At 29.3% G+C, this 72,089-nt stretch overlaps 3 protein-coding genes across 3 annotated transcripts; all 3 read right to left on the reverse strand.

The window, feature by feature from the left end:
• Positions 1–4,323: 4,323 nt before the first annotated feature.
• LOC127278232 (serine/arginine repetitive matrix protein 2-like) lies at positions 4,324–12,022 on the reverse strand. The gene is made up of 3 exons (XM_051299832.1): positions 11,826–12,022; positions 7,227–7,340; positions 4,324–5,535 (listed from the first exon to the last, which is right to left on the reverse strand). Exon 3 carries the CDS (start codon positions 5,483–5,485, stop codon positions 4,499–4,501), a length of 987 nt encoding a protein of 328 aa, XP_051155789.1. The 5' UTR covers positions 5,486–5,535; positions 7,227–7,340; positions 11,826–12,022; the 3' UTR covers positions 4,324–4,498.
• A 1,184-nt stretch (positions 12,023–13,206) lies between these two features.
• Positions 13,207–29,095, reverse strand: LOC127278238 (uncharacterized). Its single transcript, XM_051299837.1, has 10 exons — positions 28,898–29,095; positions 26,778–26,837; positions 25,193–25,387; positions 23,082–23,397; positions 21,422–21,530; positions 19,230–19,297; positions 19,072–19,152; positions 15,948–16,082; positions 15,542–15,592; positions 13,207–13,364 (listed from the first exon to the last, which is right to left on the reverse strand). The coding sequence occupies exons 1-10, from the start codon at positions 29,066–29,068 to the stop codon at positions 13,207–13,209; spliced, it is 1,344 nt and encodes a 447-aa protein (XP_051155794.1). The 5' UTR covers positions 29,069–29,095.
• Positions 29,096–46,052: 16,957 nt separating this feature from the next.
• Positions 46,053–46,925, reverse strand: LOC127278239 (uncharacterized). The gene has a single exon (XM_051299838.1). The coding sequence runs from the start codon at positions 46,923–46,925 to the stop codon at positions 46,053–46,055; it is 873 nt and encodes a 290-aa protein (XP_051155795.1).
• Positions 46,926–72,089: the final 25,164 nt, after the last annotated feature.

Consider the following 72,089-nt stretch of genomic DNA (forward strand, 5'->3'; position numbering starts at 1 on the left):
TATTTTTCTTTAAAATTATGTCCTTCTGTTGAACAACAGGAAACAATTTAGTTAAAGATTGATCTCTTTCCCTTCTGACCGTCTTTCATCTGAAATGAAAGGAATATCTTCATCAGAAGTCTTGTTTTAACCAATGCAATTATTTCAATCTGTTAAACAACAGGAAACGATGAAGTTAAAGATAGATCTCTTCTTCTTTTGATCATCTTTCATCTGAAATGAAAGGAAAATCTCCTATTAAAAGTCCAGTTTTGACCATTGCAATTATTTCCTTCTCCTTACTAACAGGAAACGATGTTGTTAAAGATAGAACTCTTCTTCTTTTGATCATCTTTCATCTGAAATGATAGGAAAATCTTCTATTAAAAGTCCATTTTTGACCATTGCAATTATTTCCTTCTCCTTACTAACAGGAAACGATGTAGTTAAAGATAGAACTATTCTTCTTTTGATCATCTTTCATCTGAAATGAAAGGAAAATCTTCTACTGAAAGTCGAGTTTTGACCATTGCAATTATTTCCTTCTCCTTACTACTAGGAAACGATGTAGTTAAAGTCAGAATTCTTCTTCTTTTGGTCGTCATTCATTTAAAATGAATGGAAAATCTCCTACATAAAGTCCAGTATTTTTCTTTAAAATTATGTCCTTCTGTTGAACAACAGGAAACAATTTAGTTAAAGAATGATCTCTTTCCCTTCTGACCGTCTTTCATCTGAAATGAAAGGAATATCATCAATTAAAGATCGATTTCTTTTTTTTATCTCTTATAATCTGAAATGACATGAATGTCTTCTTTTATCTGAAATAAAAGGAATATTTTCTTTCATCTGAAAGAAAGGCATATCTTCTATTATAAGTTTAGTTTGTTTTTTTGAAATAGTTTTCTTTTGTTTAGCACCAAGATATGATGTAGTTTTTAGAGAGTATTCCTTTTTACCTAGATTTCTTTCATCTTAAATGAAAGGAATATCTTTTGTTAAAAGTCCTTTTATCCTGTTCAAATATTCCTTCTGTTTTAAAACAGTAAAGGATGTATTTGAAGATCTAACTCTTTTTTTTCTTATCGTCTTTTACCTGCAATAAAAGGACTATCTTCTATTGGTATTTCTCTTTTTACCTTTGCAATTGTTTTCTTCTGTTTAAAAACAGAAAATTATATAGGTGAATGTCGAATTCTTTTTCTTTTTATATTTTTTCATCAAAAATGAAATGAATGTCTTATTTTAAAATTCCAGTCGTTTACTTCACATTGAAGTTATTCTTTTCAACAATTAGAATTGATGTTTGAAAGGAATTATTTTTCTTCGCAATTAGTATCTCTGTTTAACAGCAGAAAATGATTTATCGCATGCGATGTTAAGTGTAACATATGGGACATAATATATCACATAGCTTATTCCTAATTTGTAAGTTTCTACTTGAAGTAAAAAATACAGTATTATCAAAGTAAGTATATTTTTAAATGTTGCTTAAATGCGAAGCATAATAACGGTGTCTAAAAATAAACTTTAATGAAAATCAATTTTGTTAGGTTGACTTGTATTAAATTTACAATTTATGAAAACAATTTTTAATTATGGAATGTGCTTAAACTGATTTAATGTTTGTTATATGTATTATCTCATGAGACTAGTCACTTGTGTCTCATGTATCCTTGAGTGTCAAAATCATTTTAAGGGGGGAAACTCGTGTAAAAAAAATTTTTTTAACAATTTTTGTTTTGTTTTGAAAATTAGTTAACTTTGAGCACGAGATCCCTCTATTCTTTCGGTTTCTTGTCAATATAATTTTATTGATTGTCATTAGCAAGCACCGTAAGCAAGTCATAGAAAATGTTTGTTTTAGTGCAATAGTTATTTTCGAATACATAACGTTTTCAAGGCAATACTTAAAACACTACTTTTATGTATCGAAAACTTTATACACAACTCTTCTTTATTTTACTGGCAATTGCATGACGAGCTCCTTTTTAAAAAAAAATTTAACTATTGTTTTTGAAAATTGTTTAAAAAAAGAAAAGTGATATTTTTCAAAATGATCCCCAATTTTCAAAGAAAATTTGTTTAGTTCTCTCATTGTCATGTCAAGCGTATTTGCGTATTTTAACAGTAAAAATTTTGTTTTTTAATTTTCGTTGAGATTTTTGATCTGTAGGCTGCACGGTGCAAAATCAAAGATACAACTTCAAACGCCTGTAACGCCTTCATTTTGTAATATTTTTTAATAAAAAAATTTTTTTATACAGCTTATATTGTGTACTTTAAGGTATGCTTAACTTTAATTCAATAAACTTTACCAGGTTTTTAAAAAAAATTCCTAAAAAAACATGCATTTACACAAGTTTCCCCCTTAACGAGCTGCAGAAAATTCATGAATGAGGTTAGACTGACGGTCAATATATCAAATTTCAGGTAAAGGACAAAAGAATGTTATAAAATATAGGTATTTTAAAAATTTTAAATTATAAAACCTGAGCAAATTGCGCGTACATTAAGAATATTTTTTTACCTTAAAATTATGGAACATTACACTTCCATTGCTCCTTATGATTAGAATAATAGCTCTAAAATTGAACCGTATAGCAAAAGAAAATGATGTAGTTGGAGAGTAAATTCTTCTTCTTTTTATCATCTTTCGTCTTTAGTGAAAGCAACATTTTCTTGTAGAGGTTAACTGGATTTTTATACATTATATTACTATTGTTTTACAGCAGGAAATCATGCAGCACCATAATGAGTGAAACTTACGAGTTACAATGCTATATAAGGGAACATTTCTAGTAATATTTATATTAGGAACATGCAAAACAAATAAAAATCGTTTTTTTAATCGCCGAATGTGGACTCAGAGTTGCCAATGATCCTACCTGAACGCTACTGCGCTTGCGCTACGACAACTCTCTTATAGGTCGAAAAAAGCACGCTTATATAATAATAATAAGAAATAATAAATATTTCTTAATAATAAGAAAACTTTAATAAAGCAATATAAAAATATTTTCACTATTGAATTTATTTTTTTTTGTTAATTATATTGCTTTGTAATAAAAAAATATTAATTTACTTTATGTACTTAAGTATGTAATAATAATAATAATAATTATTATAATATTAATAATTTTATTATATTTATATCATTATTATTTTTTTATAAAATATATAATCTATTTTTATTATCATCAATTTAACATTTAATAATTAATTATGTAATATTTTATTTATTTTTGTTATTATTATCATTAAATTATTATTAATTAATTGACCTTTTTTGACCTATAAGAGAGTTGTCGTAGCGCAAGCGCAGTAGCGTTCAGGTAGGGTCATTGGCAACTCTGTGTGGACTGACCCCTGTATAGAAAATAGTATTTAAGAAGAGAAGATAAATTTTAAGTTTAAAATTTCAAATAGAAAAAAAATTTCATAGATACACTTTTAAACGAATTTATCATTTCTGTGATACAATAAATAAGTAAAATAATTATTTTTGAGTTGTATAATTCTTCTCAAACAATATTATATTATTTTAATACAGTATAAATTATATAATATAGTAACAATTATATTAAGTATATAAATTCAATGTTAATAAACAAATTAAATTGATTGTAACATAAAAATGAAATTAATTATTTTTTGTATTCCTATTTGAAATTATGCAGTAGGCGTCGGTTTATTTGTAATCGGTTTAAGGGATAACACCACTCTCGAGGCAGAAAACAAAGACCTATCTGTGATTATGTATTTTGGGAAAATGAAAAAAAGAATAGGATTCCTTTTTAGAGGGCCTATTAACTACATAATATTTAAGTGTAAAAAAAATTTCACTTGAAGTTTTACTACAAAATGGCGGCGATAGATGCAATATATTAAATCGACTACTCATTTTTCATACTAAAACGGGCGGAAAAGATTCTTGAGCAGTTTAAGACCTGGGACAAAAAACCAAGAAATTTCATAAACTATATACTATTAGCTTCACAAGTACAGATGGATTTTTTTATATAAATTTTTGTAGAAATTGCTGAACCTTTTAGTAAATTAATCTAAGAAAAAACCGAAAAATTTACTAAAAAGTTATGCCATATCTATAAAAATTGATATAAAAAACCCATACGTACTTCCAAAACTCATAGGTAGTATATAGATTATGAAATTTCTTGGTTTCTTGTTCCAGGTCTTAAACTGCTCAAGAAACCTTTCCGTCCATTTTGGTCTGAAAAACGAGTAGTCGACCTAATATATGGCGTCTATCGACGCCATTTTGTAGTAAAATTTCAAGTAAAATTTTTTTTTGAACTTCAATATGTAGTTAATAAGCCCTCTAGAAAGAAATCTTATTTTTTTTTATTTTCCGAAAAAAAAACATCACAGATAGGTCTATTTCTTCTGCCTCTAGCGTGGTGTTAACCATTAATTGATCATAAATACGCGTTGAAAGGTAATGTAATGTTAGTAAACAAATTAAAATGATTGTAATTTATGAATTGAAATATAGAAATTAATTATTTTTTGTCTGTGATTGAGACTTGTGTGCACAATATGACCGTGATTGATATCTGTGTGCTTCAGGTGTTCGTGATCGAGATCTCCGCGATCGTGATGTTCGTGATCGAGATCTCCGTGATCCAGTTGACTTCGTTAGAGATTTGTGTACACGATATGACCGTGATCGAGATTTGTATGCTTTAGGGGTTCGCGATTGTGATGTTCGTGATCGAGATCTCCATGATTCAGATACCTTCGTTTGAGATTTGTGTGCACGATATGATCGTGATCGAGATCTGTGTGCTGTAGGGGATCGCGATCGAGATTTTCTTAAAAAAGTTGTTCGTGATCGAGATCTTCGCGTTCTATATGTTTGTGATCGAGATCTCCGTGATCGTGATGTTAGTGATCGAGATCTCCGTGATCCATATACTCTTGTTTGAGATTTGTGTGTACGATATGACCGTGATCGAGATCTGTGTACTTTAGGGGTTCGCGATCGAGATTTTAGTAAAAAAATAGTCTGTGATCGAGATCTCCGTGATCGTGATGTTAGTGATCGAGATCTCCGTGATCCATATACCCTCGTTTGAGATTTGTGTGCACGATATGACCGTGATCGAGATCTGTGTACTTTAGGGGTTCGCGATCGAGATTTTCGTAAAAAAGTAGTCTGTGATCGAGATCTCCGTGATCGTGATGTTAGTGATCGAGATCTCCGTGATCCATATACCCTCGTTTGAGATTTGTGTGCACGATATGACCGTGATCGAGATTTGTGTGCTTTAGGGGTTCGTGATCGAGATTTTCTTAAAAAAGTTGTTCGTGATAGAGATGTCGGTGATCGAGATCTTCGCGATCGTGATGTTTGTGATCGAGAACTCCGTGCTCCAGATGCCCTTGATTGTGTTGGTGATGGAGTTCTTTGTAATCGTGATCTGATTCTCCATGGTTGCTCTTTTTGTGAATTTAATTCTCTTAAGACCCTTTTGTGAATCATGTCATAAGCTGCAGATCTGTTTGTAATTTTTGAAATTTTCTTTGGTGGACCTAAAATAAATTTTGTTATTAATCTTTTTTATAATTTTATTTGGAAATTTTTTTATTTTTCTTTTCTATAGGAGAAAAGTGGCTTTTGACGTGATATATTGAAGTGTAAAAAAAAATTTCACTTGAAGTTTTACTACAAAATGGCGGTGATAGATGCCATATATTAAATTGACTACTCATTTTTCATACTCTAACGGCCGAAAAGATTCTTGAGCAGTTTAAGACGTGGGACAAAAAACCAAAAAATTTCATAAACTATATACTATTAGCTTCACAAGTACAGATGGATTTTTTTTATATAAATTTTTATAGAAATTGCAGAACTTTTTAGTAAATTAATCTAAGAAAAAACCGAAAAATTTACTAAAAAGTTGTGCCATATCTATAAAAATTGATATAGAAAAACCCATACGTACTTCCAAAACTCATAGTATATTATGAAATTTCTTGGTTTTTTGTTCCAGGTCTTAAATTGGTCAAGAAACCTTACCGTCCGTTTTGGTCTGAAAAATGAGTAGTCGACCTAATATATGGCGTCTGTCGCCGCCATTTTGTAGTAAAATTTCAAGTAAAAATTTTTTTTGCACTTCGTTATGTAGTTAATATGCCCTTTAGAAAGAAATCCTATTTTTTCAATTTTCCCAAAAAAACAGATAGGTCTATTTCTTCTGCCTCTAGAGTGGTGTTACCCCTTAAATAGAGCGTACCGAAATTAGTTAATATCGATTGTTATTAATTGAATCATTTTTATATATTAGTGCTACTACTTAGGAATGCGTTTCTTGAAATATCTTGAAACCACTCTGAATGCAAGTATCCTTAACTTCTACAATATTTAATCTAGGAATCACAAAATAGTATGTATGTATCTTTTTACGTTTATATTATTTGAAAAATATAGACAATTCGATTGCAAGTCATTATATTTAGTTATAAAAGAAAGAGATCTGATTTTTTCTAAAAAAATTACATTTTAGCCTTCTTTACCTTCTACCATTTTGGACCCAAGAAGTTAAAATTTAGTATACATGTGTATACATATAATAATAATTTTTTGTATTCTATAAATAACAGAAAAAATAAACTGCATATGATTTGATTTTACAGTTTCCACACAACAAATTATATTTAACAAATATTTCATAAAATTTTTTTAAACATTTCCATGTAAGGTTCATGAAATGTTGATGATAAAAGGAAAATGTCCGACCATTGAGAAGAATATACTCTTAATACTATTCTTTTCTACATATGAAGACTCTGCAATATTCAAAAAATATTTCATAGAAAATTTTGACTCACGAATTAATCAGTATTTTCTAACATATCAGTGTCCATAGGATTCTAAAAAACTAACAGCTACTGTGCAACTGTACATGTCATAGAAACTGAGATCGACCAGTGCGAATCATTTAAGTCGAAAATTTATAAAAATTTTCACTAAAATATTTATGCAACGAACGCTGAAATATTTCCTCAGATGCGGACATTTCACTCATTTTAACAACATTTCATAGACTTTGCATTAAGATTATGTGATTTCTCACGTAAATATTCTCCGAATGCAACTCACACTTGCTGGATTTTTTCTGTATTAACTCAGCGATACTATCTCATCAAAAGAATATTTAAACGGTATGAATTAATTTACTGGTACAATAAAAGTAAAGTAAATATCAATTACACATTACCTTCTCCAACATTTCTTGTATGTTTAGTAGATAGTGTCTTTGGTGAAATTATATTTTCTTTATTTTCATATTTTTTCACGTCATTTTTTGTTTTATTTGAATAAATATAAATATCTAAAAAAAACAGAGAGATGTTATGTTGTTTTCTTGTTAAATCCACAGTTATTTAGTATTTATTACAAATGTGGATATCACAATAAAATAAAAAATCCATAAACCTTTAACATCTTTACTACTATCTTAAAAAATTATAGAATTAAAAAAAAATTCTTTCTTAATATTAACTATCCTCCGCATGCCAGACATACTTTTTAAATTATTGACATGAATGTTACGTTAGGTACTTTTTCTCGTAAAGCGTCACATATTTGTATAAATTTATGTACCTAATAAATTTATACTCATAAATTCTAAAACTCAAATTGCATTTTTAATTGAAACAGCTTTTGCAACTCGAGTAGAAAAATCGATTAGACTCCAAGTGGGGCCCAACTGGGACAACCAGACAATGACTAATCTGAGCTTGTCTCATCCGAATCAAATTCCAAACTCTCCACATTTTTTACTCGTACCTAATTATTATTCTAATCTCTAAATTCATGCATATAATTTTCTATCAAAATAAAAAATACGTTATTACGGAACAAGAATATTGTATATTTTCAGATTTTGTCATAATTAAAAAAAATCCTAGGTAAGATCGTCCATGTCCCAATAGTCGGCCACTTTATTTTTATTTTTAAAATAAAAAGAAATCACTTATGTAAAAAAATAAAAAATTCTTTAGTCTCAATAGTACGTCATTTTCTACTATGCATACCAAAGTTTAAATAATATTTATATATTATGAATTAAAAAATGTTGGTGACCGACTACTGTAGCTACATTTCCTTAAATGGCCTTCTACTGTATCATTCACCCTATATATGGTTAGAAAATGTTGGAATTTATAAAATATTTCTGAAGTGAATTTATTAATCAAATTTAATTTAATATTTCATTTAGATAAAAGTAAAAAATTTAATTTTAGTTAAAAAATTATTAAAATTTTAAACAAGTATTGAAATGTTTTATGAAAAAAAAGAAATAATAATAATAATAATAATAAATAATAGAAGTAATGATTTAATTATAATTATGGCGTTAATATACACTACCGTCCGAAATTGTGCGAACTCTGCTTTTTCAACAACTATAAAACTGTTCAAATCTTCAAAAATATTAAAACTAAAATTTTTTCCTCTTTATTTTATTAAAGTTAATAAAATTCTGAAAAAAATGACACCTTGACAAAGAGAATATGTTAATTTTTCATTTAGATATCTAAGAAAAACCCAATTTTCAATGTTTTTACTATTTTTTTTATTTCTCTGCCAAAAATTAATATTTTGTAACGTTCTTAGGCTCATTGAAATCGTATTTTGTTATGCAATTCAAATTATATAAAACAATTCATGTACACATTCTTCCCTAGCGTATGCAAACCGTGAAAGTTGGCTCATAAAATGTCAAAAAATTGTGATTAATATTTATATGACAAAAAATGATCAGTAAAATGTATAAATTTTAAATTTACTTACATAAATCAGAGAAGTTTAGAATGATATATTTACTTGATTTTTAAACATTATATTTTATTGTAGAATTAAATTTAAATTTTTTGACATTTTATGAGCCAACTTTCACGGTTTGCATACACTAGGGAAGAATGTGTACATGAATTGTTTTACATAATTTGAATTGCATAACAAAATACGATTTCAATGAGCCTAAGAACGTTTAAAAATATTAATTTTTGCCAGAGAAATAAAAAAAATAGTAAAAACATTGAAAATTGGGTTTTTCTTAGATATCTAAATGAAAAATTAACATATTCTCTTTGTCAAGGTGTCATTTTTTTCAGAATTTTATTAACTTTAATAAAATAAAGAGGAAAAAATTTTAGTTTTAATATTTTTGAAGATTTGAACAGTTTTATAGTTGTTGAAAAAGCAGAGTTCGCACAATTTCGGACGGTAGTGTATTATTTTAAAAAATACTATCGTTACTTATCAATTAAAGTACACATTGTTAAAATTTCAGAAAATACCATTTGTGATTAAAATGGGTTTACCTAAATTAAACTATTGAGTATGACAAGATAAAAACTTTTTTGAAAATTTTATTCAGGAAATTTTTAAAAAGAAAAATAGTAATGTTAATATAAATAAATAAAAAACAACTTTTTGTTACAAAAATTTAAATAAATTATATTTTTCATAAGCTTATTTTCAATATACTGATTTGGGGTGGGTTTTGAGTGGAAGTCCAATTTAGGCCAGATTGATACCTAATCCCAGTTTGGGCTACTTTGGGAAAATTTCTTCACGGTAAGTGGTACAAGAAATCTGACAAAATTTGGTGGTCACTCCACAAAGTAAAAATGTTTACTACTTATAAATTAAGCTGTTATTAAGTTCAATTTTAAATTTTGAAAAAAATTTTATTTAAATAAATTCTATGTGGGACTTTGTAATCGATCCTACATCAAATTTCATGTGATTAATCTATAAGGGATTTCATATGGACCCTTCCACCAAATCCTGTTCGAAATTCTGGTGTGCTTTTATATGAGTACTTTCATGGATTATTACGTGTAATATATTATATGTTTCAATGTGGAATTCCATGTGGGTTTTTTGAGTACACGAAAAAAAGTACGGGGAACTTCAATTGACTGAGTGCTTGACTTTTGGATAGATCTAAAAATCCGTTTAATAATAAAAGCCTATCTTTAAAGAAATGAGAATCAGACCAAGAAAGGTTTTAAAACTTTGAAACATTATTTTCAAGAAATTACTAGAAAATTTCTTGTACCACAATATAATTTAAAAATACATTTTTTAAACTATAACGGGATGCAAACCTCCTAAACCTAGCATACATAATTTTAAAACGACAGTTATAACCCTACAGCCGTTTCACGCACATGATATCACGCTATCTATAGGAATCAAGAAAATTTTCAATCAAAGCAACTATTTTTTTATGTACTTTTTTTTCATGATAGTATTGAATATTTTTAGTGAATATTTTTAGTACTTTTTCATTATTTCAAATAAATATTATTTTTCTTACAAGAAAGTATATGAAATACCATCAAAATTTTCTTCTATCTAAAAGTTAAGCATTTTTAAGAAAACTTTCACATATTTTTTTCTGTTTAGGGAACTATTAAGATCAATTTTTAAAAAAATGTCCGTCTTGATGGATCCGACATTTTGAGTTATTTAAATATAAAAAATATATATAATACAATACAAATTTTACATTACATTTTGTGACGAGTTTGTTAAAATGCGGATGGTTTTATACTAAATTGTATGCTCTGTATATGTGATGTTTTACGATAAAAGGTACATTTGTTACAAAAAATTGTAGGTTATGTTTTTTGACAGTTTTATCTTGATTAAATATTCATTTTTAAATAGGGTAGGTGCACCAATTGTCGATGACTTCAGACAACATGCGACTTTCATTTTTTTCTCAGGAGTAAATATACTTAAAAATTTGAACCTTGTGAGCTAGGGCGAAGAATTTAATAATGTTTAATATTCATATTTATTTTTTTAAAATAAATTATAGTGTTAGATAAAAATTGTTTTTAAACGTCAATTGAGGAAAATCACCATTTGTCGATGGTCGTGTACCAATTTCTCGTTTTCATGCAAGGAATACAATTATTTCATATATAAACTTGAATTTAAAAAATGACAAAATTTTATTGCTAAAATGTGAATTTTTGATTTTTTAACTTTCATTAATTCTTTAAATTTAAATTAAAACTATACTTTATATATACCAATCGATTTGTCTTAACGTAAGGAATACGATTTTATTATATATAACCTTAAATTTTTCTATTTAAAAATTTTTTCGATTAAAAAAAAATTTTGGAAAAAAATGATAAAATTTTTTTTTTAGGTATTTTTTAAAATCCTTTGGTCAGATTTGAGATATAAATATGATAAATGAGCCTACCAAATTTTATTTAAATCCATTAAAACCTGTTAAAGTTATCGTCTAAACAAAAAAGGGATCCCCACACACACACACACATACATACATCCGGACAATTGATCAGGATCTTATATAACATGTTTCTATATAGAAAAAAATTTGTTTCCGCCACTTTGAAAATTTTTATAAAGGAAAAGACTACAAAGCTTCCTCCACGAGGAAGCAAAAGTATTGTTTGGTTCTTAGAAAGTAAATCTTGTCGGCCTGTGTTATTATGGTGCCATCAATATGTAATTTTATGGTGTAAATATGTATGTAATTGTAAATATAAAGTTAATTTACAAATTATTTTTGTTTTTAAAATTTTTACAACATACTATTTATTTGAAAAGAAAATTGCGATCATCGGCAATTAGTGCACCATTGGTAACTGGTACACTTACCCTATGTATAATTAAAATCAATTTTTATTGAGAATTTTGAAAGTCATGAGTGGTTTGTATTAAGAGTTGATGTTTTTTGTAAACTTTCACTTTTAAAGTCACAAAAATTTATAAAATTTTTTTAAGCTTAGGTCTATTTCACTATGAAACATGTTACCTTTTTGAAGTTGAACTTCCTTAGTTTTGATAACTTTTGGTGCTTTCTCAATTCTGATTTTTTGTTTATTATCATCAGTCTTATTTTTATTATCATCATTCTTATTTTTATTATCATCATCCTTATTTTTATTATCATCATCCTTATTTTTATTACCATCATTCTTATTTTTATTATCATCATCCTTATTTTTATTATCATCATCCTTATTTTTATTATCATCATCCTTATTTTTATTATCATCGTCCTTATTTTTATTATCATTATTCTTATTATTTTTTGAATTAACTAAAAAAGTGTAAATACTTTCAAATAACATATAATTTTATTTCGCATTAAGTTTTTTTATAGTAAAAAAAATTCAACGAAAAGTTATTCATATCGTTAGTCATAAAATGTATTTTTGTTGTTATTAAGTACTTCAATTATAATTAAGTAAATATGAGTGATGTACCCTATTGAAAATCCCTGTACAAGATCTTGTACAAGTTCAGCAGCTGAACTTGTACCTATTCTTGTGAGAACATGTACAAGATCATGTATATGTTTCGGCACCAAAATTTTGAACAAGATCTTCTACAAGTAAATATATTTAATATTTGTATACAAAAAATGTACATGTTCTTGTCCTTGTCCTTTGTTCATTGAAAACATTTGTTTTTTAAATTTGAGATTTTAATAATTTAGAATCATTAAAACCTTTTGCTTATGCATGATAAAAATACAGCTGTAAAGTCGTAAGAAAACTACTACGCAGCCTGTAAAGTTTTTTAATTTTTACTAAACGAAGATATAAATGAACCTATACAAGAAAATTTACAAGAACATGTACATTTTTTTGTATACAAATATTAAATATATTTTTTGTACACTATCTTGTGCAAGATATTGTACAAGGTTTAATACAAGATATTGTTCCAAATTCTGGTGCCGAAATTGAACAAGATCTTGTACATGTTCTCACTAGGACAAGTACAAGTTTAGCTGCTAAACATGTACATTTTCTTGTACAAGATCTTGTACAGGGATTTTCAATAGGTTATAAACTGTTTGAAGTAAAAATTTGGTCACATAAATATTTTGCTGCGTAAGTAGTGTTTTTTTAAATAAAAATTTTTCATTTGCTTTTTTTAAGTAAAACAGCAATTTATCAAACCGTTAAGGGGGCAGTCCACGTTTGAGGTTTGAAAAAATAGATTTTTCTTTTTTTTTAATATTAATAATCTGTAGATTATTAGAAACATATCATATGAAGGAAATTGAGGAATAATTTTTAGTTAATGAGTAATTAAAGAAGTTCGAACTTACGGCCCGAACGTGGATTGTCTCCTTAAAACAATAAAGTAACTTAAATTTTAGGACAGTTATTTAACCATGGTTATTAAGCCAGTTTCAGCTTCATAGTATGACTTATGCATAAGTTACCTTTTAGAACTTGGCCTGTCAGGATTTTGCGAGTTTCTTGTGGTACAATAATCATACTTTCCGTTTCAATTTTATTGTCATCATCATCACCATCATCATCATTTCCTGACTTATCTGATAATAATATAAACTCTTTAAAATAATATATGATTTTATTCTGTATTGAGTAATTTTTTGAACTTATTTTTTACTTTATTATAATTTCAATTAATATATTTTATTTATTTTAATACTCACACTACCGGTCAAAATTGAGAGACCACTTGCAAAAGTGTCGTTAAAAACATGTTCTAAACCGAAGTCTATTCGATCATTTATATTATCCATTTAGTGAAACTTTTAAGAAAAATCTTTTGTAATTTTACAAAAGTTAAAACTGATTTCTCGGTCCTGCGAGATTGCTGTGTAGGGCGTTACACCAAAAAATGTTTTTTCGATTTTCTAAGGCCTTAACCCGAAATTAGACTCACGTTCAAAGTTATTAAGTTTAAGTTATTTAAATTTAAAGCCTCTTAAAATAAGTAATTATTTTTTAGAATGTTTATATAAATAATATATCTTAATTTGGTAAAAAAAATTATGTTAGATATATTGTATATGTTTAAAATTAAAAAAACTCTAAGAAAAAATTGCGTTTCATAGCAACTTCAGAAAAATAATTTTTCCTCGAATTTTTTTTTATTTTATACATATTCAATATGCCTAACATAATAATTATTTTAATGCTGAAAGTTCAAGATTTTATGTAGTACAAATTTTTAATTTTTCTGAACATTTTTCTAGTAGCTCATCAAAATTAGACAATGAAAAATCAATAAAAATGAAAATTACACATGTCTTTATAACATCAAATCTCCGGTTCTATTTATCGTAAAGATTTGAGTATAGATATTTTTTTTAACCGCACTTTTGCAAGTGTTATCTCAATTTTAAGCGGTAGTATAATTAAACTTTTGCATGGAATCAAAAGCAGAATCAACTTTTATTGATATTACTCTGTAAAATTTCTGAGAAAAATGTTACAAAAAGGAAGTTTTAAAAATTCAAATTTAAACTAAATTGGAAAAAATTATATTTCAATTAAAATGGTTTAAAATAAAAAAGTTGTATTAATAACAAATTAATTGCATATTCAAACAAGAAAATGTTATTTTTGTTATAAGGGTCTCACTATGTTTTTGGGGTTCTTTAATTCTAATTCGTGGCCCATTTGACCACAGCACATCAGGATTTTCACATAACCTTAAAAAATTCTCTGCTGAATGTCTTGTAGGTCTTTTCTTCATTTAACCATAGGTCTGATGAAACAATTTTTCAAAACTCTTTGTCAAACGTTTGAGTATTTGAAAAAGATGTTTCCTGGATTTTCTAATAGGCTAAAATTATGGTGGAAGTGTTTAATGTTCCTCAAATTTGGAAACTGTTTAGGGTTAATAATTTTATCAGTACGAAGAATGATCGGGAAAAACAGGCTGGATGAATTTTCGATATCTCTAATATAATACAAAGAACTAAACACCAGGATGATTATGACACGATGTGCTTAAATCAACCTTAAATAAAAGTTTATATCACCTCAAATTTTTTTCTGCACTCAAAAAATAGTAAATTTAACTATACTTTTTAATTATTATCCCTAGTATAACAGCTTCTCAACTGAATTTAAAAAGTTGTATTTACTATGAGGAAGTAGTTAAAAAAAGAAATTGTTTAAATTTTTGTAGTTGATTTAACACACATTTTACACACTACATTTAAATTCTTAAATCATAAAAATTAAAAAATTGTTATGTAAAATTGGTTTAGGCACTAAGACATTTAAATTATAGATATCCGCTATAAGAGACGGTGGGACGTTAATATGATAGCAGATTTTTGCTGTATACTCACAAGAGAGACATATGGATAAGATACAAAGAGTAAAGAAATCCTTTACATAAATCTTTTAAAGAGACTGGAACACAATGCAGCTCAAAAAAAAGAATATATTAGTTTTTAAAATTAGTCCTTTTAAGGAACATATGATAGACAAAACTCGATCGTTCAATTTCCTTCAGTGCATAACAGTTAACGCCACTACTGATGGTACAATGATTTAATAAATTAACGTTAATTGAATAAAAGTAAGTACTATTTAGTAATCAGCAACCCCAAAATCTTGTGAGTAATGTGTTTAACGTGAATATGGCTTCCAAAAACATATAGTACATGGTAACACCCTAAACTATAAATAAACATTTTTTTGTGTGGCTGCGGTATGAAATTATAATAATTGAAAGTTAATATATTACCTGTTTGTGAATCGTGAGGAGATATGCTTTTTAAATCTATAAAATCATCTGCTGAAAAACGAAAAAGTATTTTTTAATTTTACGTTAGTTATACATATATTGGGCTTATATAATGGAAAGTTAGCATCATTTCGGAAACGATTAATTTTAGGATAAAGACCCTGACGTTTCTGACAAATACATTATAGTTTATATTTTTAACCCACTGCCTACTCAGTTGACCGTTTACAAAAAAAAGCAGAATTTGGTCGCCTGGTGGACTATGGGAATTATGTTCAGTGTCAATAGAGTAAGGTTAAGTTAACCTAGGCAGAAGGCTAAAAATTAATTTAAAAAAGTTTCTTTTTTAAAAATTAAAAAAGAAACTTGTTTAAACTTTAATCCATTTAATTGGTTTTAAATTTACCATGTGAAATTTCGGAATTAGAACTTGATAAGAGTAAGTTAATACTCAAATCACTTTCACTCCCATCCCTTAGGATAATTGTTTCATCTCTTCTTTTATTGTTTCTCTTTTTGGGAGTTTCCTTAATGCAATTTCCTAATTAAAAACAAATAATTAATTTATATACAGAGATAACTAGAAAATAATTTATGTTGTTTTTAAGCATAGTGATTAAAATGCAGTTAGGGGAGACCGGGGCTGTTTGGTGCAGAGGTTGCTTGGCGCACTTGAGTTTATTGAAAAATTTTAAGTTAAATTAATTTTTCTCTTCATTCAAGTTAAAGTACTTAGTGAACTGTAAGTTTGTACAAAATTTCATTAATATTCATTAATTATTGTGGAGTATAGAATGAAATAACTGATTTTGGCACACCAAAGTAATTTTTAAACTCTTCATTTTTTGTGTTATCTCTAAAAAATGAATTTTAAAAGAGGTCAAATATTAAGTTTTAAGCTCTATACATTTTTTATTAAGAAACAAAAAAAATTAGTGATTTATATTAACAGTTATCTGAAAATTTTGTTAAATATTAATAAAATGATTAAATGAAGTTGGTTATATGAAATGTACACATTCATAAGCATCAATAACAATCCTTTTCAAAAAAATTTAGCGAATATTTTAAAATATTTACAGCGTAATTGCTGCTTTTAATTAAAATCTAATTTTTAAAATAATTTTATTGTAAAATTACAGTATAAGACTTAGGGTCAATTGGGGTAAATAGAAACAGATTCGCTAAGTTTCACTTATAACATAAGTTTCTTCCTTCAAATCGCAATACTTTCGGTTTTTTTGTGCATGGAGTTATTATTTAACTTTCGTGGAACAATTTTATGAGGTAGTAGAAAATATGGGTATCGTTAAATAGCAATTATCAACTGTTTCTATTTACCCCTAAATTTTTCAACTTTGCTAAAACTTAGGGGTAAATAGAAAATGACGCTGAAGTTACCAACGTTGATTCGACGAATCAACGAAAGAATTTTTCGTTTTCAGATTAGTTTGAAGGCCAAGAAACAATTTTTTTAAATTGAAACTTCTTTATTTTGGTCCCAAATACATTCTTAAATACTAAAAATCCTCAATCAAGGCGGGGAAATATTTAATTTTAGGGAAAAAAAATTCTTTTCGTCGATTCAACGTTGGTAACTTCAGTGTCATAATAGAAACAGTTGATTATTTCTCACAAAATTTAAGAAAAAATTAATTTCAAGTATGCAAATGTTAAAGTATTCAAATAATTACATAAAAAATGGTGTTAATTAGAAAATAATTCACACTATTAAATAATAATGCATTACATAAGTTTGAAGTCTATGTTTGTTAAATACTAATTACTAATGAGAATATAGATGAATACTATTTGCAATACATTTTTATAATGCTGAAAATAGTGTTGTAATTTGATAAAAACAATTTTCTTTCTCTCTTTCTGATATAAGAAATATTGTTTGAATTTCTGTTTCTATTTATCCCGAATTTACAGTTTTTAGGTGTAAATAGAAAAAGTCTTCTATTTTTAATTAAATTCTGCAAAATGAAAAAATCAAAGTTGATTGTTGTAGTAGTATTAATAAGAAATAATTACAAATAATAATATGAATTTTGAATTTATTTTTTTCCAAACGCGAGTCAAAAAAGTGAAAGCGTGTCTTCTTTGATTTCCAATTTTTTATGCAATAGGAAATATCTTTGCTGAAAAAACTTGTACAATTAAATGTACGAATTCTTGTACATGTTCATTAATGAACTTGTACATTTTCTTGTACATGTTCGAGTAATGTTCTTGAACAAGTTCAGCATCCGGAATTAAGACATGTTCTTATATCAGAACTTGTACAAGATCCTGGACAAGAAAATATATTTGTACAAGAAAATGTACATGTTCTTGTACATATTTTTTGTGCTGGTTTCATGTACATTTTCTTGTACCAGATGTGGAACATGTTCTTCTACATGTTCATTTATGTCTTTTAAATTAAAAATTAAAAATTTTAATGGTTGCGCAGTAGTTTTCTTAAGCCTTTACAGCTGCGCAATAATTTTTAGCATGCATAAGTGAAGAGTCTTAATAATTATAAGTTATTAAATTTTAAATTTTTTTCAAAAATATTTTTAAACAAATGTTCTTGCACAAGAACATAAACGTGTTCATGTAAAAGTATTTGTACATGAAACCTTCATAAAAAAATATCTACAAGAACATGTACATTTTCTTGTACAAGTATATTTTCTTATCCAGGATCTTGTACAATTTCTGGTACAAGAACATGTCTCAATTCCGAATGCTGAACTCATTCAAGAACATTACTTGAACATGTACAAGAAAATGTACAAGTTCATTAATGAACATGTACAAGAACTTGTACATTTACTTGCACAAGTTTTTTCAGCCGAGACTCCACGCAACCCCGGGTAGTATGCCAGGCAACCCTGGGCCGAGGTTGTTTGGTATAGCTTCAAATAAAGTGGTATAAAAAGAAAAGTATTAAATATATTGCAACTTTCTTTTTTTAAATTAAATATGAGATGTTACAACAAGTTTTTTATACAATAACTTTTTAAAGAAGCAAAAATTATTGAGTTACACAACAAAGAGTAAAAAGTGCGCCAAGTAACTCCGGTCATTCCTTCATTGTTGAACGCTTTAAATTTTGTTTGAAATTTAGCATAAAATTTTAAAATACTAAAATTAATACATCACAACTGTAAGATTACCTCCATGTCAGTCACCGACTGTTATGCAAAACGTATGTTTGTTATGATTGATATGGTAGTACTCTTACATTAAATTTTAGTTATAAATCACGAACTTCAAATTAAATACTACGCCACAATAGTGGATCTATTAAATTATTCGGGAAAAATGATGACACAATATTGTAGGGTAGGCAATAAACTACAACCATTTTGCAAATTAAATTAAGATTTCAAAAAATTATCACAAAATGTTCCAATCATTTTGATTAAGATTAGTATTTGTAATCATTTTTATTTAAAAAAATTGATTGCATGTTGCTATTTTTACTGTAAAGAGTAATTTTACGTAACCAAACAAAATTTTTAATATAACAATAATACCTGTTTCATCAATGCATGGTGATATTTTTAAGGAAATCCCTTGATCAATATTTTGAGATCTGTATTGAAGTGCTTTTCGTTCTAAATAAATGTAAAAAAATATTATATAATATTTTACTTTATAGTTTCATTGTATTTAAATGTTTTTAAAAACTTACGTCTTGTAATGTTAGAGAATTTTTTGGATTCATTTCTCAAAATAATTATACTTTCAAATACTTCCAATCTATAAGAATTACATTTACTTTTGTAAGTAATTTAGAACTGAACAGAATTTCATAAGAATTTTCACAAATAATGTATGTGGTCTATTTCACATGAGATTTCCGTCGACCCTTTAAATTCGGCCAAATATATTTTCTTCTTGTTCTGTAGTGAAAAAAAAGAGATAAGTATTTTTTCATTTATTTGTTTTTTAATTTTTGAGTTATGATTTTTTTTTAAACATACCTGAAAATACTAAGAAGATTTTGCAAAAAAATTTAGAGTAGGCCGATAAGTTTTATAGGTTTAAATAAACATTTTAACACCATGTGCAACATTTTGCGCATTTTTGAAAATAAAAAAAAATTGGAAAATTGTTAAAAAATTTTTTTTTCATTTTTCATAGTGAAATATGATTTCAGGTTCCAAAAAAAAATTAAATAAATAATTTTTAACAATTTTTTGTAATTTTCAGAAATGTGCAAAATTAAAGAAAATTGTAAAATTGTTAAAAGTTATTTATTTCATTTTTTTTTGGAACCTGAAATCATATTTCACTATAAAAAATGAAAAAAAAATTTGAACAATTTTTTTTTAATTTTAAAAAATGCGCAAAATGTTGCGCGCTGTGTTAAAATGTTTATTTAAACCTATAAAACTTATCGGCCTACTCTAAATTTTTTTTTTGCAAAATCTTAGTATTTTCAGGTATATTTAAAAAAAATCATAACTCAAAAATTAAAAAAAAAAAATACTTATCTCTTTTTTTTTATTACAGAACAAGAAAAAAATATATTTGACCGAATTAAAAGGGTCGACGGAAATCTTACGTGAAATCACCCATATAAATTCAAAATTCGAGCGGGAATCTCTTCATAAGAATTTATTCTAGGCAATAAACCTAAAAAATGATTTTTTAAAAGGTTTATTTTATTTATTGGGTACATTTTTCTCAAAAATTAACAAAAAAAGTGTTTTTGGGACAATTTACCATTGTTTAAAAAAACAGGGGGTAGAAATATGAGATTTTAGAGGTTTATTTTCTAGTTTCTTAAATAAGGAATCTAATGAACTTTTGTTTTTTAAAATTGGTTAGGTAGATTTCGAGAAAAGTCGTACACTAGTTTAAAAAATGTGCTTTCGAGAAAAACGCGTTTAAAGTTTTCAAAACATATTACATGGAGCTAGGACTATGAAATAATTTTTTATTACAACTTTTGTTTTTTCATAGCTTTTAAAAACCGTTTTGGGAAAGTAATTTTATGATCCTAAGGAACATTTTTAAGCAAAAAAAGATCGATTTTTTTGGAAAGAAAGTCCCCTTAAGGTTATGTGACTGTTAGGTATGTAACGTTAATTCGTCCGTAACTTTTCTCATAAAGTACTGAATGAATTGAGTTAGGGATGATCTAAGGTTTAAGGCCTTAATGTAGGGTTAGGAGTGTCGGATTTTCTAACAATTTTTATTACATTTATTTAACAATATATTAACATTTCCTTACTTCACAACCATTCTTTATCATATTTTAAATTCCTTCACAAAATTTTAGCTCAATCCATTCAGCATTTTACGAGAAAATTTACATTTATTATGTAAGCAAGTTTAAATTTATTAGACAGACGTCGGTTGTTTATATTATTCGATATATGGAATTAATATATAAAAACTTCGTAATATACTGAAAAAAAGGTTTGGTATTAATAATCAAACATTTGGTTAGTATTTAAGCAACCAAATTTTTTTTGTTGAATCAACAAAATTTTGATTGTCCCAATCAAACTTCAGTTAAGACAACAAAAATCCCTTTTTTCTAATTTTGGTTGTGTCAAACAAATTTTGATTGAGTTAATTAAAATTTTGTTGATTCAACAAAAAAATGTTGGTTACTTAAATACCAACCAAACGTTTGGTTGTCAACATGAATCCCTTTTTTCAGTGAAGTTATTTTAAATTAATCACTTTTTTAACTTTATAACTGACATACAGTGATAATGGAAAGAAATTAAAATTAGTACATACTAGAAAAAGATAGATGTAAGGATAAAAAGTGAAAGTAAAGTAAAGTCAGAAAAAATGAGAAATCGTTATAAATTTTGATGTTTTTGTAAAGTGCAAAGAGTAAAAATTGAAAATTAATATACTAACTTGTTGGTACTATATAATAATTTATGCCATGTGTCTTTGGCCTTCACAGAAATTTCAGAAGATATTGGCTTCTTCATTCTTTTCACGTTGATTAATTGTTTAATTTTAGCTAAAATTTAACGGAATTATAATTAACCAAAAGAGTAATAACAAATTAAAATAATCTGATATGGTTAAAATCAAACTTTCATTGAATAATATTAATTAAAAACTTGCAATATAATCCTCGCTCGCTAATGCTTGCATAGTTGTAAAAATATTATATATATATATATATATTAAATTCAAAATATACAATATAAAAAATCTTGCAGCAAGCTTCAAATTTCCCACCTAACCCAAGCTTGCCATACGGTTGCTGAGCAGACTTGCTGCAACCTTCTGTACTGATTGGCAAGGTTATTTGTCAACCTTGCACCAACCTTGCGACATGCTTACCGTGCAAGCTTACTAAGAAACTTTGCGATAATATTATTCTGCAATGTTGCAGTAATCTTACACGGCAATCTTTCGGTAAGCTTACTATGCAATCTTGGGTCAGGTGGGACATTTGAAGCTTGCGGAAAGCTTACGTGCTATCTGGATGAATTCATAGCGCTAATTTTTTTTAACCTTTGTGGGACTGAGGAAAAAAATCCTTTTATCGGCAGACGAGGCACCCGGGTACCTATGTTTAATTTATTGAAGATTTTGTATCAGAATCAGTAGTTCAATTAACTTTAAGTGTAGTGGACGTTTCAATGAAAGTAATAATCACATAATATGAATACACTGTAAAGGAAAATCTTACTTTAAGGCCGAAAAGAGGCCTTATTTTAAGAGGAAACATTTTTAAGGCAGCTTTCCTGAATTTACGAAATGAAATTTCCATTATAACTACTAACACTGATTTTAAGACACATCTTAAAATAAAATTTTCTTTTTACTGTGTACATAAACATTGCTAATAAAAAATTATCATTATTAGTTGATTATTAAAAAAACTGTCCATTACGCATTAAGTATTTTGTATATATTCACAATTTCATTGATTTTTCATTGAATAGTATGCGTGTATATACTATTTGCTAGATTGCAAAACAGGTACATATTTAGGCAGATTATTTATGAAATCAAATATAAAAATGTAAGAAATTTATTTTTTATTATTTAAAATACATTTTTAATACAAAATAAATCCAATTCAAACTTAATTTTTATGGTAATTTTTAAGTCAAAAACTGACGTTTTCTTATGAATATTATTATTTAACTATAGTAACTAAATTACATATTTTGTAAAAAAAACTTATGTGCATTACTATAAAAATTAATAAAAATTGTTTAATGTAATTTTTCATAATTTTTTGATAGAAATTTCTACCTTTATCTGCATGAAATGTATAGAGGTACCCGGGTACCTTGTCCGCCTTTTAAGGGTGAAGAAACTTTGTTTATTATTTCCGAATAAGTAAATAAAAAGGTACATTATAAATATTATTAAAACACTCTGTATGAATAAATTTGAAATGTCAAAAAACCTTAGGTCGATACGATTTTAAAAATTATGAAAAAAATCAATTTGAAAATGCAAAAGGTACCCGGGTACCCCGTCAGTCCCATAAAGGTTAAAAAAAGAACTATAATTTTAAGATAAATGTCTCAAATACAAAAATAGTCACCAAATAGTTCTCCAGGATTCTTTGACTTCAAAATTTGCTCCCACATTTTTCTACTAGTCGATAGTGCTGAGTCATATCTTTCAGTTTTTGTATTTACAAAACTTACAAAATTTTCTAAGGTCGCTGTTAAAAGGCTAAAAACATCTTGCGCAAATGACTTTTCTTCTTCAGAATTGCTTCTGATTGCAATTTTGATTAAACATGTACATCCTTCAGCAATTTTAGTTGCTGGCAATAATGGCAAAGCTAAGGCCGAGCTTAAAGAGTCATTTTCATCTTTAAATAAATTTTTTCTAATCCATAAATCTTTAATAATCTGTAATATAATGTGTAAAAAATATTTTGTTCAATTTCAACATTGTTTGTTGAATGCCCTCACAGCAACGGATATTTTAGAATTTACTATGAATGTCCTAGATTTATTCGGAAATAAGAATATCCCTAAAATGTCCTGGGACATCATTTATGAGATTGTATGAAAATGTATAAAATGTATAAAATGATATACGGGTCACATAGAGAAATTTTTCATTTTTTTGTGTCAAAATTGAATTACTTTCGTTAATATAAATTACGTATTTTAATAAATCAGACAAGAAAAAAGTTATTATTAATAGAATAAGGTAAAAATACCAGAGAAAAAGAGACGTTAAAAATTTTCGTAACATACTATAAATGATCTCAAACTGTAGTATTTATGTGTAAACTGTTATTTTGTTTTGTTATAGAATAAATTATAAATAAAAGTGTTTTTTGGTATAAGTTAAAATATATTACTATGCTGATTGTGAATTTTATATTACAATTCAAAATGTCAAACTAATGTGCCGGGTAACTTATTTACAAATGCATCGTATTAGTTTGAAACTAATTAATTGGGTGTTTTTTATGTAAAAAAATATAATTGTTATTAAAACATCAAAACCATGAAATTTTTACTTTAGGTTTTAATTTTCGTGAATTACCATAATTACGACTTTTAAAATTTATGTGTTATATTTGTATTTGACATAGTAAAAAACACTTAAGTGAAAAGTTTTAATGTCATCTGATTTTCAACCGAATTCGATTCATCATACAAAAGGCGATGTCAGATTCGTAATAAAGGACACCCAAAATTTGTGAGTAAAAAAGTTTCAGACATTCTTACTGATTTTTCCTTTTATGTACGACATATTAACTTCGACTTTTTGAAAATTGGCATCATAGGGTACGGTCACACTATCTCATGCATGCACTGTGGATGCATGTAGAAACATTTGGCCATTCACATTTTAATGAAATATCGTGAATGTTTAGTAACTTTCCAGTTACAACCGAAATATTTGGAAAATTATTAAAAATTTACCTAAAATTCACTAGACTTCTTCAAAGTGTGAACGTACAAATGTTTCTGCATGCATGCCAGAAATAGTGTGAAAATACTCTTATTCGTAATTAGTGACATTTTATAGGTAATACGATTTCTTTCTTTCTTGATTTATTAAAATAATCTATGAAAAGTTGTATGATTATATCACAATAATTGTAAATATTCACATAATTTTTTTTATCAAAACTTTACCTTAAGGGTATGTGAGCAAAGGACTTTTTTTGTGATTTGAAACTGTATCTGAAATAAAAAATGATTTCGGGTTAAAATTTTGGAGAAATGATTTTGTTTGGTACAAGAAATCTCGCTGTTCTATTTATTTAATATAACTTAACGCAAAAATAAAGCAATAAATAGTAAAATAATGCATTACATCATAGTTCATTCAGCGGTCACTCGATCGAACTGGCGCTGTTTACTGGAGCACTGACACACTCAAGCAACGTCTGTGTATGCGCCGCCATGTTTCTTTTCATTTTCGTTTAAAAATGTTACTTTTTAAACATCATTATTCAATAATTTAACTAAAAATTATGTATTTTTCGGAGAACAGCGAGATTCCTTGTACCCTAATCTATCATCCCTCAAAATTTTAGACAAAAATCTTTTTTCATTTTAGAGTGAAACGTATACTACCAAAACACATTTCCCTATACTAGGTCACGTGAGAGGTTCCCACATACCCTTAAAGGCTAAATGTAAAAAAAAACCAAGTTCCTTAGAAACAAAAATTAAATACCTCTCGAATGTGGAACCACGAAGTTGTGTACTCAACTTGAAACACCTCCTTCGCACAGTCCACTACGTCATTTGTCAGTGGACCAACAATTAGTTTTAATTTTTGAAAACATTCCTTGCTTTTGAGATATTGAAAAACCTCATTTAAAACTGTCTCATCCATTTTTGAAGAAATAATGGAGTACGCAATAAAGCACTATACATATTAAAAAAACAGTAATAATAATTAAAAGCTTAATATTTTAAAATATTATTATGCCTATAAATAATTATAATGTAGTAATGGAAATTAATTGGGAGAAATTACGAAGATTGTCAAAAAGAGATGAAGTATGTGACAATGTGTAAATGAACGATTTGTCGGATTTATAATTCTGCACGTATCATATGTAAATTTAATAAATCAATAAACTTTAAGTAGGTTAAGGAATTACAGGACAATAAAAGGTAAAAAAATGTTATTTTTAAAAGACAATTAAAGTACAGAATAGTTTGTTAAAGTAAATTTTAAATTAAATTTTTTTTAAAAATTTAATTAACAAGTTAGCCGCGGCGGTTAAAGCGTTAGATGAGGTCTTAGGTTAGGTTTAGGGTCGAGGGTTCGATCCGAGTGGGTTGTAAATATTTATTTAAGTTTTGAAATTTAATGTTCGACGTGTAAGTTTACTGAGTTAAGGGGTTATATGGCTTTTCATGGGTCAAAAAATCGATTCTTTTTTCATTGCATATATCAAAAGTATATACTATCAAGAATGTTTTCCAAAAATTTGATTAAAATCGGAGTATTAGAACCAAAGTTATAGCTGTTTTAATCCGCTACTTCTCATAGAAGAGTATATGCGTTTGAAAATTTAAAGGCTTATCATCTCTGAATCTTAATTTTTAAGAACTACGTTTGCGGTGACTGTAATTTTTTTTAAAACCACCAAACCGATTGGGCTGAAATTTTCAGGGGTTCTTTATACATACAATAGCTAGTGCGTGAACGAAAAAATTTAAATTTGAACAAAAATTAATATTTTTTTGTTCAAAAAACCAAATTTTATAACCCTAAAATCACGATTTTTAAGGAAAAATTATCTTCATTTCTAGAAATTTTTTTTTTTCAAAATCGTTCGTTCACGCACGAGGTAATATATTATACTAACGAAATTTCCATTGTTTTTTAATTTTAGTTAAACTCTGTCTGACTTATCGCAGTCACCGCAAGCAGCTATAAAAAAAGGTGTTTTAGTGTAAAGTCTGCAGTTTCCTTAATTATTTATATTTTTAATAAAAATTTATATACAAGTACATCAAAATATGTACCATTCGATAAAATAAGTTTCGTTTAAAAAAATTGTTAAACAACGGATGAAAATTTTTTTGAAAATTCCTCTTTTTTGACGCGCATAAAGGTATATAAACCCTTAATGAGAATTGTGAATAATATTTATTTTTGTTGTTTGAGCAACTTTTCTCAAATTCAAAAATATAACTAATTGTTCATTTTAAGTTAAATTAATTGAATTTAATTGGAAATGCTAGAAACGCTTTTAGTGTTATACTTTTGGGCGGTCAGGTTGGTTAATAAAATTATAACTTACCTCTGTTTCTACCTTTATAGACACATTCAGGAAAGTAACGTTGAAGTCTTCAAATTTTATCTAAAAGTTTTAATGATTTTACAAAAATATCATATAATGAAAAGTATAGTTATCTTAAATTGAAATATAAGTAGTACATTGGACAATTAGTGGTAAAAATGAGTTATTTGACGAGTATGAAATGGATTGGATTAGAGCAGCGAGAGTCGTGATAATATTAGTGAAATAATTTTTGATTTATAAAACTGTTTTCTTTGTGGTTTGGAATAGTTATTTATTTATCCAAATTTAACTTTGATGTTCTTTAAGGAGGTTTTTGGAATTAACTAAGATAATCAAAACAGAAACCAGTTTTTTTATTTGTCTTGCTCGGTACTTTGAAACGTCTGTCAATGTCGCACTACTTCAGGCGAGTTGCAAATGGTTGCTATGACGAGAATGCTAATAATGAGAATTTATAAAAAGTAAGAAAATATTGAGAAATATTTAAACAAATTTTGTAGCGGCTTTATAATAATTAATTTTTAAAAGAAAACTATTTAAAAAATTTTAATTTTTGAGTGTTTTCTTACATTAAGGAGGGTGTGTAGATCTTCTAAAAGGCATGCTGAACAGAAAGAGAGTAAGGGTGTGGACGTAATTTTCTACATGTATTGGTCTGGTAATTTACGTCTTGGACTTTCTACATATATTACGTCTATTACAAACATAACCTTTAAATGTCACTCTGCTAACATGTTGTTAATTAATAATTAATTGATTTTTAAAAATTTTATGAATTATTTTTTTTAATTAAACAAGGAAGAACAAACACAATTAGAATGAAAAAATTTCCGATTTTTTATAAAATATTTTAACATTTATAAAAATAACATAAAATTCTGTGGAGAGTCTAAGCTCAAAAGCTATAAAGTCAATCATTTTTATATTTAGTCAACGTATTTATGGTATTAAAAATATTAAAATAAATAAACTACTAATTACTTCTAACCTTTTTCGTTTCATTACACAACCTCCTTAAATTAAAATATACAAAAAGTTGTTATTTAGTAACTTAATTATTTAACGGTCACTGCTGTACTTCTTTAATGTATAGGTGTTGTTGTTAATGGTATTAATATTATATTAAAAAAGTAATAAAATATTATTTTGTTCTATTAAATTTTTAAGAGGCCTCTTTTAACGGAAATCAAGTGTTTAAAATTTTTTTAAAGAAATTTATTGTTTAAGGACAACATGTTTCGACAGCATATGCACACACACACATATATATATATATATACAATATACTTTTCAAAAATTCAAAATGACGAAAAAAATTTAAAAATCGTTTAGTTTCATCTGAAACTTGTTATTCGTAGGTTTTTGGGGTTGCTGATCGCGAATCGGGTGTTAGTTTTCAAAAATTCAAAATGGCGGATCCAATATGGCGGAAAAAATTGAAATATCATTTAGATTCCCCTGAAACTTGTTACTTGTGGTTTTGGGGTCGCTAATTACGAAAACTTTTCAAAAATTTAAAATGTCACACAACAATTTAAAAAATCGTTTAGTTTTCCCTGACAATGATTAAAATATAATTTCTATTTAAAAGCAATAAGGTTTTACCTTTTGATGTATGTAACGATCTACCTCACTATTCTAATACTATCCAAAATATATAAAAAAAAAAAATATATATATATATATATATATAATGTTGACTATTAGTTGCGGATAAGAAAAACTGACTCAACCTAGTCAATATTAAATTGTTTACTATTAAATGATTTAAAATTATAATATTTTCACAAGATCTAGTTTGTCTGATTTAAAAAAACTAAGGATTTATAAACAGCGACTTGAAAAAACTTGGATGAATATGTTAAAAGGAAAACATTTATTAAAAAAATAAATAAAATAAATATAATAAAAATAAATATCTATTTTTTTCATAAAAAAGGACTTTGGACCTGATGAGGACGGTATATGCTGTCGAAACATGTTGTCCACAAACAATAAATTTCTTTTAAAAAGTTTTCAACCCCTAATTGCTGTTAAAAACGCCTCGTAAAAATTTAATACAACAACTTAATATTTAAAAACGGATGTAAAATATTTCAACAAAATTTTATTTTAACCTGAGATGTTTCATCGAAATAGATGATTTCAAATGGTTCATCTGGTTCTTGAAGTTCAAAAATAGCAGTTCCATTATTAATAATCGTACACCCTTCTTCATGTTTTAATTTATCAAAAAACTGTAGAAGAGTACGAATGCTAACCATTTTTGACATTTCAGCCTTTTTCATCCTGGGACGTAAACCTTCGAATGACAGCTTGACACTATAACTATATAAGTATTGTACATCTTAATAATGAGAAAATTTTATATGTGACAAGGAAAGTTAAAAGAGACCTACGGTCAAAAAGTACGATTTCGATAAAAAAATAAGTGTATTCAAAAGTAAAATTCTTTAATTCTGTTTAATACCAGAATTTCTCACCTATACTAACTTTACAAGTTAAAATATTAAATAAATAAATAAAATGATTTTATCACTCGGTCGATATTAAATAAAAAACATGAAGATAATGATCACTCCGAGTCAAGGCCTTGACTCGGAGTGATCGTTATCTTCATGTTTTTTATTAAAATATTAAAATTAATTATTAAATTAATTTCATTTAATTCTGTAATGTATAAAAGTTCTACGAATTTGCAGAGCTTTTAGATATATGTCGTCCGAGTGTAATGCTAATAATTTCTTCTTTCATCTAAAAATGGCATCTATTATCACCCTGGGGTAAAAATGAACAGCTAGCCTATGAATTTTTTACCCTAGTATAAAAATGGATTCCATTTATACATGGCAGAACAAATTAATGGGCTTTTTAAATGGCCGTCAGGTAACCTGAAAGTGCCAGGTTTATGTCCTTGGAATAAAAAATATCGTAATTAATACAAGTCATAAAGGTAGCCAATTGTTTACATAGACCTTTGCGAGTAATTGATTACATAAACAAAGGTTGCCTTTAGATTTTTTTGTTAAATATACTATTTTTATGTGTTGTTTTATTCTAATCCAACCTGCAATTACATTTACTCTCCAAGATTGTGAGTTTATCATTTTGTTGAAAAAAAAACCTCAAATACATTTACTAATTTCAATACTAATGGGTGGCAACCGAAAAACAAAAATAACTAAAAAGGAAAATTACAACAAAATTTTTTACTTAGACAACCGGAAATAAAAAATCATAACCAAAATTTTACGTTTAGTTAGATAAGATTTTTTTTGTATTAAGTTGTTGGAGGCAGTCGCATTATAATTTTTATGTACAGTACCGTCCAGAAGTATCAGGACGATTACACGCGACTCTCTGAAAAAACATGCCATCACTTTTCCAATCATATTTCTGCAACAAAAGGAGATACAAAAAAAACTCAAAAACGGTTAGAAAGCTTATTAAATTTAGAATAAAATAAGCCATGTTTGAAGCCATTCCGTTAATAATTTTCCGAGTTGTAGAGTGAGAAAGATGGATGGATGGAAAGATGGAAATTTATTTTAAAGCTGAAATTCTAGTGAAGATTTCTGTGTTTTTAAAAAAATTTTATCTAAATTTTTCTAGATTTTTGAAAATGTTGAACTCAAGAGACCAAAATTAGAAAATTTGATAATATTTTTTCCATCTTTCTCACTCTACAACTCAGAAAATTATTAACGGAATGGCTTCAAACATGGCTTATTTTATTCAAAATTTAATAAGCTTTCTAACCGTTTTTGAGTTTTTTTTGTATCTCCTTTTGTTGCAGAAATATGATTGAAAAAGTGATGGCATGTTTTTTCAGAGAGTCGCGTGTAATCGTCCTGATACTTCTGGACGGTACTGTAATATATACCGTTCACATGTTTCTTTGAAAATTTCGGATTTGCTTCTATTTGTTTCACGACAGAGTCTTAAAATTTCACTTTCTGCTTTTTTTTTTAATAGATAATCGACATTATTTTCTGTTTGACCGCAAGTATGATCTCCATGTATTTCCCATTCGCCATCATTCGACAGAACAATTTTTGCTATACATTTTTTATAACGAAATGCACAGTAGGCAGTTGAAGTAATGTCATCATTAGTAGATGATCGATAATATTTAAATTTATTATATAATATAACTTTTGAATTTTGAATTTTTCCTTCGAAGGTATACATTTTCTGGAATATTGAAACATTTGTAAAATATAATTTTTTAGTGAATTACTATATGAACTAGAATTGTGCGACCAATATAAAAAAAATAAGTTACATTTTGACAAAATTGCGATATCAACAATAAAGAGTGCCTGTGAAATATTGTATTATTATGCGATCGGACCAGTTGGCCTAACCGCAATATCAATTTTGAGTTGTGAGAAAAGGAATAGATCCTGGTCCCCTTATTGGCCAGATCTAGTTTTCTTCACGCAACGGAAAGTAGAAATTGCGATTGGGACAGCCTGTCGAAGCACTTAATGCACTATTACAGAGATAACATAAATTTATAAATATTTCATTGCAAAATATTTAGGAGTAAAAATATATAAATATTGGTAAATACTTGTTCAATATGTAAACCTTTTAATAGGATTGTTTATTTCTCCAAAAAATGGAATTAAGCTCTTGAGCAGTCACTTAAAAAATTTTCTAAAAATCTGCAAATTAATATTAGATAACGGGATTATTTTAAAACATACGTATGTATGGGAAATTTAACATAATTAACACTGTTTTCTTGAAAGTATCATTTTGATACCGAATCGGATTAAATTGATTCCAATATTTGATTTCAAATATTGTGATCAATTCGTTGCAATTTGATACTTTCAAATTAACAGTGCAGATTTAAAATTCGCTTGAATTTTATTCTTTCTCGATCCTTAGGGTCAGTTGGGGTAAATGGGGACAAAATCGCTATTTTTTACATTACGTAAGTTTCTTCCTTTAAAAAGTAATATTTGCGGGATTATTTTTTCTAAGTTGTTATTTACATTCCCAAGATTAATTTTATGCAGCAGAAAAAAATTTAAATAAGCTTTAAACGCATGAAACTGACTGTCCCCATTTACCCCAAAATTTAGAAAATTTCATAAAATTAGGGGTAAATGGGGCAAGCATTATAATAGTTGAACCAATTAAAATTTTTTTATTTTATTTTATTTTACTATTTTGTCTCGCATTTGAAAAAAACAGACTTAAAAATCATACCAAATTTTTTTCTTATTTCTTATGACTCCCATAACAGGGAGGACTCCCATTTGGTTAATAACGACAAGCTGTCCCCATTTACCCCAAAAATTTGAAAACTCAGGATAAATGGAGACAGCTTGTCATTATTAACCAAATTGACAAAAATCAAAAATTCAAGTGAATTTCTGTTATAGGAGTCATAAGAAATAAGAAAAAAATGTGGTATGATTTTTAAGTCTGTTTTCTTTGAAATGCTCGACAAAATACTGAAACAGTTTGACTTTGATTTTCAAGTTTTTATGCATTGAGCGATAACTTTTTTTATCTTGCTGCCAATTGTCAAGATAAAAGCTTGGCAATACTCAAAATCTCTTGCAGGTGATCTGAGGTTAAAATATTAACGTGAACTTAATTTTAAAACTGTAAATTAAGCTCCAAAATCTCTTGTCCCCATTTACCCCAACTGACCCTATATAAAAATATCCCAGGTGTATTTATTTAAATAAGTAATTAATTTTCCAGATTATAAATATTTTAAGTTTCGGTTTTGTAAAAGTAGACTCATTTTGAGTATCATATTTCTGAAAATATTTACTTTATATGATTTTTGTAAAAAGAAGAAAAATTTAGTTTGTTTCAAGTTATAAATTATTTTAACAAAAATACCTATGTTGTTTTCATTATGAAAGAAATATAAAAGTGAATTTTTGTTGGCGCGTTAAAAGTTCAGTGTAAGTCTACGTAATGATGAGAAGAACCTAGTTAAGTTGTTATAAAAAATCAACGTTGTGAGAAAATGAAATTGTATCTCTTTTAAACATATCAATTAAAGAATTATTACTATATGGTTCTATGGTAACAGAAAAAAAGAGTCACAACTATTCTCAAAACTAAAAAATTAATCATTAATAGAAGAGTAGAGCAATAAATAGCTTCATTATAAGTCTGTAAAAAATTATATTAATAGAAAGAAATCTTGATGTCATCAATGGAATATTCATAACTGTTTGGAATTCACTGTAATCAACATTAAATGAATTTTGTACATTTAAATCCGAATAAAATTATTTTTCCATACACACTAATTTAAAAGTATCCAGTTGATACTAAAAATATCAAATTGATACAAATTTTTATATCACTTTGATATTTTTAAATTAGTGTGCATACTTTTCATCTGTTTTATAAAATTTAACTAATATTGTGAATACTCGAAATGCATATTCTTTTACAAAACCAAAATTTAAAAAATTCGTAACTTGAAAATTTATTAATGTCTCTTAGTTCAGCTATTTAATTATTTATTACAATATTTTATTCTTTAAAAAGTAGAAGTAGTACTTCATCAGAAGAATGTGAGGCAAGTAAGTTATAGTATATTGTTTAAGGGGAGTTCTCATTGTGGCGACAAAACACAATATAAAATTTGAAATTTTTTTGCGCGGATCAATTATGACTTATCAATACAGTTTTTTTTTATAAATAAAGATACATCTTTGAACTATTAAAAAAAAAATTTATTTACAGAAAATTAAAAAAACGTCAGTCAATATAAGGAATGTAAAAAGACACATTTTTTAAATACATGAAACCGTGGGACTCTGCACTCTACAATTTTAAATGAAGAACAATAAACCAGAAATTTTTATAAAGTAGACATCCTAAAGAAAGTATACCTATAAAATGACCAAAAAATTAAATAATTGACAAGATGGCGTAAAAAGCTTTATTGTTAACAATTGTACCATATTATAGGTATGACCCTAACAGAATGTAGTCATCTTTAATTAGCCACAAACCCGAAGTTAATTACTAATTAATTAATAGTTCATTAGCTCAGAAAACAGGTTAGTTTAAGAAGCTGTAAAAACGAAAATATTTTTCGGATCGGAAAATATCTTTACTCATATATTATGCACATATATAGCTTTCAAAAAATGCAAAAAATTTATATTTTTTGAACCTCCGCAATGAGAACCTCCCATTATTAAAAAAAACAAGCAAAATTTGTTATCGATAATGAGCTTTTACTCTATATTGAAAAGTTTTTAACATTCGATATCAAAATAAAAATATACCCTCCTGCTTCAAGATTTTGTTGAGCCAAAAATATGTCAATATCTCTTTGTTTATCTTTTTTTCGCAATGGTTCACCCGGTATAATTCCTTTAAGCAGATTACCAAGTCGGATTTCTTCATCCTTAATTTCTTGATTTAAAAGATCTATTTTTTAAAAAGAAAATTTTACTACGATATGTGTAATATGTAGTAAAAAATGTTATTAAGTAATTTATAATTACCTTAAATTAAATTTTATTTAAAACATATTTTCAAAAAATAAATACATAAAAAATAAACATAAAAATAGTCAATCATTAGACTGATAATTAAACCGCCGGCGACCAAAAGGGCTCACGCGTGGCTTTCATTGGTCCCGCGTTCAGCGAGTTTCCAGTTATTCCAGGAGCCAATGAAAACCTCGCGTAAGCCCTTTTGGTCGCCAGCGGTTCAATTTAATAAGCTTTTAATAGCTTCTGCTTAACTACTATATAGTAAGTGTGGTAACGAATTAGACTTATCTCATCATTGAAGACGAATATCGATTGATTTTGTAAATTTATTTGTTTTCATGGAAATATTTACGTTTTTTTGAGATGTGTATTGGTGGGACGAGGTGACGAATTTACAGTGGGGTGTGGTGGTTACTCACGGATATTGTAAAATGAATTTTTATTTTGCATTTTTAGTTCTTTGGTGCGAAAATATATTCGAAAAAAAGCCGGATAAACAAGCTACTCAAGAAGCAGTTGCAGCGATTTTGACAACTTTTGTTTTGATGGATGGATATATTTTAATCCACACGCAAGATAACTAAAAATGCTCACTCTCATTTTATTTTACTGAGAAAAAGATACATAAAAATACTTTTTAGTTTGTAAATTCAACTCATTCGTGGTCTATTTTATCGGGTATAAAGATACCTGGTATAAATATACATAAATGATTTTATGTATCTTTTTTTTTTACTTTAAATTTTTTTCAATCAGTGTTAAATGAGATAGTAAAATTGTTTGGTACATTGTTTTGAATTATAATAAATTATTTAATACAGAAAAATGTTAAAATTCCTTGTACAAGCTCTGATACAAGAACTTGTTGCAAATTGTGTGGCAAGTCATTTCTCATAGTTTTTGTCAGTTTTTGAAAATTACTACCTGATAAATCCTACGTGCTAGAGACTTGTCATAGGAGTCAAATTAATGATTGAACCCTGTACTTTAAAATGATATTGAGATATTGACAACAAAATTAATTAGTTGTCAAAAATGGTTTTTTTAAATTGTCAAGTATAAAAATTGACTCACTCTGATCGTAAATACAATCATATTGGATCCGCCATTTTGAGCAAATCTGACGAATCCAAGTATTTTTTTAAATAGTTATATTTACGAACAGTTTGAGTCAATTTTTATGCTTGACAACTTAAAAATACCATTTTTGACAAATAATTTATTTTGTTATCAATATCGTCCGTTTTTTAAAATTCAAAATAGCCGATCTAATATGGCGGAAGAATTTTAAAAAATCGTTCCTTATCGCTTGAAAATAGTTACTCGGTGGTTTGTGGGATCGCTACACGGAAAGAAATCTTGTTAGAATATTTAATATTTTGACACTCATGTTTAGTATATTAAGTTACAATTGCTGAAGATTTTGCAGATTTTGGGGTGGTAATAGATTTCATTACTATTTTTTAAGAATGCCTAAAATAAAAATAGTAAAGTTTAATATATTTAGAAAAAAAAATTCGAATAGTTTTTGCGAAATTCATAATTGTATTATGAAAACTCCAAATGTTAAATTCTAATACGCCCTGTATCAAGTATTAGAATAAAATATTTAATTTTCTGTATTTAGAATTCCGTTAACTGGTATAATCATTTTACATTTTGATATAGTCGATAAGAAAGTGGATTGGTGTTAAATCCTTATATTTACATATAATACTAATAGAAACTTTTTATTTCAAAAAAAGATAGAAAAAATATCAAAAATCACCGAAGTTTGATGAAGTTAAGCAAGTGAGTCCGATCGGGTTTGACCGATCAGAAACGAGTAGTCACGAAAAAAAATGTCAGAAAAGTCAGGAAATTTTTTGCTTTAAGCCTTGCTGGACATCCTGATTTTAAAATAATTTTTAATACTGCAATATGAATTAAAAATAATTTTAATTAATATTTAATAATAAAATACTTCATTTGTTTGCTCATAATATTTATATAATTTTTATTTCTGCAATATAGACTAGAAAAAGTTTTGATAAATAATTGTTTTAAATTATTCTATATTTCTTTTTCTAAATATAATTGTAGAAAATTTGTTATAAGTTTGCTTCTATAATTAAATTAAATGATTTTTTGATAAAAATTGTTCTTTGAAAGGTAATAAAATATTTTATTATTTCTTAATAAATAATTATTTTTATTTTTAAATATTTAACAATGTAATATAAAGTTTCTCACAAGTGCAGAAAAATCTGTCTATTTAATATATATAGAAGTTCAGAATTTCTCATTTCAGCGTGAATTATGTATCTATATGCGTTGCGTTATTCTGCGTTTATGTATGCGTATTGTAGTTAGGATGTGTTAGGAATAATTTTAAGCCAATCAAAGCTAGCGTACCAGTTATGTGTGTGTATTAAGAAAGACTCCCACTACCCTCCAATAGAAAAGGAGAGAAAATCTTAGAAAAGAGCCATTGGTGGTTCCGATGTTCTTTTTTTCACGGCTCCTGCTTTTTCGTATAATTTTAGCAAATATTGAAACGTGCTTTATTTTATAACACCACTCCTACTTTTTCGTAAAGTTTTAGCAAATTACGAAATGTTGGTTCTGATTTTTCGTATAAATTTAGTAAATAACAAAGTGCTAAACTGTTTACTTCCTATACTGTTTTTTCCTATAGTTTTTTCAATATTCGAAAATTGTAGATTTGAATTAAGAAATAATAATTTCAGTTTTCGTAAAATGTTTCTAGTTAAAGGTATTTGTAAAACTATACCAACTTTTATTATCAAACCAGAATGTTTCGCAATTGAAAAACAAAAATATCAAAATTTCTATTCAGATTTATTAAATATTCTAACAAGATTTCTTTCCGTGTAATTACAAATCTGATGTTACTTTTTCAAAATTCAAAATAGCGGAACCAATATGGCGGATATATTTTTTTAAATTTGATGGTTTTGCTTGAAACTCGTTATTCAGGAGTTTTCAAGGTAAAGTGCGAATAAATTACGAATCTGATATTAGTCAATTGAATTGATTTTTGCTTCCTCATGGAGGAAGTATTGTTTTACCAAAATTTTTCGAACTTGATTTTTTTATGTATCTTTATGTTTTTTGACCTTAGGAATCCAAAAATGACAATTTTAAAAAATGTCGTTTCGTGTGTGTGTATATACACTACATTTTCATAAATATCTCGAATACTATAAGAACTAAAAGGTTAAATTTTTTTAAAATTGTAGGTCTCACTGGCGAACAAATAATGAGAGTACTTTGAACCATATTAGTAAAGATTAACTATTATTATTTAGCATTTTAAAATTTTTGAAAAATCGTTTTTTGACCATAATTTTAAAAAAATGTATTGACATTTCAAATTTTGTAAAACTAACATCAGATTCGAAATCAGCGACCCCGAAAACCCCTGAGTAACAATTTTCAAGCGAATCCGAACGATTATTTAAAAATTCGTCAGCCATATTAGATCCGCCATTTTGAATTTCAATAACGGACAACGGATTCGTAATCAGCAACCTAGAAAACTTCTGAGTAAGAAGTTTGCATTTGATTTTCTAAAAGTCGTTCGCCATATTTGATCCGCCATTTTGAATTTGTAAAATCTGACACCGAATTTGTTATCAGCTACCCGAAAAACCCGAAAATAACATGTTTTAACATGTTTTTTCGGTCAAATATTAATTTCTTATGATTTTTTAAAAGAAAAATCAATTTTTTTGGGACTTCTACCCCCCCCCCTTTTCTTAAATTTTGTTTTTTTGTAGGTTTGTGTTATTTATGTGAAAAAACAGAACTACATATAATTGCTTTTAAGTGTTTTTATATAATTTTTTAGTTTTGCTATAACTTTAGTCACAAGAAATTATTTCTTTTGCTTATACAACAACTAAATTTTAAAAAAAATGTGCTGTACTACAAAAAATTTAAACAACATTGAAATTATTTAAATTGTTTACATACATAGAAATTTCCAAATTCCTGGACTTTTTCCACCTAGTTTCTTCCCTAACCGATGATTTAGAGACTCATTTAAATTATTTGTCCTATGTGGAAGATTGCCTACACATAGCATATCTCTGTTTTTGTAACAAGTTGATTTTAAATATTTAATAAATTTATTGAGCTTGTTATGCGAAGCAGGGTTATACAATTCAATTTTCCTTTCAATAATATGGACTCCTTCTAAAAATCTATTCGGTGGTACTAAAGGAAGACAACTCGCTAAGTCAAGGATTAATTCATCTTCATATTTTAAACGACAGGAGTTCCAGTATCTTCTAAAAGTCTTGAAAATATTATAAAATTAAAGGTTGTTTAAATGTTGTGACTTGGCCTAAAACAAGTCCAAACTCATCAGAGTAAAAGAGATAAAACTATACTTTAAAGCCAGGTCCAAGTGAGGCAGCGTCATCTGCATTGAAACTAAAATTTTGGAAAAATTTCAACAGCCTTTTCTCGAAAACAAGAAGGTAAAATGCGTTTTTCTTTATGGATAATTGAGGAGCCGGATCGTAGAACCGATTCTTCACTAATGCGCAAGTCCCCCGCGCAGCTGAAAGCTGGCTCACTTGAGGGACTCCGGAGAGAGCGAAGAATCGGTTCTACGATCCGGCTCCTCAATTGATTATTAGCAAGAAATACACCAGCTAAAACTTTTGTTGGGTCAAAATGATGAAAAAAATTTCATGTCGATAAATTAAATATGAGCAGTTTTTTCACAAAAACTGTAACAGTACTTTCTCGGCAATTACAATCAAAAATGCAATTTCCATTTGGAAAATTAATAAACGCTAAAAAATACACAAGCTAAGACTTACCAATCATGAAAATAACAAAGAAATTTTTTTTTAACATAACATATTTTACTCATTATGACAGCCGTTTGGCAGGTTATATATGTCACCAGACGTTTCGTGATTTTGCCGAAAGGAGGAGATTGGCGCTGTTGCTAACCACCTGAAATACATAATCTACCAAAGGGCTGTCACAATCAGTAAAACAGTGTCAATATGTTAAATATGTAATAAAATTTTTTTTTCTTATTTTCGTGATTGGTAAATGTTAGCTGGTGTATTGTTTAACGTTTATTTATTTTCCATATGGGAATTGTATTCTTGATTGTAATTTCCGAGAAAGTACTGTTACAGTTTTTGTGAAAAAACTGCTCATATTTAATTTATCGACATGACATTTTTTCATCATTTTAACCCAACAAAAGTTTTAGCTCGTGTATTTTTTGCTAATAATCAATTATCCATAAAGAAACACGCATTTTACCTTTTTATTTTCGAGAAAAGGCTGTTGAAATTTTTGCAAAATTTTTGTTTCAATGCAGATGGCGCTGCCTCACTTGGACCTGGCCTTAACCTAATCCTACATACTTAATTAAGCTTTAAGTCCTAAACCAACTTCCGGTGTACACGTGTACACACTGAAAAAAATTTGGGTGACATGCCGTCCCGGAGAGTAGTGTGGCTCCTGATCCATTCATTTGAATCAGCTGAATTCTCATAGTGGGATCGTAAATAACTCACAGCGAGAGAGCAGTGTTCTAGACGAACAGCTGGGGTACCCTAATGTAGGAAAGTTATTGCACTCCAATCAGAACGCTGCTCTCTCGCTGTGGGAAACCTACGATCCCACAACGAGAAGTCAGCCGATCCAAATTAAGGGTCAGCAGCCACAATATTTTGAGAAGGCACGTTACCCAAATGTTTTTCACTGCACTGACAAAATTTAAACCGATTATATAAATCAATTAACCATAAATTACAGTTACATGTGTCTAAATCAGAGAATTTTTACAGATTAAATAAAAAATTAATTTTTTTATTTAAATCAAATATGTTTGACCAAAAAATTATTTTGTAAGTTAACAAAATACTTTCTTTAAAACAAATTTTAATTTGTTCGTACAGCAACGTACAAAGCTTTTTAATAAAAGAAAAAAAATTTTAAATTAAAATTTTTTCCCTTATGATACCGTTAAAATAGAATTATCATGTTTAACATTTCAATATTTTATAATAAACAATACTTTAAAGTAATTTTTTTCAATTTTAGGAAAAAATATACTTTTACCTTTTTGGTATGGAACCAGCATATGTGAATTTCGATATTTGCAAATGTGTCCTTAAGACTTTTCACCACAGCTTTTTCAAAGTCCAACATGGCATTTTTTAAAAGTGTTAATTTGGGGCACAACTTTTGCAATTCTAGGAATGTGGCTGTGTATAAAAGTGAATCGCGTCTAGTCATCAGAATAAAAACAGCTCCAACACTCTATATAAAACTTTATATGAGATACAATGTATTTAGGAATGGAAATTTTTTAATAAAAACATACTATAAACCCACTTTAGAATATAATATACAAGAAATCACTCTTTTATTTTATTGAGCCTCTCAACTCAAAAGCCCGTTCGAGGCTCGAATGCACGCTTTAATACTAATTAAATAGCAGTGAGTGCCTTTTTTAAAAAATAAATTGATCGAATTTACTTTAAACTTGTTACTCGAAGGTGTTTTTGGTCACTGATTATGAATATAGCATAAAATTTTCAAAATTCAGAATGTCGCATTAAAAAAGGCAAACAATGTTTAAAAATTGATCGAATTAGTTGTAAAGTTGTTACTCGAGTTTTTTTCGATTTACTAATTACGGATCTGAATTCAGATTTACAAAATTTCAAATGTGAAATTCAATAACATTGACAAAATTTTTTTAAGTACTTATGTGTATTACAATTTATTTATTATTATCTTATTAACTGTTCTTCAGAGAATTATGTTTTTTAAATAAAATTTTTTTTTGAAGATTATTTTAACCCTAGAATAGAAATAGGATTTTTTATCCTCTAATGGAAAACGAGGTGGTTAGGCACCCCAAATTTGGAACGTGTGTGTCAGGTTTCTATTTTACTGAAAACAGCTTTTATATAGTGGACTTTTCCGTTCATTAATAAGGAAGATAATGACATAATACATTTTCTAGTAAAGTAGAAAGAAATTATAAAAATGATGTAAAAACAAAAAAGGAAAGAAAAAAGAAAAAATTTTGCAAAATTAAAATTTTTTCAATTATTGCAGTTTCTCAACAATATGGCTAATTTTTAAATATCCAGCAGTTTTTAAAAGATGAATAGAGAGACACTTTAAGAATAAAATATTAACTTTTACATTACTTGAAAACATAACATTTTTTTTGAAATTAAGCGACAAAAATTAAGGAAAATTGACTGGCCAATCATTTCCAGAAACATATCTATCGCTCTAACTCGCCAAAATCGATTGTCAGATATATAAAATGAATTATGGTTAAGAATCGGAACCAAAAACACCTCTTCGCGTGGGATTGACATTAAATTTTTTTTAAAAAGTAGTTTTTGGGAAATAAGTGCTCTAATAGTAAAGTGTTATTTACTCTGCAAAAGTGAAAAGGGGCAAAAGTTTGAAGGATTTTCTCAAAGTATATACTCTAAGGAGTAATAGAATACCTTACATTTATTGATATCTAGTGAAGTCTACACGGAAAGAAAAATTGTAATAATATTTTGAAATCAATTTTTACTATAGTTGGTAGCATGTAATGGAAACTAACGGATTTAATTAATTATTATTATCACTTTTAAGAAAGCCTAAAATAAAAATAATATTATATAATATAGTTAGAAAATAAAAATTAGTAAAGTCATTTGAATAATTAAAATTTTACTATAGGAAACTCCAATGACAATTTTTATTAAGAATTTTAGAAATATCATTATAAAATGATTACGTTAATTGCTTCAATATTTTCATATTTTGGTATAGCCGATACGAAAATTTCAGAAAAGAAGGTTGGGGAAGTGGGACCGAAGGCAACCGAGCGAGTCTAAACGAATTTGACCGATTGCTAACGAAAAGTCATGATGATTACTCCTGTATTCGGCTATTTTTTCCATTCATTCTATTTCAGTTATATTTATTAAAATGATTTGTTTTTAAAATTTATGTAAAATATATATTGTATTTCTTTAATCATTATTAAGATTAAACTGAATTGAATGTGGATCTTATAACCGAGCAACTTACTAGTTCACATAACGAGTAGTAAATAATTTTTAAAAGTAAAAACATTTCTCAAAATTTGCTAATAAAGTTTTAAATATTTACTCAATTCACTAACTCATTAAATTAGGAGTACTGGTTTTATAGATTATCAAGAATTTTATATGAAATCATAATAAATTCATGATCATTGTTACTTTAAAAAATGACCTCTTAAACGTTAGTTTAAGTTAGTTATTGTTTTCTTATGAATATTAAAAAATAATAGCGCATATAATTTAAACTAATAAATAAAGCGTTTCTCGCAAGTGCATTAAATTAACGAAATGCGCACTTTTTAATTCCGCTTTACTTTTTCATATAGTTTTAGTAAAAATAAGAAAACTTTCTTATGAATTTTAGAATAGTAATTTTAATTTCTGTTAAAATTGTTTCTACAAAGCATTTGCTAAAAATATATTAATTTTTAATAAATAGCCTTAGTTTCCATGACTTGCTAAAGAATATACTAAATTTTTGTATCATTTTTAACATTTATTGCAAAGGATTTTCTTTCCGTGTAGGAGAGTCAGCAAACAAAAGTTTGCATTAATAACAAAATACTTAAATATTTTAATTTAAAATATTTCTTTAAAAAAGGTTATTGATTTTTAAAAACTGTTTCTTTCATCATTACTTCTTTTAGATCCATTAAGGTAAAAGTACCTATTATGGAATAATTTTTTTGTCAGTTTTTGAGATTTAGTGTATTTAAACCATTATTTAAGAAAGTAACAGGAAATTTTTGGCTGCATTAGAATTGTGCATGTCTCTAGTTGTTAAAATAGTACTGTTGGTAGCATTTTTATGTTGAAAAAACAAATTATTGATAAAATTGTAAATAAAAATTTTGTACCCATGAGATATAAATTTTATAGTGTACCTTTGTCTCATCAAAGCCGTTCCTATTATGGGACACTGAACAAATTGTTGCTATAATCTCAATTGTTTTGCATAATTATAACAGTAATAAGATGTATTTTTATTTGCATACAATAAATTAAAGATTTAAGAGCATTTGAACCTTCGTGACGTCACAAAATCATGGCGCATGATACGCAAACTTCTCAGGTATGTGAAAAGCACAATTTTGAATATTTTTTAAAAAAACCTTTTGGAAAATGTTCAGAATAACATAGACTTTGTCTGTTATGTGCGGAAAATTCAAAATTTTGCGTTTAAAACGTTTTTTAAACAATGTTTAAGTTGGTTGTCACAAGTAAGGAAAAATACTTACTTACTTACTTGTGACAACCAACTTAAACATTGTTTAAAAAACGTTTTAAACGCAAAATTTTGAATTTTCCGCACCTAACAGACAGAGTCTATGTTATTCTGAACATTTTCCAAAAGGTTTTTTTAAAAAATATTCAAAATTGTGCTTTTCACATACCTGAGAAGTTTGCGTATCATGCGCCATGATTTGTGACGTCACGAAGGTTCAAATGCTCTTAATATAATATACGGTTATAATAAAAATAAAAGTAACAAAAATTTATGAGCCGTCTGCTGCTGTCCTCTAGCGGTCATTTTTGTACAAATGTACATGAAATAGATAAAAAAGATGAAATGAAATAGATGAAATAGATAGCTTACATTGTGTGCAAACAACATTTGGAGGTTAGGTTGGATTCAATTAATTATTTATCATTGTTTATTTATATATTTTATAATTAAAATAAATAAACAATGATCCTTGAGAATAATTATAATAAGAGATTCTGTAAATAAATCAGCAAATTGTCGTGTCCCATAATAGGTAAAGGGTTTAAAAAGTGTACCTTGTTCTTAGACAAAGCCATTTGCCGCCCCATAATTACAGACACGTATGAAATTATGAACCTATTATAAGACACTTATTTTTCTCAAGAAATTAATTAAATTTAAATTATGTTATTTTTCAAACAGATTCTAGAAGAAAAAACGAATTGTTTCATCACTTATACATGACACATTATAGTCTTAATTGTGCAGAATAATCAAATATAAGAAAACTGGGACTGGAAAATTAATCCGGCAGATTTTATGGGTTTTGTGATTTGCGCAATTATTCAAAAATTGTTCAACTTTTAACAATATAAAATTTCGTGTTAATTATGTAAAATAGGGTAAATGCACCAGTGGTGGATCAGGTACCAATGGTGGATCAACAGCGTTAAAAAGGTTAAAATATGCTATTTCTGATTGAACTAAATGTTTCTATCGTTTAGGGGAGGTGTATAGATAAGTTTTATGAAATAAAATTATTTGAAAATATTGAGGAAAACAAATCAAGACAAAAATTGTTGATTTTACGCATTTTTATATGAAATCTTAAAAAATAATTGTTTAGTCTAAAATTTTTTTATTTTCAGAGTAGAAGTTGATCAATTCCTTCCATATAGAATAATTTTGAAAAAAAATTTACATCATTAAGTTATTTTTGTGTAGTGTAAAGGGGAAAATGATCCACGACTGGATCAATGTCATTTTATTGTTGAAAGGGGGTGTGCGGGGGTGTAATCGTTACAAGCAGGTCGAAAACTACATGATAGTTTCCTTAAAGACTTATTTATTCATACTATTGTCAAGATTACCCTATTTTTTCATCTCAAAAAATCTGTACATCTTTAAAGTCAAAATAAGAAATTTAGTAGGCTTAATTGATCCACTACTGGTGCAGTTACCCTATATGAGTAATTCCACGTGAGATTGAAGGGTCTATCCTCCGACTTCTTCTATACCAAGTCTAATCTAATTCTGTGTCAAAAAAGAATATTAAGTAAGTAATATTCTTTATAATCTTTATTTACTCTCCCTGCCCCAAGCAGGGTTCGAGGCTCCAATTACATATTAATCTTATTATAACTTAATCTATATAGGACATTTTTCTTAATCTACGCATACAATTTACAACTTCAATCTATTTTGTCAGTGCCCGGGCTTCCGTTTCTGGTTCTTTTGGCATTTCCGTTTTCTCTCCCACCCAATCAAAATTTCCTTCTTTCCCTCATTCTCTCTCATTCTTTCTCATTCACTCTCATTTTCTCTAATGCATTTATCCATTTCTCCATTCTCATTCAATATCCACTTCGCTTTTGCATCTACACCCCACTCTTCATTCTTACCTCTTTTCTCTTTCACACACCTTTCCAATACATGTTCCAAATCTTCTAACTCATACCCACATATTCTACACAATTTCTCATCTTTTTCTAACCAATACCTGCATTCTCTTATTCACTCTCCCATTCTAAACTTCACCATTTTCTGCCAACTATTCTCTTTCTGCATCCTTTTCAGATACACTGGTTCCCCGACTCCTTTCACCATTCTAAATAATCTATTATACTTCGACTTTGCAATCTTTTTCCACCTTTCTTCTATATCCTTTTCTTTCCATCCTTCCTCTAATTCCAACCTCCCTCTTCCATTTCCTTGTCCTTCCTTTATAGCCTCTATTCTTGATTTTTCCCATTTCGAAATTTCACTCACTCCTCTCTCTTCTCTCCTTTTAATTTGATTCCAACATAATTGTGTCCACTTATTTCCTCTCCCTTGACTCAACCTTTCCTCAAAACCACACGCTCTCCTTCTTTGTCTAACCAACATCTTTTCTCTCCCTATCTCCTCCCTCAACATATATCCTGGACAACTCGCACTCACTCCCATAGTCCATTTCAAATACCTTTCATGCATACTCTCCTACCCTCACTCTCGTTCTTACATCCTCATACATTTCTTTTATCCTCTCAATCAAATCATCTTCTATTCCTTGCTTTCTCATTACTTCCCACAATATGCTTCTATTCACCGAAGGGAAGGCCCCCTTAAAATCTACAAATAGCGCTAATAATTTCCCTTTTTTCCTTGCTAAATTTCTGCTAACCAGGTAATTCAACGTGTAAATATGGTCCATAGTCCCCATTCCTTTTTTAAAACCTGCTTGGCTATGGGGGATTCCTCCTAATCTTTCTACGTTCTCTTCTAACTTTTTCCTTAAAATCTCCGCATACACTTTGTACCCTACCGGCATCAATGTTATTCCCCTATATTCTTCTACAGTTTTCCCTTCCCCTTTCTTTACCAGTGGTACTATCACTCCCGTTTTCCAATCTTCTGACCACCCTTCAACTCCCCATACCCTTCTTACTACATCTAATAACTCTTCATCGACCACATCTCCTCCCCACATTAAGCTTTCACTTTCCATGCCATCATGTCCTACTGCCTTATTTCTTTTCATTTTACCTATTGCCTGTATCAATTCTTCCTTCCTAATTTCCTCCCCTCCTTTCTCCACACTTCTTCTCCTACCTTCACCTCTTAATCTATTCTGTACACCACCGGCCATCTCTCTAAAATATTCTGTCCATTCTTCCATTTTAATATTTCGATTTATCCCTTTCCACTTATTTAGTTCTCTATTTACAACCTCCCATTCTCTACCTTCTTTGACAGCTTTTTCCAATTCTTCTAAAAATCTTTGTTTTTCATCTTCCTTCTTCCTTCTTAGTAATTTTTCATGCTTTTTATGTTCCCCATTGTACTCTTTCTTACTCATTTTTCCTTTTCTTCATTGCTTAATGCATTCCCTCATCTTTTTCCTACTTTCCTCACACTCTTGGTCCCACCATTTTTTCCTTTCTAACCTCTCTACTTTTTCCTTACCTATTTCTTTTTTAACTTTCTCATTATTTTCTCTCATCCTTGCTAATTTTTCATCAATAGTTTCCTCTTCCAGAACTATTATCCATCCCTCTTGTAATCTCCTTTCAAATTCTTCCAGTCTTCCTACACTCCACGTTCCCATTTTGATTTTCTCCTCTTTTTTACATACCTCACTTCTCTCTCTCTCTCTCTCTCTCTCTCTCTCTCTCTCTCTCTCTCTCTCTCTCTCTCTCTACCTTTCTTTTCCCATATTCTAATTCCACTATTACCGGAAAATGTTCAGATCCTAGTTCTCGCCCTATCTTCATCTTTTTAATTTTTCCCCTAACCTTGTCTTCAGCTAATATATAATCTATAACAGTGTCTCCTCTCCCTGCAGAAGTAAATTGTCCCTCTTCATCCCCATCTACGTTACCGTTACAAATTGACCATCCCCAGTACTCAACCAATTCCACTAACATTCTTCGTTCATTATTTATCTCTTTATGCTTAGACTTTCTTTCAAACTTTTCCGTCTCTTCATTCCGTTCTCCTCCTCCTAATTCCCCCGTCCGCGCATTTAAATCCCCCCTATCAACATTTTTGTATCTTTGCTCAATTCCATCCATTCTTCTAAAACATGCCAGCCTTCATCCTCTCCTCTCCTTCTATACATCCCTACTATATATAAACTTTCCCACCCAATCTTTATATTCCTTACCATAATCCCATCTCTTTCTTCCTTCACAATTTTCCTTCCTTCTTTAATTTCTTTCCTCACTCCCGATATCATTCCCCCTGCACTCCTTCCCTTGTCATGCATTCTCTTCCCTTCTTGCCATCTCCACCTATATCCTTTTGTCAATTTTTTCTTTATCATTTCCCAATCTTTCTTTTCAATCCATGATTCACTCAAGAAAATCACGTCCTATTTCTCTAATACTCTCCAAAACCCTTCATCTTTATTTTTCAACCCTCCTACATATTTACTAAAATTTGAAATACATTTCTTAAACACTAAAAAATATTTTCAGAAGTATTTTGGTATCAATATTTCCCATTTTGACACGTTTTCCCTAAATTGAAAATTTTTTACTAAAATGTCTACTATACTTAAAAAAATTTATTCTATATTTTATTTCTATGTACAGAAAAAATGTATTTTAAAACCGGAAGAAATCTCTAATTTCTAACGAGAGAACCAGAAGAAAACCGGGAGGCAAAAATTCTAAAAATAGTGGCCACCCTGGTCACAGGGTTTTAGCCATTTTGCAGGAATCATGAACTACGTTTTCCATTTTTTGACATTATGCAATAAATTAAATTTTTAAAAATTTAAATTAATTTTTAGCTCATTTAGTATTTTATTTCTGTGAATTAAAATATGTGTTTTATGAAGAAAAATATTTTTCGGTTTACTGTTTTTAATGTACATCTCTCAAATTAATGTTTTCTAAGTTTGTCCCACAAATAATAGAAAAAACTTTATAAATTGTCCCATAATGAGTACTTTTACCTTATAAGATTTCAATAAAACAAATTTTAATTTTTATGAATTACATAACGTTTTTTTACATTTTGCTATAATTTATGATAGAAATTTTAAACTTTATAAATTGACTTTTCACCACGTTCTGTATCAAACAAATAGTTCCAAATGATGTAAGATTTTATTTCTACATACTTTAAGGTATCTAAATGCAAAAAATTTGTTGATATTATGTTTGCCGAATAGTGGGGTTTTGGTCAAAAATCGGCGCTTCTGGTCCACTTTGCATTTGAAAAATTAGTTTAATAATTAGAATAAAGTGAGTTTTATAAATGTATCACAGTTTTCTTGGAAGTATCAAATTGAAACCAAAGTGGATGAAATTAAGACAAAAATTTGTATCAATTTTTTATTTCATCCATAGTTTGGGTATCAATTCGTTGCAACTTGATATTGTTAAGTTAACAGTGATGTTATTTAGTTAGATTAAATTTTTCTAATTGGTGGTATTATTCTCAATACTTTTTCAAAACGGCGCGTATCTTTACACAACAGACAATAACATGTGTTCTTATATTAATTATATACTAATTTGAAGAAGTAATGTTTTTATAATCATAAGACTACGAAAATAAAATAGGGCGATAAATATAATAATGAAAATTTTCTATACCTTATCCATTACCCGCATTACAACTGTGTATAGTTGACATATTCTTGCTACTTTTGGAGACACCTAAAAAAACTTTTTCTTTATTCATGCATGCAAAATTCTCTTTAGAAACTACTTACAGCTATCCAAAATAACGAATTTCTGTACCATACGCGCTAATAATAAGCAAAGTATTTTGCGCACTATCTAACAGTGCACAATATACTTTACTCATTGCCCATTCGCATACTGAACGATACAGCTATTTTGAATAGTTGTAAGTGGTTTGCAAACGATGTTATGTCTGCATTTATAAAGAAAAATATCGTTCGACATATTGGAAATTTGTCTGTTTATTTTATAAATGGACATATCTCTATGAATTTTAAACTTTAATATATCAAAAAGCTTAATTTTTTAAAGCTTTTTCAAGTAGAGCCCTTCTTGAAATTCACGAATTAATTAAATAATAGAAAAACTTTGCTGTATAGTAATATTACAACGGTATAAATTTACGTAAAATGGATTTTTAGCTTTATAAAATTCAATTGAGATAAGAATTTATAAAATTCTGCTTATGAGACAACTTTTGAAACCAAATATACTAAATTTAAAGTTTATATTTTAAGAAAATAAAAAACATTACAATTCTCTAAGTGCAATATATTACATCCACCTTTAAAAATTTTTGAAACATAATTTTAGATTTATAAATCAAAGACAACAAAATAAATTGATGAGAATTCATTAATTTATTACATTATTTTGTTTGTGAAGCATATGCAGTAAAATTGTGTTGTAAAATTATGTTATTGTAAAATGAATTTAAAATATTTATGATTCTATATTGTGTGATTATATAAAGTTTAAAAGTCCTAAAAACATATCCAAATACAATAAGAATTTATTCTTTTAAATAAAATGTTGATAAATGCTAAAGAAAAAACAAATTTTATTGGTGCTACAAATAGTAAACAATCGTTCTGTTACTGCTGCCAAAGAAATTCTAAAGAAATCAAACATTATTTTTAAAAGAAATGTCTGATTCAGAATCCAGAAAAAATAGTTTTTTTTGCTTGAAAATGTTCCTTAGTATAATTAAATTACTGTCCCGAAACGTTCTTAAAAAAATATGAAAAAAAGAAGTTATAATAAAAAATGGTTTGTTAGCCCTGGTTTAATGTATTATGTTATTAGAACTTTTATCGCGTTTTTCTCGAAAACATATTTTTCAAATTGGTGCACGGCTTTTTTCGAAATCTACCGAACCGATGTTAAAAAACCAAAGATCATTTGATTTGAATGAATTTGAGTGATAATTTTCTGTGTGAATTAAGAGAAATAAATGAAAAATGCAACTGGGTGAGGGATTCTCTCGTCATGAGACTGACGAAGGGTTAAAAAACTAGAATGAACACGGCACCACTCATTTATAATACACGGCTTATCGTGTGACATAGTAAATGTTAATGTGTGAGTTAAATGAACAGTATTCGTCAAGAGCGCATAGTGCATAGACGTAAAAGTACTGCCTTCGAGGCGTTGCACGTTGTCCTGATTGGAGGCTCGCCGTAACGTTTTCACCTCTATTCCGTAACTTACTTGTGTGGAGTGACTTTTAAAAACCTAAGACATAAAATAAGGACCTCTGAAAGCGAATTTTTTTTTTCTGCCTCTTGTGGTAATGACCGTATAGTGCATAAAATGGTGTCGCGTGCATTATAGAATTTACGCACAAAAAAGTGTTTGCGTAAAAAGCAACTAGTAGCTCTTATAGCGTTCGTTTTGTGGTGGGGCAGTAGTGATTCAACATGTCAGGTAGAAGTGGTAAGGAGAATGAGGCCGCTGAGGCGATATTACACCTTAAAGATAGGGATAATGGGATTCATCAACAGCAGATTACAAGTGTTAATGAAAATGGTATAAATGTGAATCATCTCATAAATATCGTGGGAATTTAGAGGAAGTCTCACGGGATTGTTCGAGAAAATGTAGTCATTGATAAAAGTAGTGCTGATAATATTGTTTTTAGAATTGTTCCAGACAATATTCAAAAATATGATGTTATCAGTCGTCGTAATTGCTGTGATTTGCCACATGTGTCAACAATGAATTTTGTGAGAGTACTGGTAAATGAGAGAGAGCTTGAATTGTCATTTTCCAATGAGACTGGTAAAGTTTGTGAAATTAAAGAGGGACATTTTCTAGATGCGAATGTTATGAATTTAGAAAGTGTATCGTGTGGTTGGAATATGATTGAGAAGCTTAATGGAAATGGACATACTTGAGAAATCCGGTTCCCAACCTGTCAGTGCCAAATCTTATCCTTGTGACCTTAAGAACGTAAAATTTAGATGATTTAGTTAAAAGTGTAGAAAGATTTGCATCTCGCTACTGAAACAGACGCTCTATATGCAAGTACGTGTTTTTTTGTAAAAAAATTAGATAGAACATTTCAACTCGTAATTGATTATACACGGAGCAAAAAAACAAGGCTTTACAGCATGGACCTATATATGCTTCCTTCATACGCGTTTCTATCGTCCATCTTCAGTACCACCTCTTGCTGTTGTAGCTCGGCTCCTTACTATTTTAGTACGGGCACGTGAAAATATAGCATAGGTCCTTCAGAAGGTGGACATATGTACGGCCCTGAGTGTTTCCACTTTTTGACATAACTTTGACGTGAAGGGTAACCTCCATCCATTGCACATAAGTCTCGCGCGCTGCAATGGTTGGAGGTTCCTAGGGTTGTAAAGTTTCATGAAATTTTCATTGAATGGAAGTTTCAGGAAAATTTCAATGCTTCATGAAACGATTCAAAAAAAGAGACGGGAATATTTAAATTATATATAATAAATCCTTATTAATAATAATATTAATTAATTTAACGACTGGAAAAAATAATGTTTTAAAACTGATTTTTTGTCATATTTGATTTATTACTATATTAGGGGCCGTTCATATACCACGTGGACAATTTTTCATCACTTTTTGACCCCCCCTCCCCCCCTCGTGGACAATCGTGGACTTTTAACGAACCCCCCCCCCTAAATGTCCACGTGGACTTTTTTTGGTAAAAATTTTTGGTTCGTATCCCAATCAAAAATTTACTAATGGCGCAGTACTGATAAGTATTGGCGCAGTACTGGCACCCAGTATTGGCGCTAGAGTTGGCGTAACTTTGGGATGATAACATTTTACCAGTATTGGCTGCCAGAGTTGGCTCCAGTACTGGTAACCACTACTGGTTCAGTACTGGCTGAGTACTGGCAGTTTTGTAATTTATTGTATACGAAAAAAAAGCTTTACACTGTTAAAAATCGGGCTTCAACTTTACACTAAAAAGATTGAAATTATATATTTTCAATCTCGATAAGTGCGAATGTTTTTATTTCATTGGCTTAAAGTTTTTTGTCCAACCAATGACATGCAAACATTTACACTTTTCGAGATTGAAAATATATTAATTCAATCTTTTTAGTGAAAAGTTGAAGCACGATTTTTAACAGTGTAACTGTAACAGAGATAAGTTTAACTGCAATAGTGAAACTTATCTCTGCTCCAGGTAATACTTTTTTGGTATAGTTAGGAAAAAGTGTCTGAAATTTTTAGTAACCCAACACAAATTGAATATTAATTAAATTAGTCAACTAACTAATTAATATTTTATTATATAAAATCGAAAACACCAAGAATTTTTATTCTTTATTATAATATATATTGCAAATTATTATTTTAAAAAATCAAAAAATAAATAAAAAAAAAAATTATCGTTCAAAATTTTTTTTGGTTTATTACATATATGAAAACAATAAGAAAATCTTGCAAAATATTTTGGAATTGGTCTCAGGAAACTTTTTGTTTAAATAATTTTACCTACAAAAAAGCAAAATAAAATCAAGGTGAAAAAATTTTATAAACAAAATATTGAAACAAAAAGATTCATCAGGTTCACTCTAGAACTTTTGGTAAACTAGCATTAATCAAAAAGAAAATCTATTTTAGTCAGTACTGGCTCAATATCGGCACAGTACTGGTTTTCCAGTACTGGGAGGGTGGTACTGCAACAGTACTGATACAATGAAAATACCAGTACTGGTTCAGTAGAGACTGCCCAGTCTCGGCTGCCAATACTGAACCAGTACTGCGCCAGTAGTCAACTCTGGTATAATACTGAAATTTTTGGTTGGGATGTTTCTTATTTTAAAATGGTAAATAAATGGATATTTAATAGTTATTAGAAAACATTTAGTCACTGTTTCTTTTAATTATAAAAATAATTTTCAAGTTTACTAGCAAAATAACATTTTTGATTGAATCACATAACAATCACATTGGTAACACATCTTAGAATAACGTTTACCAACTAAATACCATTATTTTTTGGTAGCGTCAAGATATTTTTGGCAAAAATATTTCAAATTACTCTACAAACAAAAAATACATAAATCTTTTTGGCAACAAATCTTAAATTATCGATCACTGTAGCTAAATACAATATATGGTAGAATTTAAATATTTATGCCAGGAATATCTGAAAACATAATAAATAAAATTTAATTTTTACTTGGTCCACGTGGATATTTGCTTTGACCCCCCTCCCCCCCTCGTGGACAATCGTGGACTTTTGACGAACCCCCCCTCCCCCCCAAACTGTCCACGTGGTATTGGCGATTCAAACAGCTACACTAGCGCCACAGTTGAACTAATTTAGGCGTGACTCGCTCTAAAGCAGTCTCTGTTTTGACAGTTTATTTCAAATTATTTAATTATTCTGATATTTTTATTGCGTTTGTAAAATTATTTTTAAGCGTTAAATAAAAAAAAATAATTTAAAACACATGGAGTTCTACAGAGCGAGTCACGCCTAAATTAGTTCAACTGTGGCGCTAGTGTAGCTGTTTGAATCGCCAATATGGACGGCCCCTTAGAATTTTGCCTACGTTTCGAACTGGAATCTGTTCATCTTTAAGGCTAAACATTTCATACAAAATAGCACATTAAATAATTTTTTAATCCAAACAGTCTAAGTTAATTTAATAAGTATCTCTCAATAATCATACTGCGTAAAAATAACATACCAACGATTACTCTAAAATTAAAACAGATATTTATTATATTTAAATTGTTTTGATTGAAAAATTATTTAAGGTGATATGTTGTTTAAATTTGTAGCCCTCAAGATCAATTGGTTTCAGTTCGAAACATAGGAAAAACTGTGATATAATAATAAATCAAGTATTATTAATTAAATAATAAAAAAATTGAGTTCAGTAACAAAAACAGTCGTAAAACATTTTAATATTATAATACAGGATGTCAAACGGTCAAGGAAATGTCAGGGAATTTCAGAAAATTTCATTCAAAGTCAGGGAAATTTCTACAAAAATTAAAATTTTTTGTAAATTTAAAAATTCTTTTAATCTAAAAAAACTTAAATGGTTTTTATTACTATTATTTTGTTACTACAATTAAAAATTAATTTTTTGTTAAATATGGCAGTAACCATATTTTTGTCCAAAGAAAGCAGAAATAAGGTTATTAAAAAGTCCGGGAAAAATAAAAAAATGTTAGGGATTTTTTTGCTCAATCTTTGTTAGACACCCTGTAATAAATAACTTTTCACAAGTTTATTTTTTGACCTAACCTGAAATATTTATTACGGTATTGCGCATGTACGCACGAAGGCTTACTATTGGTTCTCCAATGTTTCACGAAACTAAGGGTACAGTAACACTATTTCATGCATGTACTGTGCATGCATGCAGAAACATTTGGCGGCCAATGAAATTTTCGTCCATGAATGATTGAAACTTTCAAATGAAAGTTTCAATCTTTCAATGAAACGTTTCACGACTCACAACCCTAGAGGTTGCAGTGTAGTATACATAGGTCCTTGCGGGGAAGGTTGGACCTGGAATGGAATGATTTTGTAAATAGGTTTGGAACACTTGGCAAGCTGATCTTAAATAGAGGGATGTGCTTCATGATAGATATTTTTCGAAATTTTGTAAAAAAAATGGAATTTCTTATGTTTTGAACTCGACGAGAAATCCTCAAGCAAAAGCCCTTGTAGAGAGACTTAACAAAACAATCTTACCCGAGTTACAACCAAATTTCATTGACGTAGAAGGTAAGTATGGGGATCGTGATTTGTTTAAATTGGAATGCGATTTGAATTTGTCAGTATCTAAGGCGACAGTTAGTGACAAGGCGAACGCAAAAAGAAAAGAGAGATATGATAAATCACGTTCTTAAAATGTTTAATTTAACGTCGGTAATATTTTTTATGTTAAAAGCACAAAAGTTCACACAGGAGACTCTAGAAAATTGCAATCTCGTTATGAAGGTTGTAATATAAGTATCACCTTCTGATACTAATCGTTTTCAAGGCTTAAATAATGCTGATCGTACTTTAAGAGCAAACATGACAGCTCATGAAAGTCAACTAAAAGTTTGGAGAGGGTTTGTAAAGGACAATGATGATAACAATAGGTTGAGTGAATCGAGCGAGGATAATGATGCTAAATCTGATAATGGAAATAATGTAATCAGCGCAGTCACGTATACTAACAATGTTAAGATTAGCGACAATAATGACACGAACGCAACTTCTAAGAAACAATCTAGACAATTAGGTAAAAAGTTTCTTGATTTTATCATGTAAAATTTTATGTTGTTTATATAATTTTTTTGTTTTATTTGTTTCAACTTTTGTTCGAAAATAAACTTGAGGGCAAGCTTTCGGCAGGATGGCCGAGTGTTATAGAGCAAGTTTTTTCAACCGGGCACCATTCATTTATAATACATAGCAGATCGTGTAACCTAGATGCTAATGTGTGAGTAAGCTGTATGTTAAACGAACAGTATGACCGTTTCGGAATTGGGATTTTTAGCGAATACTTGATAAAGTGTTTACTCGGGAAGTTTTAGAGAATGTCTATATAGTTTTACTATAGTTTACACTATCTGTTTCATCACAAACAAATTAAAAAGTTAATTTGTTTATATAAGCATATACTGGTACCGAAGCGATTGTTTACTATTTTAAAAAGCCATTAAAATTCCATTTATAAAATAGTTATTTATGATACAAGTGCGTAAAGTGAGTGATTATACGAGTGTTGCAAATCACACAAGTATAATCAGATTTACGCACGTGTGTCATACAACATTTTTTGCAACACCCACCTCTAAAGTTAAGTACCTATTATGAAGAATTCCAACTCTCTATTAGAATAATTTCGATTGTATAGAATTAAAAAAATCAATCTAAGATCAGGAAAAATATCATTAAGCAGGAGTGTATAAATTTAAAAGTAAAGTTAGTTTTTTAATTTTGTGCTTTTGTATGGTCTAAAAGAATCCTTATATTATGTGAGAGAAATTTCGGTGCGTAAAGTAAATTTCAGTGTGTAAAGTAATATTTCAGTGCGTAAAGTGAATCACTTTACACACCGTTTGAAAAAGAGCTGCTTTACACACACTTTTCAGTATGTAAAATTTAAATTTAGAGGTTAGTGTTGCAAAAAAAATTTTTAAAAGAACGTATTAAATACTTTAAAAGTCCCATCTATGTATACTTCTGACTGTTCATTGAGATGATTTAATAACGTAGAACTGGAAAAAATTAAAGCCATTTCTCCATTAACATTAATTACACCCTTTAAAATGTCTTTAATACTGTTAATTTTAGGAGCAACATTTGCAACATCTTTTAGACTTCTTGGTTGTCTGAAGTGATTTTTTCTCCGCAAACGCAGCATAGCTTGCTTCATTGCACTCCATTGTAGAGAAATCGGTTTATTAAGAGCGTTAAATCTGTTATATTGAATTAATTAACTTTTACTCTTTAACATAGAAGAAAAAAATAGAAAGAATTATTCTTTAAAAAATGAGTTCTAAAAAATAATTTATTTTCTAAAATAAATTTATTAATATTTTTTAAAAATAATTGATAGCTACAAAAAATTATCCTCAAACATAATTGAGATAATTTAAGAGTATAAAGTATTAAAAAATATATTATTTTTAATTTAGATTCTTAACAATAAATTGTGAAAAATACATTCAAAAACGAGACCAGCTAGTAAGTTACCTACTATTTCTTTGAATTAAACTCGAAAAAATGAAACTTTCGAATAAGATATGATAAATATGGGGCACAAGATCTCCAAAGACAATTAAAATAATACTGTGACAAAATTCTCTATTAATTTTAATTGTTAAATGAAAATTCAAACCTGAAGATAATGAGGAAGGCTAAAATGTTTTATTGAAAGTACAGAGAAAGTATAATAAACTGAGTGTATTTAAAAGAATGCGGCGAAATATTTTTATAATTTCTTCTCATGTGATCAAAAAGATTGTAAACGTATTTACAGTAATATTAATATAAATAATAAATTACATTGACAATCTTAAATGAAACCAACAAGGTATGTGTACAAAGCAATTTAATTATGCTTTTCAAATTTTGAAGTAATATAAATTACTTTATCAATAAGTCTAATAAAAAAAGAATATTTTAATTAATTTAGAACACCCTACCGCTGAAATCGTTAAGAAAACGTTAAACATACCATGTCGAAAATTCAACTACATAATATTTAAATTACACAAGATTAACTACCAAGATTAATCTTAGTTCAATTTTTACTTACACAGAAAAAATATAGTCTCAAAATGAGTAGCGTACACTACTTATTGTGGAGTGCAGCAGAAATGAGTCTGATTGGTGACGTTACTTTCTATGTCCTTTAACATTAACTCATTTTAAACAACAGCAAAAATGAGATGAGGTTTTTTTTGTAACACCGAATTTACTAAAATACTTCTGTCACGCAAACTGCACCTGGATTTAACTAATGGTTCAAGTGCGAAGAAGAGTTTTAAATTGCAATGCTATTGTCTACAAAATATATTTATAATTTGTAGAAGATAAATTAAAATAAGAAGAGCGATCGATAGCAAATCTGGGCTTACAATAAATTACACAGAAACGAATTAATTCTCTAGAATAGGAAATTAATTTTTGGAATAAAAATATTCCATACCAAACACAAATATTTGCTATTACAGCTATAACAAAGTGTTTCGTTATTTAAGTATAATTCCTATATTCATTATATGTTTCTCAATTCGGTGGTTACTGTATAATATTTCTACTATATATATATAATATTTCCACATACGTGTTATTTGATTATATGTGTGAGTAATTTGCGTGTCAATGGTTTTCTTCATTTAGGTTGTCGTTTTGTCCATTGGACAGACTAGGAAATCTGGAAATTTCCGGAATGTCACGGAAAAAGGACCGGCTGGAAGAAAGGAAAGTGACGCGCAGAGATCGATTAGAGATCAAGTCGAGAAGACTCTCGAGTAAAAATTGAGAGTAGCATTATCAACGTAACGGACAAGTATTTTATTGAAATAGTGTATATTAGTTGTTAATAAATTGTGTTGTTAAGAGAAGCCTTGTTTTTTTGTGAATAATTCCTCTCAGAGGTTAGTTGATCGTTCCCTTTGGAATCCACCGTTGTTCCCGAGGACTGTTCGTGATCCAGAAAAGTGTGTATCATAAGTAAGAAGGAAAAGGTTCGCTATCACTATTTAGATAAACGTGCAGTTTGTTATAACAGGAAAAAATTCGATACCACAAAAAACGTCTTTTATGCGTGTCAATACTGAAATATTGCCAAGTTTGAATAACGCTACTCAAGGTGATCAACAAACCGTTTTAAAGAGAATAATGCACAATACTGCTATATACTTATTAATTTCTAAAATGTTTTATAATTTGTGTGTGTGTGTGTAATTTCAATATAAATAAATAAACAAAAGAACACAGCTTATACTTACTTACGTACTACGCCATTAAAAATATCAATTAGTAACTCCTGTTCGTTCAAACATTGATTTAACATATCTCTTTTAGCTTCTTCATTATTTTTTCGATGAAAATCTGGTGTACAAGTGTGCTCACGCATCAAGACATTTACTTCACCAATTTTTTTAATGGAAGCCAAACAATGTTTCCCGTTTCTTTTGCTCCGATGAATACAACTATTAATTATATACATGTATCTGGGACATTTTATGTCAAGCAAATCAGTGCGCGACATACTCTTTCAGTTAAAAGGATAGCGTAAGTGAGATATTCAGTCTTGGTTGAGCATGGGACATAAATTACCACTTATTTGTATTGTTCTAACAAATATTCAATTCAATAAACTAATCATTAAATGTAAATATTTTATTATTAATTTTAGAAATTATTCATAATCTGGAAATATTAAAGAATCTAAATATATAAATATATGTTTTAAAATTGATTTATTAAAATTACAATTTTTTTAAGCCGTAAAGTTCTGTTGTTCAAGCAGGAATGACAATAAACGTTGAAGTACTTTAAAAATGTTATCAACGTTGATTCAATATTTCTTCGCCTCGGAAGCAATTTTTCTCGTTTGATAATTATTTATTTTAATGCTAAAAGCCTTTAAAAACAGAAAAATTGCTTCCAAGTCGGGAAAATAGTAATTTTTTTGAAAATTCGAAAAAAATAAAAATCACTGCTTTCCTCGATTTGAAAGTAATTTTTCTGTTTTTTAAAGGCTTCTAGCATTGAAATAAATAATTATCAAACGAGAAAAATTACTTTCAAAGCGAAGAAATATTGAATCAACGTTGATAACTTCAGTTATATGAAACTGAAATTCAATGAAAATTATAAAATTTTTAAATATTGACATTTTTAATTCAAACAACATATGCTCGTAATCGTGAAATTCCGAGGAATAAGAATATGATAAAAAAAATTAAAAATTATTAATATTTACAAATATTATAATTTTCGTGAAAAACTCATTAAGGGCCGTAAATAAAAAATGTCATTAGGCTCAAGACCGCCGCTCAAACCCCCCTCGGTGCATGCGTCCCTCGAGCTCCGAGTTTATGGACCGGCCATAGAGTGGGGGTATACAACTTCCCCTTACAGGACGCAATCGATGATCGCCCGATAGAAGCCGATGTGTTACAATGAAAGCGAAAAAACAACAAAAGATGACAGGTTGTAGTTATATTTATTAAAAACAAATAAACGAACATGGGGAATAAGTATAATTTACGAAGTGAATAACGTGCATTATTATTTAACACAATGGAGAATTTAGAATGGATTCGTGAGGATGTTATCAGTTCAAGAAGAAGCTTTCAATAATTTGAATAAAAATTTTAGTAAGCAAACCTGTTTTGCATAAATCAACTCAAAGTGAAGACCATGAACTTTGATTTAGAATCGCAAGGGCAAACCGTGGAAAGACTATCAGTTATGAGCAGTGATACTTTATATTCTGTAACGGATCCGATTTACTTGTACTAACCTCTATGTTCAAGCAGTGCTTAATTTTACTTATCATTGAAGTGTAAGAAGACAGCTGTTCAAATTACTTACGGGAGTAAGTTCAGTTCGACAATTAGTTGCGATGAAACGTACTCAAATGATCCCTAGCAGAGAACTTCGTTGTAGATTTTTAGGTTCTTATAAAATAATAAAATTAAAATCAAACGACAAATATGATGTAAATCGAATTAGCTATAACGAAGGCCCTTTAGATAATATTTTTTGCTCTAAATATCTGAAATCTTAGTTGTAAAGAAAAATCCACTTGAGACGAATGAATATTGAGCATAGCCAATTGTAGAAATTATTGTAGGTCTACTATATTTGAATGTGTTGAACATTTTGAATTATACAAGCTACGTCCCTGTTTTTTTATTCGTACTGCGCATGATCGACAATTCTTTGTAACCCTTCTTTAGTACTGTTCAGATATCACAATCGTTCAGATCTATCTCCAATAAATTGATTAAAACCCAGTCCTTTGTCTTTTGTTATCGCCCTAGGCCTCTAAATCCAATAGGTTATGGGACCAGAATTACGCGTATTCCTAAAATAGTCGGAAGTGAAACTATTCGCGATAGAAACGGGAGTATTTCGTTCGAGGGGAAGTGTGCTCACAGTGAAATTCGGGATCATGAGTTCCACACACTCGATACGCATCGAAGCTCTTGGAAAAGACAATTTCGACACGGGGAAACTCCAAGTACGAGAACTGCTCGTAAAAAACGATACCTAGGAGTATGTAAATGGGACAAAAGTCAAACCGGCGATAGTGGAAGGAAATGAAGCATCGGTAGCAGCAGCACGTACATGGGAAACCACGGACATGAAGGCACACTCAGACTTAGTTTTAGCTATCAGCCCTTCCGAGCTGAAGCAAATTAAAGGGTGTGAAACCGCACATGAAGTATGGGAAAAGCTGCACAACATTTATCAAAGTAAAGGACCTGCTCGAAAAGCTACATTACTCAAACAGTTGATGCTACACAAGATGACGGAGAAAGAGGATGTCCGGAAACACATTCGAAATTTTTTTGACGCCGTTGATAACCTTCAAGAGATGGAGGTGGACATCAACGAGGACCTACTGACTATCATGCTGTTATACAGCCTCCCTCCCAGTTACGAAAATTTTCGATGTGTGATCGAAACGCGTGATGACCTACCCAAACCGGAATCCCTGAAAATAAAAATAATCGAAGAAAGCGACGCCAGAAAATCCTCGCATCGTGAACGAGAAAATTCATCGGAAGCCATGTTGGCCAGTAACGCCACCCTTTTCCCTACAGATGTCACAAATGTAAGAAACCGGGACACAAGACTATCGACTGTCACTCGAAAACAAACAAGAAAACCGAGAACGCGAGCAACATAGAAGAAATGGGATTCCTGATAACGACAAATTCAGAATCTGCATTGAATACCGAAGTGGTCAGATCCGGAATGAAGTGGTGTCTGGATAGTGGATGCACTTCCCACATGTGTCACGAAGAAAACAAATTCATCGAGAGTGAAAAGTGTATAGCTGATAAGCTGAATTTGGCAAATAATGCAACAACGCAGGTACTGTCAAAAGGAACAGTGAAAATATCAGTCAACAACAACAACGAACAAAAGATGTTGAATTTGGATAATACTCTCCTGGTTCCCGATTTAAGAACAAATTTAATATCCGTTGGAAAAATTACAGACAATGGATATAAAGTGAGATTTACGAGTAAATCAACCGTTATTTGTGACAAAAACGGATCGGAAAAACTCTTAGCCAAAAGAGTTGACGGATTATACTATATAAGAGAATCTTCGGAACTCGCGAGTGTTGTTTCATCTGAAAGTGACAGTGATCAAAAATTAAAATTATAGCATCACAGACTCGGTCATCTCAACGAAAGTGATGTAAAAATTTTTATGAAAAATCAAGGAATCAAAATCAGAAAAAGTGAAAAACTGGGTTTTTGTGAAACCTGCACGTTAGGAAAATTCACACAGAATCCCTTTCCGAAAAGTTCTTCACGCGAGACAAAGTTACTCGAGTTAGTGCACACGGATTTGTGCGGGCCTATGCGCACCGAATCCATAGGCAAAGCCAAGTATTTCGTGACTTTTATCGAGGATCACACTCGAACGTGCGTCGTGAAATTCCTCAAGAAGAAAAGTGAACTCGTGGAAGCATTCAAGAGCTATAAGGCGATGATCGAAAATCAAACCGGAAGAAGAATAAAGTGTCTACAGTCAGATAATGGCAAGGAATTTCGAAATGAAGATTTAGATCGCTACCTGGATGAGTGCGGGATATCGAGGAGATACACAGTGCCCTATACTCCGCAACAAAACGGGATAGCAGAACGGAGGAATCGAACCCTCGTTGAAATGGCGAGATGCTTATTAATCGACTCAAATTTGCCACCAACATTCTGGGCGGAGGCTGTTTCGACAGCTAATCATATAAGAAATAGATGCCCTTCTAGAAGCCTAAATGAAAAAATTCCCCTGGAATTATTGACAGGAAAACATCTCGACCTAGCTCACTTGAAGACCTTCGGTTGCAAAGGATATGCACTCGACAAATCGCCTGGAAAAGGAAAATTGGAACCTCGAGCTCGTAAATGTATCTTTCTAGGATACGCGGCTGAATCTAAAGGTTTCAGAGTTTGGCTGACTGAAGACAAGAAGGTCCAAATAACACGAGTCATCAAACTGACGAACGAATTCCTCCCAAAACAAAAATTCGATGATTTCATCTCAGTGAAATCTCTGGAAAGAAAAGAACGCGAAAATCCTACCGAAGTGAAAAATTGGGTGGATGTCGAGTACTCATCGACAGAACAAAAAGGGAACGACGTCATGAATCCTCATGAAGACGCAGTTTCCAGTGACGACGAGGATTTCATTGGATTCGAGCAACCACCGGAAGAACACGTCGAGAATGATGAACTAATACAAAGAGAGAGACGACAACCAGGAAGACCTGCCACAATCAGAACTGGAAATCGCGATCGACCTAGAAAAGGATACAGAGCCTTTTTCGTCGAGGGATCATCGGAAAACTATCATGAATTCGTGAACATCGCAGAAGAAATTTCAACGAAGGAGGCTCTAAGCGGAAGTGATGCCGACGATTGGAATTGTGCTATCGAAGAAGAGTATGAATCTCTGATCAAGAATCATACCTGGGATTTAGTGGATCGTCCGATGAACTGCATCACCGTTGGAAATAGACTCGTGCTCAGGAACAAAATTGACGCAGAAGGGAACCTGGAAAAACGAAAAGCGATCATCAGGAAGGAGAAATTGCGATCAGGTCGTGTGGATCCGGACGGAACAGCCACGAAAATGTTGAAGAAAATACGTCAAGGTAATCAAGTTTGTTTACTAAGAAAATCCATCTACGGCTTAAAATAGGCTGGTCGACAGTGGTACAGGAAACTTGATGCTGAACTGCAACTCCTAGGATTGGTACCATTAAGTGCAGATGTTTGTGTTTATATAAAGAATCACGATAACAAGATTTTAATCGTTGCGATTTACGTTGACGATTTCCTTTTAATGTCGAACGATCTCACCTGGATGCTGGAATTCAAAGGATCGTTTGGACAAAGATTTGATACGAAGGATTTGGGAAAAATCAGGAACTGTCTAGGAATGGAGTTTAACCAAGGAGATGGATTCCTGGAAATGTCCCAATCAGGTTACATCGAAACCGTGCTCAAGAGATTCGAAATGGAAAACTCAAGACCAGTGTCTACTCCATTAGTTCCAGAATTAAAGTTGCAGAAAATTGATCAATCAGAATCCGGAGAACTTGAGACCTTTCCTTTCAGAGAATTCATAGGGTGCCTGATGTACCTAGCCATTGGAACGAGACCAGATATAGCTTACGCCGTGAATCATTTAAGTCAATTCAACAACGCCAATGGCAAGGATCATTGGATTGCAGCCAAGCGGATCCTGAGATATCTCAGAGGAACTACGAAGCTCGGTTTAAGGTATGAAAAGGACTCTAAACAACTTGAAGGTTTTGTAGATTCAGACTGGGGAAGCTGCCCCATAGACAGAAAATCCTACACCGGACTTGTATTCATACTGGCAAAAGGCGCAATAACCTGGGAAGCCAGGAAACAGCGGACTGTGGCACAGTCAAGCACATAAGCAGAATACATGGGGTTAGCGGAGGCTGCGAAGGAAGCTACTTACCTGTTGAGATTCCTGTCCGAAATCGGATTGGAAAAACAGACCATCATCCCAATATACAACGACAACCAGGGAGCACAGAAGATGGCCATGAACCCGGTATTCCACTCGAGGAGTAAACATATTGAAATTCGACACCATTACGTGAGACAAGCTTTGAAGGAAGGCAAGATATCCGTGAGTTATGTTCCAACGAATGACATGACGGCAGATGTATTTACGAAAGGATTATCGAGCCCGAAACATCGAAAGTGTTTATCTAAATTTGGAATGTGCCTTTGTAAAACCGTGGAAAGTGTCTAAATTCATTACAAGTAAATCAAAACAAAGTTAAAAAAAATTAAAATAAAATAAAAATTAATAATTATATAACCAAAAGTGAAGTGAGTTATAAACAAACATAAAGAAAAGGGATGGAATTAAAGACATGATCTTGCTTAAGAGGAAGTGTTGAACATTTTGAATTATACAAGCTACGTCCCTGTCTTTTTATTCGTACTACGCATGATCGACAATTCTTTGTAAGCCTTCTTTAGTACTGTTCAGATATCACAATCGTTCAGATCTATCTCCAATAAATTGATTAAAACCCAGTCCTTCGTCTTTTGTTATCGCGCTAGGCCTCTGAATCCAATAGAATGTCACGAAGATTAATTTGTTGTATAGCGACTGAAAGTGCTACAGTGATTGAGAGATTCAGTCTTGGTTGAGCTTGCGACATGAGCTACCACTTACTCGTATTCTTCTAACAATTATTCAATTTAAGGAGAGATTACGATGATTTTTTTCATCTTTGGTTAGAATAACTATTTAAGAACATGGTAAAATGAGACTAAAGTATTTTTAAGATCTAAAGGTGATGAAAATTTAGTAGCAGCATGCAACAACTCACCGAGCGCGCGGACGCACACGTTTATACTGGTCGGGTAAAAATAAATAGACCAGAGGCACTCACTGCTACTTCACTGGTATTATATTACTTGAAAATGATCTTCTAGAAGCCGAAGAAGGAGCTATGTATGGAGTTGTTTTACTCAAAACTGCATATTTTCAACTTTGTCACACTTTTATTTTAAAACTATATTTTACCAATTAACTTCAAATTTGGACAGTATTTTCCTTGCACGTGTAGTTTTCGTGTAAAATAGGATTTTAAAAATTAATTAATATTTTTAAAAGCTGTAAACAATACAAGGACTGAATGCTATAAGGTGATACGCGCCATATTATTTAAATGGCGCGTATCTCCTTGTAGCATCCACCCCATCAATTTAAGTATTAAACAGATGTTTACAACGTCAAACCTGACAATTTCTGAATTGTTGATTTAGAAAATCGTCCAGTTTGACGTTGAAAACTTTAGCTTAATATATAAGTTGCAAAATTTTTGTCGAAAAATTAAAAAAGTCTGACAATCTTTTTTTTCAAAAAATATTTTTTATTCTAGTTTACACGATAGTCAAAATAGTACAGAGTAAGAAAAATGTTGTTTTTTAAATTCAGATTAATTGTTCTAGAGAAAAAGTGTGACAAACTTTTAAAGTGTACCACTGTCGGCAGCCATTTTTTAATAGATTATTAAAAAAAATTGATTTCGACTCTTTAAGATGCATATTTTATTATAAAGAAATTGTAACTAAAAACTATTTCTTTAACTATTAAAAAAAATCTTTGAAAAAACCTCAAAATCACCTTAATCTCTACTTAATAAACAAATCATCATTTGTATCTGATATTCTCAGTTAATTTATAAATACCCCTACAGTACTTTCGCATATATTATCTACAGATTTAAAAAAAAATTAATTTTTTTACCTTCTAAAGTAGCACACCCCCCTTTGAGGGGACACTCGCAGTTATAACATTTAAAAAATCGATTTTTTTCTTGCATTTTCTTAAGAGTATATGTACACGGAGAGAAAAGTCAAGCGTTTGAAGTATGAACAGTCATCCTTATTTCGCAAAAGAATTTACATGCGCCATATGCGTAAAATTTGTGCTGTATTTGTATAAATTTGTACGATATGAGCATGAAAGTTCTACCTTTAAGCGCATGGGACATCAGCATACTACGTTTGCAAGAATTCCATGCATTTGGGTAAAGTTTTCTGCAACTGTAGTATAAGGCCACACCTCTTTAGCAGGAACGTCCATACAAAATTAACATAGAGGGCTCTCATACAACAAACGCTTGATTTTTCTCTCCGTATAATCAGAAATATGTCGGCAAAATTTTAAGATGGTCCGGTGAAAATTGAATGATATACAGGCTGAAATGGTGACGCCTCAGGATGGTCGAGAACAGGCTAACGGACATGTGGGTCTTTATACCTTTATTTTTATTTATATTTGAAGGGTAGAATGACAAAAGGGGTCAAGCGCCAATTTATCGAAAATGAGGTTTTTGCATAAAAAAATCAAGAAAATTCATTTACACATTTCTGTAGAAGGATTTCCTTTTTTATTGCGTATTTAAATCAGTTTTTAATAAAAATTAAATTAATAAAATAGCCTCAAATTTACTTTATTGCAACCTGATTGAAAAACAAAAGAAAGTGATGAGTCAATAATATTATCAAAATACAAAAAAAATATTATTTTTTTAGGTTTTATTTTAATATTTTATTTTAATTTTATTTTAATAATATTTTAATTAATAAAATTAATAATAATAATAATGTATTTTCAATTTTAAACAATTTTAAAATCATTTTGTTATTAATTTTTAAATATTTTTATGGTTATACTAAGTGAACAATTGAATTTAAAGATGAAAGTATTGCTCAATTCCAAAGCAAGCAATTAATTCGTAATTTTCTTGAAAACAAACAATTTTTTAAAGGAATTTTTTTTTCTATTCATTTCGTCGATTCCATAGAAAGAAACTAATTTTCCAGTTTTTCTTTAAACTGTATATTTTTTTTATAATTAATGCTTAAAGAAAATGTGCGCAGTTGATATAACCTCAAGGAACCACAGTTTTTTTTAATTTTATCGTTAATATGTAGGTTTATTTCAACAAATTGTTGTTTATTTATTAAAACATACTAATATATCGAAACGGTTTTCTCAGTTTTTTTTTAAATGACCTGTAAAATTTTTAAAAATGTTTTTTTTACTTCCTGTAAAAACAGTGAATTGGCGCTTGACCCCTTTTGTCATTCTACCCTTCATTTATACCTTTATTCTTTATTTATTCACAATAAGTTCCTAGGGATATAGATATTAACATAATACAATATATTCTAAATTAACTCCAATAATTAAATCAATCACAGACACCCATGCCTTAGTTTGAAATATTTGTAGTGGCATCGCAACAAGAATTGGGATTTTGGAAGCAGCTTCATCTGCGGAAGAATTATTATATGGTTCGGGAATTCATGATTCTATCTAATTAAAAAAAAATCATATTCATGTAAAAGTAAGTTAAAACTTTAAACACGTTTTTCTCCAAGGTACATCATTAAACTCGGTGACCACTAATCGAAGGATTGATTTTTTTACGCAAAACTTTTCTTTTTACAGCTGAAAAACGACCGACTTTTTTTACGAAAATCGAAAGTTAAACTTTGACATATCGCCATTGTTATAAATATTTTTTTCTTTTCGAATCCTCCGATTAAGTACTTAATAATCTTTCAATAAATATAAATCCGTTTCAATTTTTGATTTTAGGCGAACCACATTTTCATAGTGTTGGTCACCGCAAACCATGTTTTTCAGAAGGACGTCACTTTGATAAAAGAGAACTTTAAAATTATTTAATATTTTTAACTTTTTTTAATTCAAGTTTAATATATGTAATTTTAAATAATAAATAGATATTTTGAAAAAATTTGATGGTGTACGAGAAAAAAATTCATAAGAAAGGTTTATTTTTTGCCGTTATAACTGCAAATGCTAGGGACTAGGGAATTTGCTTCTATTCTTTGTCCATTCAATTTATGTTTCATAATTTATTTCAATTATTTTATTAAATATTTAATAATATTGTTGACAAAATGCAAAAAGGTATGTAATTACAGAGAAAGTTTTAAACAGAAAAATAATCCCTGCCTATGGTTGTCCACTACCAAGAGTCTTGTAAATTCTTGGCAGAACCTGTTATAGTGGTGGGGCTTTCACTAAAGGACTTTCAAAAACTAAGATGTATATATGGGAAGTAATATATATAGTTGAAAAATTGATTTCTCGAAAAAAAGTGAAACTTGGGGAAATTGTTGTGGTTGTCCTACCTGATAGTGAAATATCCCCAAAAAATTTTTTGACTTTTTTAAAATTTTGTGGTAGATAGAGGGGGGGTGGTCAATTTTATAAGTTTTCGCTGACACGGCCTACTATTTGAATGTTTTCTGTCTACATAAGGTTATTCAAGTTGGGTGGGGGAAAGCCAAGATGGTTGCTTGCTGGTGCACCTATCAGCCTATCAGCATTCATTCCCACGAGAAATTTCTCGTGGGAATGAATGCTGATAGGCTGATAGGTGCACCAGCAAGCAACCATCTTGGCTTTCCCCCACCCAACTTGAATAACCTTATTGACAAAATTAGAGGAACTCTGCTGTCTTTGTAGAGATAGTTGTTGTCTTTTACGCGAGAGGGCAGTGTACTTCGCCACAAAGAGAGCTGCTACCCTCAAGAAACCGAACTGCTACTCCTTTTAGCAAGCAACTACTGTACTTTGACTGATTTTGACAAGTGTCCCTAAAAAAGGACAACAGCTACTCGCCAAAGGGCAGCAGCTCGCCCTTATTCGAGCAACAGTTAATCCTTGACAGAGAGCGTTGCTCTCTCTATTGAAGACAGCATCATCCTTTAAATTTTTTCAGTGTATAAATGCAATACAAAACATTTTGGCAGGTATGTTATTTGAAAGTTTTTCATGCTCTTTCCTATGGTGAATATCGTTTTTAAAAACTTTTTAATTTTGACCTTGATTTTCTATAATTAAACATAAATTTGCTATTTTCACTAAAATCTATGCGATTTTTTTCAAATAAATAACTGAAAACGAAAGCTGAGGTTTGTTCCGATCTGTATATAAATTTTCAGAATGCCAATTTTTTTGTTTTCGAAATATTAAATGTCAAAGATTTTATGTCGACTCGTATCGCGTCGCGGTAGCTGTTTAACACTGGACGTTTACGGTGCAGGGGAGGGATACCCCTGTGCCAGAGGTGAGCAAGTTCGCTTCCCAGCATCAAAATCCAGTGAAAACAGTGCTGCAGCATTTAATACCACAAAGAGAATGGACCATGGAGGGACCCAGTTTCTTAAGGATCCCCAGGTCTGTTTGGAAAGACTTGGAAGTAAAGAAGGAAGTACTTCAAGCGTTTCTAGTATCAGCAGCGGAAGAAATTTGATTCCGTCTTACCTAGACAAGGAGGCCATAAACGAGGAACGCGAAATATGCATCAGTTTGAAGAAGAAAGAATCTGAGTTCCTTCTGAAGATCGAAAAAGAGGTCGTCAAGATAATGAAATCTTGCGACATCCAGGAGACCTTGTTTTTTATGAACAATGTTCAAAAACAATTATTAAAAATTTTTTTTAAAGAGCTCGTCATGCAGTAACCAGTAAGATAAAGAAGGTTTATGGTAAGTTTGATTAAAATAAGTTAAAAATTGGCTGAGTTACATTGCACGGCGCGCGAAAAAACACGTTTCGAGAAAAACGCGTATAAATTTTTCGATACATAAAAGTAGTGTTTTAACTATTGCCTTGAAAACGTTATGTATTCGGAAATAACTATTGCACAAAAAGCAAGGTTTACTATCACTTGCTTACGGTGCTTGCTAATGACAATTAATAAAATTTTATTGTCAAGAAACCGAAAGAATAGAGGGATCTCGTGCTCATAGTTAACTGCATCTTGTTACATTTGAAGTGCTAAACTTATGTTTACTATGGACATTTATACATTTAATTATAGATTAGTAATGTAGGATCATATTCTACACATAGTAAACTAATTTTTAAAGCAAAAAAAATTTTTACACGAGTTTCCCCCTTTACTTACTTTTAAGTAGCCACAAACCCAAAATTGATTTGTCAAACAGTTTAGTTGCTACGATGTCCACCAGTTTAAAAATCTTGATTCGAGGTTTTTGGTGTCGCTGATTACGAATATGATATCATATTTTCAAAATTCTAAACAGCGGATCAAATATAGCGGGCAACTTACGACCTCAGCGATTCTCAACTTCGGAACGTCGATGAGTTCAAGTCGCAGTAGAAACGAAAGTATTCTTAGGATCAAAAAATTGCTTTACATACATATTCCACACATATATAACTTCCAAAAAATGCAATAAAAAATCTATGTTTTTTACTACCGCAATGGGAACCTTCCTTTAAAAGGTGGGTCCCTACTTTAAACGGTAAAATAATCAATTTTTTTTATTATATCATTAGATAATACATCCTAGTCTAAAGTATTTTTCAAATTATGAGCCTAATCGTATCAATTTTTTAATCACATAAAGTACTACATTTCGGTTGCCATATTGAATTTTCTAGAATACCACTTTCTAACTGAAAGAGTAGAACGAGACAAAAATTTTGAGACCTTAAAATTTAAAATCGGTCTCATAAAATTATGTACAGAGCACTGATCCCATTGACATGGAACGTCCCATATAAGTTTTGGAAAAATATTACTTTAGAAAATGCAGCTGTATATGTTTTGACTTTAGATAATTGTAGAAAAAAGGAAAAAAATCATTATCTCCCTATAAAAATAATTCCAATAGCACGAACCAAGAAAACCAATTACAGTGCGGTACGTTGGATATGTTATTTGAATTTTAACAGATAGCAGTGCTCAGTCACTAACAAAGAAGAGTTTTTACGTGGTAAAGAACTTATTTCACTTTCATTGATTATGTCATTATTTTATTTTCAGAAAATTGCTTTTTTCACATACTTCTGTAATTTTTACAATTTGTTTATTCAGTTTTATACAAACACAATCTAATTTAGGACATTAAAAGTTCTAATTCTTTATTTCTTCAATTTTCAATTGAACGTATTCAACAATCTATTAAGAAGAGATTCAACTTAGTACTGCTATCTGTTAAAATACAAATAACAGATTCAACATACCGCACTGTAGTCTGTCTTCTTGGTTCGTGCTATCAGAATATTTTTACAGTGCTGTATAAAAAAGAAAAATTTAATAATTTTTGTAAATACATATACATTCTATTACTTTGGATATAATGCAAAATTTCATAAATATAACTGTTTACATTACATTTTACTTTAAAAGGAAATTAAATTTATAGAGCTGTATCTCCTTAATTCCATTAATCCGCAGGGTACTGATTATAAAAAAGT

This window comes from Leptopilina boulardi, unplaced genomic scaffold (assembly GCF_019393585.1).
Source record: "Leptopilina boulardi isolate dan_hultmark-lab unplaced genomic scaffold, ZJU_Lbou_2.1 LbouV2_201, whole genome shotgun sequence".
Classification (NCBI taxonomy): domain Eukaryota; kingdom Metazoa; phylum Arthropoda; class Insecta; order Hymenoptera; family Figitidae; genus Leptopilina; species Leptopilina boulardi.

What these genes read in the sequence shown, in the direction of transcription:
- LOC127278232 (XM_051299832.1), bottom strand. Translation starts at nt 5,485, where the DNA reads ATGATTCACAAAAGGGTCTTAAGAGAATTAAATTCACAAAAAGAGCAA.
- LOC127278238 (XM_051299837.1), bottom strand. Translation starts at nt 29,068, where the DNA reads ATGAAAAAGGCTGAAATGTCAAAAATGGTTAGCATTCGTACTCTTCTA. An exon ending in CTATAAAGGTAGAAACAGAG is followed by an intron (nt 25,388 to 26,777) that starts GTAAGTTATAAT and finishes TAATATGTATAG; the next exon opens with TGCTTTATTGCGTACTCCAT. An exon ending in CGTGGTTCCACATTCGAGAG is followed by an intron (nt 23,398 to 25,192) that starts GTATTTAATTTT and finishes ATTATATTACAG; the next exon opens with ATTATTAAAGATTTATGGAT.
- LOC127278239 (XM_051299838.1), bottom strand. Translation starts at nt 46,925, where the DNA reads ATGAGTAAGAAAGAGTACAATGGGGAACATAAAAAGCATGAAAAATTA.